Below are 71,597 nucleotides of genomic sequence, written 5' to 3'. Positions count from 1 at the left end.
ACTCATTCTTGTTCCGATAGACCCTTTTGTTACCTTTCTAACCTGGAAGTATTAGTCCTCAGGTCCCAAAAGGAGGAGTTATTAATAACTTTGGCTTTGCCCTTCTTTTTCCACACTCCTGGCAAAACTGAATCACAAATGCAATGTTTTCCAAAATTGATCATGTTTAAATGTCTTAGATTGCATGCAAATTCATTTATAATAGAGATGATAAATATTCAGTGTTTTCTATTGTTTCATGAACATTTGTAACTAGCCCACATGTCTTTTCTGAACTCTAGACTTATATATTCAACTCTCTACTCAATGTTGTCTCTTAAGAATCTACTAGACATCTCCAATTCAGCATATCCAAAACTCCTGACCATTCTTCCCAGACATGCTCTACCTATATATAGTCTTCCTTATCTCAGCTTTTTGGCAACTTCTTTGCTAAGGCTAAAAGCCTTGGAGTCATCCTTGACTTCTCTCTTTCTCTTCAATCTGATAGAAAACCATGCTGCCATGATTTGAATATATCCAGAATCTAACTACTTCTGCTGCTATTTTTTCCTGGTCATCATCATGACTTCTAGATTGCTACAATAGTCTGCTAACTGATACCCCTGCTTCAGCACTCACAGCTTTACACCCTTGCTACACACAGCAGAAAAGGAACTCTTTTAAAATGAAAGGGAGATCATGTCAGATCTCTGTTTAAAACCTGTAAAGGCTCCTCTTTCCCTCTGACTAAAAGCCTAAGTTCTTACAATGGCCTATAAGGTCCTGCATGACTAAGCCTTCCCTTAGTTCTCTCACCTCTCTATTCTCTTTTTTTTAAGTTATTTTTTTAAACTAGCCTTTATTGAGTTTCTACTATGAGCCAATCCCTTTGCATGTATCACCTCATTTAATCTTGTTTTTTTTTTTAAAATATATTTTATTGATTTTTTACAGAGAGGAGGAGAGAGGGGTAGAGAGCTAGAAATGTCGATGAGAGAGAAACATTGACCAGCTGCCTCTTGCACACCCCCTACCGGGGATGTGCCCACAACCAATGTACATGCCCTTGACCGGAATCGAACCTGGAACCTTTCAGTCAGCAAACCAATGCTCTACCACTGAGCCAAACCGATTTCGGCCTCTCTCTATTCTCACTACAGTGGTCGCCTTGGTTGAGGGCAGACATTCCAGGCAGGCTCCTACCTTAGCATCTTTGCTTTAACTGTTCCCTGTGCCTGGAATGCTTTGCCACCAGTTACCTGCATGGGTAGCTCTCATTTCCTTCACATTTTGCTCACATTACACGTTGTTAATAAGGCATACTCTGGCCCTAGTTGTTTTAGCTTAGTGGATAGAGCGTCTGTCTTTGGACTGAAGGGTCCTGGGTTTGATTCTGGTCAGGGCATATGCCTGGGTTATGGGCCTGATCCCCTGTGGGGGGCATGCAGGAGGCAGCTGATCAGTGATTCTCATCATTGATGTTTTTCTCTTTCTCCCTCTTCCTTCTCTAAAATCAATAATTTAAAAAAATATATATTTTATTCATTTTGTACAGAGAGGAAGGGAGAGAGATAGAGAGTTAGAAACATTGATGAGAAAGTCATCGATCAGCTGCCTCTTGCACACCCCCTACTGGGGATGTGGCCGCAACCAAGGCACATGCCCTTGCCCGTAATCGAACCCGGGACCTTTCAGTCCGCAGGCCGACGCTGAGCCAAACCGGTCCCGGCAAAAATCAGTAATTTTTTTTTAAAGGCCTACCCTGACCACCCCCTTGATTGTTGCAGCCTGTTTACTCTCCCAATCCCCCTTTTCTTTCCTCTGTATTTTCTTTTTAACATTGTCTCCAGTTTGTTTTGCACTGTGTGCAACAGGAGATACCTTATAGAGGGGAATCATGAGCTATTGTTGATTATTTAATAGGTAGAATAAGTAATCCAGGATAGGACAGTAGAAATATGGCAAATGATCTGTGTAGGTTGTTAGTATATTAAAAACATGGATCCAAGACCTGAGCCTTCCCATTTTCCTATCATAGGGCATCTGACTGGAAATTAGACCAGCCTGATTGGACTGGTCGCCTCCGAATCACTTCAAAAGGGAAGATTGCTTATATCAAACTCGAGGACAAAGTTTCAGGTAATCTATACTGGGAACCCTCTAACATATTAAGAATATTGTTTTGATGTGCTTTTGTAAGTACCTTCAAGTTGGGGACCAAAATAGAAATACTTGTTAAGTGGAGTTTTAGGTTTTTGCTTCCTTAGCTCAAAGAAGTCTTTTCTTACCTGTCAGGGGAACTTTTCGCTCAGGCACCAATAGAACAGCATCCTGGTATTGCTGTGGAGACAGTGACAGATTCCAGCCGCTACTTTGTAATCCGGATCCAGGATGGTACCGGTAAGGGATCTGAGATTGGAATGGAATGATTAGGAAAATAGTTCATGCACTTCAGTGAAAATGTATCCTGATTGCATTTATCTCACTTCAGCTTACTAATTTTTTTTCTCCCTTTTCTCTAAAGTTAACTAAAATTGCTGAAGGAGAAGGATTAACATATATTTGTAATAGATATGAATACAAGTTCAAGATATGGTGATTAATAGGTAGATGTAAATAAAATATATATTTAACAAAAGAATTTACACATATTGCCCATTTGTTCTTTGTGGTGGGTTTTGGTGGTACTATCTTAAATCATCTATATCTGGGGCAACCATTATCTTTTCTCCATAGTCGATATCAGAGGTTGACAAACTTGTTCTATAAAGGGACAGATAGTATTTTAGGTTTTGTGGCCCAAGTAGTCTCCATTGCAGCTACTCAGTTCTTGCTGAAATAGTGTAAAAGCAGCCATAGATTTTATATAAACAAATTGGTGTGGCTATGTTCCACTAAAACTTTATTTACAAAATCTAGCTACGGCAGCTTTTGGACTAGGGGCTTTCTGTAGTTTATGGACCCTGGTCAGGGAAAATGATTCATGTTCCCAGACTTCAGGTAGGATAACTGTTACATTTTCTTTGGGTAGAATTTGCTGGAACACTCCTATTCTGAGTATTTCTATTTTCCCCCAGGACGTAGTGCTTTCATTGGCATTGGCTTCACAGATCGGGGTGACGCCTTCGACTTTAATGTCTCTTTGCAAGATCACTTCAAGTGAGTGAAGCTCGGCCTTATTTACCGGGTTAAATGGTTTTGGGAAAGCTGCTTCTCAGTTGAATGGGTACCATCTCCTTTACCTCCTGGTTTCTTTATTTTGTAAACTAGTTTATTATTGAATGGAAATTTTCCCATTCACTCTGTTTCTTTACATTATCTTCGTATCTGTTGTTTCCTTTCCTTATAGCCAGGTATATGTTCTTTTTTTCTTTTTAAATATATTTTTATTGATTTCAGAGAGGAAGGGAGAGGAAGAGAGAGATAAAAACATCTATGAGAGAGAATCATCAATCAGCTGCCTCTTGCACACCCCCTACTGGGGATGTGCCCCCAACCAAGGTACATGTCCCTGACCGGAATCGAGCCTGGGACCTTTAAGTCCACAGGCCAATGCTCTATCCACTGAGCCAAACCGGTTTCAGCAGGAATATGTTCTTGATTCCTTGTACAATGGTTTGAGATGATGCTTTTGTTTATGCCTCTGGGGAATTAGCCATTATTTTTGGTGGCTGAGAGAGGTATGCAGTGACCACAGGGCTGCATGTAAGATATGTGGAGAGTTAGTGCCAATTTTGCTACTTCATGTAACTTGTTTTGTGCTTATTGCACCATTCTTCAGCTCACCTGACTTCGGCGTAGCTGTAGTAGAAAGCACCATGCACACTGTCAGCTTTCCGACTTCAAGCGTGGTATTCTGCTTTTCTGCCTCCGGACTGTGACATTGTGGAAGGTCACTCAGTTAACAGGGGTGCAACCTGGAAGAACTGAAGAGTTAACAGCCCCTCAGGGGCAGCACTCAGGCATGGGGGATGGGAATTGGTGGCCAAATACTCTCCTTTGGAGGGACAAGTTTAATACATATTGTTTGGTTCCTCAGTGGCATTGAGCCCTAGATGTCCTCTTTCTTCACTTTTCTTTTTCTTTCTCTCTCAACTCTTCATGCTCCTCACTTTGCTTTCTGGAACCCTGTTTTACATAAATTAACTTCACTCATATTTGTGTGTCAAACTCTGCTGTCAGAGAATGCCAAATTAAGGTAACTTACTCTTTTGCTGAAGGTGGGTAAAGCAGGAATCTGAGATTTCCAAAGAATCTCAGGAAATGGACACACGCCCCAAGTTGGATCTGGGCTTCAAGGAAGGACAGACCATCAAGTTGAGCATTGGGGTGAGTATAGCTTTTTTCTTTCCTTTCTGTGTTTTCATATGCCTATGACTTCTCTTTTTTCCTCTCGCTTTCCCTCTTTTTTCTTTCATAGAATATTACAACCAAGAAAGGAGCCACTTCTAAGCCCAAGACTGCAGGCACTGGAGGCCTAAGCCTACTCCCACCCCCACCTGGAGGCAAAGTCACTATTCCCCCACCATCCTCCTCAGTTGCCATCAGCAACCATGTCACTCCACCACCCATTCCAAAATCTAACCATGGAGGTAGTGATGCAGGTAAATCTCTTAATACTTTAAACACAGGCGCGCGCGCGCGCGCGCACACACACACACACACACACACACACACACACACTTTATTGATTTTAGAGGAGAGAGAGAAACATCAGTGATGAGAAAGAATCATTGATTGGCTGCCTCCTGCACTTCCCCTACTGGGGATCCAGCCCATGACCCGCGCATGTGCCCTGACTAGGAATTGAACGTAACCTCCTGGTTCAGAGGTCAATGCTCAACCACTGAGCCACACCGGCTGGGCTCTCTAATACTTTTTACTTTCAGAAATCATACATTAAGTTGTAACTGGATAACACATGCTTGCCAAGGAGAGTGCTGAAGTTTTTTCTATTAAATGGCACTTACTATCTGTTGGGAAAAAGAATAGATAGTTATTTACATTTGAAGAATGAGAACATTAGAGCTTAGGTAATTTTCCTAAGACCAGCGAACCAGATATTACAATCTGTGAGTTTTAAAAGTGTCATCAGAAGGCTGGGGATAATATCTAAGATTAACATTTTTTTTGTTTTGTTAAGTTAATCTTAAAAAATTATTTTTTTCCTTTATTGTTTTTTAGAAAGAGAGGAAGGGTGAGGGAGAGATAAAGGGAGAAACAGATATGTGTGTGTGTGTGAGAGGGGCAGGGGATATCAGTTGCCTCCTGTTCGTACCTTGAATGGGAATCAAACCCACAACCTGGATATGTACCTTGATCGGGAATCAAACCCATGACCTTTTGGTATACAGAATGACACTGCAACCCACCGAACCACACCAGGGACAGGGCTTAAATGAAACTTTTTATTTTGAGATTGTAGAATCACATACAGTTGTAAAAATAATGCAAAGAAATCCCTTGTACCTGTTACTCAGTTTCCTTTAATGGTAACATTTTGCAAAACTAGAATATCACAACTAGGAAATTGACATTGATACCATCTACCAGTCTTACTTCTGATTTCGCCAGTTTTATGTGTTCTCTTTTATGTGTATTTATTTTGTGCACTTTATTGTGTTTAGGTTTCTGGATCCACCACCATGGTCAGTTCTATCACTTCAAGGATCCCTTGTGTCATTCTTTTATCAGCATACCTTCCTCTTAGCCTCTTCTCTCCCTCATCATCACACTCTCCCAGTCTTTAACCTGGGAAATCACTAATTTGTTCTCCATCTCTGTAATTCTGTCACTTCAGGAATGTTTTATAAATGGAATCATATATAACATTTTGGGTTGGCTTTTTTCACTCAGCAAAAATTCCCTTGGGATTCATCCTAATTGTTGTGTATATCCATAGTTTCTTCCTATTTATTGCTGAGTAGTACTCCACGGTGTGGATGTACCACATTTTGTTTAATCCTCACCCATACAAAGAAATCTGAGTTGTTTTCAGTTTTTGGCTTGTATAAAGCTGCTGTGTGTAGATTGTGTGAATATAAGCTTTCATTTCTAAGATTTATGTTATGTTTCTCCTTTTCTTACCTTTCATTCAGATATCCTTTTAGATTTGGACTCTCCTGCTCCTGCCCCCACAGAAGCACCAGCACCAGCACCAGCACCAGCACCAGCACCAGCTCCAGTTTCTGCGAGCAGTGACTTGTGGGGAGACTTTAGCACTGCATCTAGGTATGAGCTTAGTGAAACCACTATCTCCTCAGTCAGGTGTGGATGGTATGTACAGTCAGATGAAATGTTTGATCTGGGAAAATGGCATTTGTAGGTCATAGAGAATCTTTGGCAGGAATTCTAGGTAAGGAAATATAGGAGTGCTGGAATGTTGGAATAAAACTGTGGAATGAAGTTTGAGTGGGATATTTTAGGCCTTGATAAGTAGGATTGCCGTGAAATATAGTTTCAAAAATTCTGGCCAGCGATTTCTTTGAAACTGTTAAGCAAACAATGGAATAGTTATCCTAATATTATGCTTACTGTTTTGTCTTGCAGCTCTGTTTCAAACCAGACGCCCCAGCCATCCAACTGGGTCCAGTTCTGAATAGCATTGGCTGGATATTAAGGACAGACTTGAAGAATAAAATGACCTTGAGGGCACCAATCTGTGAGGGAAGTTAGGAATCCTTCTTTCCCCAGAACCACAATTTCTGGACAATCTTTTTCATAGCTTCTCCATTGCGTTCAGGCTGGTTTATGTCACTCCCCCGTGTTATTTGTACAGCCAAGAAAGTACCTCTATCTCCTCTTCACTATCAAGGCAGGGGAATAGTAGGTCTTATCATACTGTGGCTGACTATGCGGGGCTCCAAGGCCAGGGCTTCTGAGGGAGATGACCTCTAACATCTGCAACATTTTTCTTCATCTTTGAAACGCTTAAACATATTCCAGAATCCTCTTTGTGAAGCCCTATTTAGCAATTTCAGGGGAGACTTCCTTTTCTACTCACCCAAGACTCTGAAAACAGACAGAATGACCTCAGTGTTTACAAACACAGAATTTTGCTAGAGATAGGAATGAAGAAAAACCTGGTCTTGATTCTCTGCTATCTACCCTCCAGGTGTATCCTACTCTGAACATCCAGTGCTGGGTGAGGTCTCATCACCCTCTCATGTGTTTACAGGTCTCTTCCTATGATAAGAGGGTGTGTTGGTGGCATCTCCATTATTCTTTTAAAAAATATATATATATTGTGTTTTTTTTTTAATTTTTTTTTTTAGAGAGGGAGAAGGATAGAGAAATAGAAACATTGATGAGAGAAAAGCATCATTGATTTGGTTGCCTTTTGTGGGCAGGGGATCAATCCCATAACTTGGGCATGTGCCCTGACCGGGAATTGAACTGGTGGCCTCTTGGTTCCTGGCTTAATGCTCAACTGCTGAGCTGCACCAGTCGGGCTCCACTATTGTTTTGTTTGTTGAATAGCACAACATCTCTGATCAGTGGTTGTCTCTTGGATAAAGAAAGTGCAATTGTGTCCCAAGTTATATTCTAGAGAAGTGTTTACAGTAAGTTCTCCCTTAACGATGTCGATAGGTTCTGCGACTTTAAGCCAAACCACTTAACAACAAAACCACTTTGACCATAGGCTAATTGATATAAACAAGAACTAAGTTCCTACAGCGTCTCATCAACAGCATAACAAAACAACATTATTAAAGGACCTGCTGTACATCCTTGCAGCTCCATCTAATTGCTGCATTTTGACCTAAGGTTGAAGAGTAGAGTTTTTAATCTGATTTGTAGAGCAGAGCTTGAAAACAACTCTTGTTCAGTACCCACATTGCCTTGCTGCCTGGGTATCTGGCTTGTTTCCCTAAACTTTTCAATCCATCTAGCTTTTCATTAGTAGATCAGCTATTACATGCATCACCACTTAAGAAGGAAGCTGGAGAGTCATCACTTTAGTTATGATAGGTTTTGCCCAGATGACGGCTTTGATGCCCATTACTCAGGGTATCTCAAAGGCAAGTTGCTCTCTCACCACTTTCCTTTCCTTCTGCCCCACCGTTCCTTTTACAATGCTGTGAAGAGCGTTCCCTTTCCTAGATAATGGCGCACTACCTATTTTGTTTGTCCGTAGACAGTTTTGAGGATGAGATGAAAAGATAATTCTTCCCTTAGTCCCTATTTGGATGTGAATACTCTGGCTGAAGGGAGGGAATCCTTATGTTTATTTTCAAAATACATTTTCTCTCCTGGATTTCCTTCTTGACTCCTTTGAACTTTGGGTCCATTTCTTTTCATTGCCTCCCCTTCCAGGCAGCTCTATTCTTACAGAGCTGTGGCAGGGCACTTTTTAAATTCCATAGAAAACACTAAAAGGAAAGTATAGAATCACTAGTGACTATTGGGAACCTATTTTCTCAATCTTCCTTCATGTTGTGTTCTTTGTATTCTCAAGATGATAATATATTATGTATTTGAATTGCTGAAAAGTTGATAATGAAGTTTTAAGATATATGTATATAAAGCATATGCTGTATTGGTGCAATAATGGTAATTAAAATATGGAAAAAGGTGGTGTCTCTTTTATCTTTTAATTTGCCTATCTCATTGCCTTTTTTTGTTTGATTGATGCAATATGAATGGGGTAGTAGGTAATAAAAGGACATTTTATAGCTATTATTCTTTTTTCAAGAAATAGGGGCTCTTAAGGAATTGAGGCTATACCTCTGCTCATATTTCTAAATCCACAGAACACTCCTTATAGAGATTCATTATCTATTTGCTAATACTGTTTTATTTGCTTCTAGCCCACCTCAGAATTATAATCAACATAAATAGAAGGAATCATTGTAAAAGGTATAACTAAAGTGAGTTGTAGACTTTGGCAGCTAGAGAATCTTAAAAGTTCTCATTCATTAAATATTATAAGAGATGAATCACAATGATTTGGGATTGCCTCCTTTTTGTGTGTAAAGTAACAGATTCTGTAAAGATTTGATCTCTAAGGGATAGGGATTTGATGGCTTCCCTACCATGGCCTTTCTACTGAGGCTGTGAGGCTACTGATAGAACTGTATCCTAATCTTCAGATTCTGTTTGGGGAAAATGTAGACAGTTTTTTAGCCCCACCCCCTCAGTTACACATTTGACATCTGCCTTCATGGTTGAAATGTGAACCTTAATTGCTTCTCACTTCTTCCGTTCTGATAACCTAGGAAGTCACTTGCCTGTAGCTTTCTTAGCTCCGGTTCAATATACATATTGTTACCAGGATAATCTTCCTAAAACCAAGCCCTGCTCATGTCCTTTCCTCCCTGGTCGTTGCCTTTAATGATTTTCCTTTGCTTACAGAATAAAGTTCAAATACCATTTTATCCTCCACTCAGTTTTCTCTTTCACATACAGTACACTCCATGAACCAGGGTACTAGTCATTCTTCAAATGCCGTGAGCTTGCTAAAAATTCCCTCTGCCTAAAATACCTTTCCCTCTGTGCCTGAGATACTTCCTATCCTCCCGCTCTGAAAGATGGTCCTTTTCTTTGAGTTGTTGAAGTTCATTTCCTTATTAGTCTGTAAAGTCTTTGAGTATAAAGGACTATGTATTCATTTTTACCTACTAATTGTACTTCTCATAGGCCTTTCTAGATAGTAGATGATCATTACTTGTTGAATTAATAGTGATTTCAGTGAAGAGGGACTAGGAATCAGTAAGTTGGGTATTTTCCTTTTACTCATATTCATTTGGGTTGTTTCTAGCTACATGACACAAGCATTCCTCATATGTTTTGTCAGAGTTGCAGAAAATTTCATTTATTTGCCCCAGAGTCCATCAATATTTGAGATCAAGAAAGCCATGGAGAAGACAGATTTTACTTTGGTGCATAGACCCTATGGCCTGGGAAAAGGAAGATTGGATATCATGTGGCATGGCTGCTGATAAATTTGATAGCTTACTCTCTCCTTTTAATCAGCACAACTGGCACTTTATGTTCTGGTTATTTTCTAGTTTCTAAAAAAAGTCATTTCTGTCATTGCCTCTTAACTGTACATGGAAATAACATGGCTTGTAATTATAGAACTCAAACTCAAGTGTTCTCCATCAATCACATATTTTGTAATGAGAAAGAAAGGAAAAAGAATTACCTTTGTTTGCAGATCCCTTAACCCTGAGGGATGTATGGCTTGTTAAGATTTTCATAGCAATTTTAAAAATGAATTTAGCCTTATTTATTAGGAAGTGTTTTTTAAAAAATGTTTTATTCTTTTTAAAAAAAATATATATTTTTTATTGATTTTTTACAGAGAGGAAGGGAAAGGGATAGAGAGCTAGAAACATCGATGAGAGAGAAACATCAACCAGCTGCCTCCTGCCCGCAACCAATGTACATGCCCTTGACCGGAATCAAACCTGGGACCTTTCAGTCTGCAGACCGACGCTCTATCCACTGAGCCAAACCGGTTGTGGCTGTTTTATTCTTTTTTATTCCTCCTTCCCTCCCTCCTCTCCTTCCTTTCTTCCTTCCTGGAAGGGAGAGGAATCTATATATATAAATGCCTAAGTGACCATTAACTGGTCAACTGAACGGCCAGTTGACCAAATGACTGGTTGCTATAATGCACACTGACCACCAGGGGGCAGATGATCAATGCAGGAATTGTCCCCTGGTGGTCAGTGCACTCCCAAAGCCAGCCTCCCACAGTCCCTTCCCCTAGCCAGCTGGCCCGATCAGGACTGAGTGAGAGAGCCCCAATTGGCTCCAATTGTCAGCCAGACTGAGGGACCCCACCTGTGCATGAATTCATGCACCAGCCCTCTAGTCTAATATAATAATAGAGGAATATGGAAATTAGCCAGAACACCATAACATCACAATCAATCTATAAGCGGCAGAGAGCTCTAGGAAGGTGGGGCAGCGAGCTATGAGCAGGGGAGAGCTAACAGTGGTGATGGGCAGGGTGGCCAGCTGAGGCAAGTGGCAGCAAGCTACTCAGATTTGTGTGGATTCGTGCGCAGTGCTACTAGTAGAAAGATAAAGACATTGATGAGATGCCCTAGCCAAGTTGGTTCAGTAGATATAGTGTTGGCTCACGGACTGAAGGATCCCAGGTTCAGTTCCAGTCAAGGGCACATGCCCAGGTTGTGGGCTCAATCTCCAGTAGGGAGCATGCAGGAGGCAACTGATCAATTATTCTCTCTCATCATTGATGTAGTTTATCTATCACTCTCATTTCCTCTCTGAAGTAAATTTAAAAATAAATAAGACTGCTTGAAAAACAAAACATCGATGAGAGGGGAACATCAAGCCCGCAACCCGGGCATGTGACCTGACTGGGAATTGAACTGGTGACCTTTTGATTCCTGGGTCAACGTTTAACTGCTGAGCCACACCAGCTGGGCAGAAAAGTGGTTTTTAAAAATACATATATTTTTATTCATTTCAGAGAGGAAGCAAGAGGGAGAGAGAGATAAAAACATCAATGATGAGAGAGAATCATTGATTGACTGCCTCTTGCATACCTCACACTGGGGATCTAGCCTGCAACCTGGGCATGTGCCCTGACTAGGAACCGAATGATGATCTGGTTCATAGGTTGACATTCAACCACTGAGCCATGACAGCTGGGCAGGAAGTGTTTTTGTTAACTTTTAAATTACAGTTGACATACAATATTATATTACGTTCAGGTGTACAACACTGATTAGACATTTATGTAATTTACAGAGATTATCCTGATAAGTCTTACACTTACCTGACACCATATGTAGTTATTACAACATTATTGACTATTCCCTATGCTGTACTTCACATCCCTATGACTATTCTGTAACTACAAATTTGTACTTAATCTCTTCACCGTTTTCACCCATTTCCCCAACCGCTGATCCCCCTGTATAGCAATTGTCAAAGTGTTCTCTGTATCTATGAATCTGTTCTGCTTGTCTATTTTGCTTTTTAGATTCCACATATAAGGTTTTCACAGCAATTTCATGGTCTGGAATTATTTCAAAAATGTACAAGAATTGTTATTTTAAGACATTTTGAGTGCTATAAAGATATAGGGATGATATCTTTAAAACATTTTTTTTGCCATACTTGAATTGCCTACATCTAAACCAGGAGTAAAATAATTGTCCGCGTGACCTTCTGTTTTGTCCTATCAATCTAAGGATAATGTTACCGCCTCAGTGAAACACAATAATGCAATTTAAGATCTATTTTAGATTTTTAAAAACTTGCTTTTTAATATGATGGGTGCTATGCCACTAAATCTATAAAAGAAAAACGTCATTGAAGCACTTTCTGTGAATGTTTTATCTGGCTGCATGTCATCAGGAGGCCACTAGAGGGCGTGCTCCTTGTAGCAAAGAGCACAGCTAGAAACTATTGCTCATTTCTTCCTGCAGACCTGGGAAGCATTTAAAAAGAAAGACATAAAGGAAGACTGCCTAGGGTCATTTTGTCTATGAAGTCTAAACATGCATGGATCCAAAGTTTGTTGGGAATGTGAAAAAAATATGTTTGGGTAGGTAGGAAATGAAGCACAGAATACTTTCATTAGGTTTAATACTTAAATAAATATTTGAATGGGGAATATACTTATTAATGACCACCAAGCCCTACCAAACTAGATGATAAATGGGCAGTAAAGAATAATGGTTATGAGCATGGATTTTGAAGGAGGCAGATTGTCTTGATTCAAAATTTTGCTTTGCTACTTACTGTCTTTAAAAAAAAAAAAAAGATTTTAGAGGGAGAGAGAGAGAAACAGCATTTGGTTGCCTCCCTGATTGCCTACTTTGGGGACTGAACGCAACCTGGGTATGTGCCCTGACTGGGAATCCATCGTGTGACCCCTCATTGCACATGACAACGATTGATTGTCAACCAATTAAGCCACACCAGCCAGGGCACTTATTGTCTTTTTGACCTTGGATAAGTTATTTAAAAGTTGTTTGTCTCAGTTTCCTCACATGCAAAATGAGGACAATAGTTCTTACTTTATAAGGTTATTGTGTCAATTAAATAAGTTAAAATTTTAAAATGCATAGACCAGGACTTAACATATGGTAACTTCTATGTCAGTACTATTACTACTGCTGCTTGGTTCAGTATCCTAATTCTGGCCATCAGGATGTGTAGTAAGATGGTAAATATCAGAGCAAAATGATGAGAGTTTCATTCTCCTTTAAAAATATTTAATTTTTATTGAGATATACCTGACATATAACATTATATACATTTTGGTGTACAACATGCTGATTTGATACAGTTATATATTGCAGTCATTACCACCATAGTGTTAGCTAACATGACACATAATGCTTTCTTTGTTTTTTTGTGGTGGAACAGCTAATTAAGTTCTAATTTCTTAACAACTTTGAAGTTATAATACAGTGTTGTTATCTATAAAGACTATGATGTTCATTCATCAGAACTCCAAGACTTATGTATCTACTGGTTATAAGTTTGTACCCTTAATTCACATCTCCAAAATTCTCTCACTGTTCCTAAGAATTCGGCTTTTTTAGATTTCACATATAAGTAAGATTATATAGTATTTGTCTTTCTTATCTCACTTAACTCAATCCCACGAGGTCTATCCATGTTGCAAATGGCAGGATTTCCATTTTTCTCATGGCTGAATAATACTCTTGTGTACATATACAGGGGCACTGGTTGTTTCCCTATCTTGACTATTGTGAATAATACTGAAGTAAACATGGGAGTGCACATGCCTCTTTCATATCCTGTTTTCATTTCCTTTGGATATATATCCAGATGTGGAATTTCAGATTATGTCATAGTTTTATTTAAAAAATTTTGAGGAACTCTATATAGTTTTTCATAGTGGCTATACTAGCCTGTATTCACAACAACAGTCACAAGTGTTCCTTTTTCCACATCCTTGATAACACTTGTTATCTCTTCTTTTTTTTTTTTTAAACTATTTTATTGATTTTTTACAGAGAGGAAGGGAGAGAGATAGAGAGCTAGAAACGTCAATGAGAGAAACATCGACCAGCTGCCTCCTGCACACCCCCTACTGGGGATGTGTCTGTAACCAATGTAACATGCCCTTGACCGGAATCGAATCTGGGACCCTTCAGTCCCCAGACCGACGCTCTACCACTGAGCCAAACCGGTTTTGGCTCTTATCTTCTTCATGATAGCCATTCTATCAGGTGTGAGGTGATGTCTCATGGTTTTGATTTGAATTTTTGATTACTGCTTTTGAGCATCTTTTCATGTGGATGGACCAGAAGCACCTCTCCTGCCACTCTGGGCCCCAACTCAGTTCTCAGAATGGAGTTCCTTTCTTCCTCTCTTCTTCTGGGACTTAATGATGTGTAGATTATTTGTTTTAGTGGTTTCCCATAAATCCTGTAGACTTTCCCCCTCCCTTTTCATTCTTTTTTCTTTTTGCTCCCCAGATTGGATAATCTCAGTTGATCTGTATTGTAGATCACCAATTCTGTTTTCTACTTGGTTTAATCTATTTTTGAAGCTCTCCATTTAATTATTCAGTCATTGTATATTCAGCTCCAAAATTTCTTTATGGTTCTTTTTTTATGTCCTATCTTTTTGTTGAACTTAACTTTTTTTCTTGTATTGTTTTTCTGATATCATTAAATTATTTATCTGTGTTTTCTTATATATCTCTGAGCATCTTTAGAACAATTATTTTGAAGTCTTTGTCAGGTAATTCCTGATCTCCATTTCTTTGGGGCCAGTTATTGGAGAGTTTGCTGCATTCCTTTATTTATTTATTTTTGTGAGAACAACTCAGCAAAATAAAATTTCCATTTATTGTTGGACGACATTATTTTACACATACATCAAACAAGCCAAAAGTGAACAGCAACTTCATAGACAAAAAAAGAGAAAAAGATATTTTTACCTTTGGCCATTTTGAACATCTCATACAAACCAACTACTTATAGTACAGCTAAGAACATACACAAAAAGTTACTGGAATGCTTGAAATAAGATTGTTGTTGTTGTTTTTTTATTTACAAGGTTTTTTTCTTATTTGAGATTATTATGAACATAGGCACACCACAAGTAACATCAGAAGTAGTACAGAGAATGTTCCAAAGACTGGTTTGGTCATCCCAAGATCATAAAAAAATGGCTGACTCCATTTTTTTCATATGTACAAAAATATAAAATGTACATAAAAATATAAATGAATTTTCTCTTTAAAAATACTTTTAAGAAAAAGAGTAGAGCCCAGCCAGTGTGGCTCAGTGGTTGAGTATAGACCTATGAACCTAGAGGTCATGGTTCAATTCCTGGTGAGGGCACAGTCCCTAGTGTGGGGCAGGAGGCAGCCGATCAATGATTCTCTCTCATTATTTATGTTTCTATCTCTCTATTCCTCTCCCATCCTCTCTGAAATCAATTTTAAAAAATGTATTAGAGAAAAAGGAAAGGAAGGGATAGAAATAAAATAAAATAAAATAAAATAAAATAAAATAAAATAAAATAAAAGGAAAGGAAAGCAAAGGAAGGGAAAGAAAAGAAAAAAGAAAAGAAAAAAGGAAAAAGAAAAAGAAAAAGAGCAGGGCCTTAAAAGTTTTTTTTTTTTTTTAAATATATTTTATTGATTTCTTACAGAGGAAGGGAGAGAGATAGAGAGCTAGAAACGTCAATGAGAGAGAAACATCGACCAGCTGCCTCTTGCACATCCCCCTACCGGGGATGTGTCCGCAACCAACATACATGCCCCTGACCGGAATCGAACCTGGGACCTTTCAGTCCGCAGACCGATGCTCTACTACTGAGCCAAACCGGTTTTGGCCCTTAGAAGTTTTGGTTCTTTTTTCCTCCCCTGCTGCAAATTCCCGTGGTTTTGGTTGGGTGGTGGAGAGTAGTCATCTGAGGGTGATGCTGCCCAAGGTGGTGGGACAGGTGGGTGGGAGTCTTGAAGGTGACCACATTCACATTCTGAAATGGGAAGTGGAAGGTGAATAAGTCACAGAGGCTTTTTTTTTTTTTTTTAAGTTTAATTTTTCTTTTTTTGCTGTCTGGTCATCCTCTTTGGTCTTCTGCTTTTTGATGTCAACATCCTCCTCCTCCTCCTCCTCCTCCTCCTCTTCAGCTGCCTCAGCCTCCCCATCTTCATCTCCATCCTCTTCCTCACCATCACCTTCCTTCTCCTCCCCTCCTTCTTTCTCTTCTTCATTTACCTCATTGTCAGTCTCCTGCTCCCCATTTTCCTCATTTGAGTTTCCATTCGCAGGTGTATCTCTTCCATTTTCAGCCTCCTCAACTTCCTTCTCCTTTAAGACCTTGGGGTGACCTCGGAACTGGTGTCCTCGGCCATGTCTGACATGTGGGGCACACCAGTGATTGATGCAGCAGATTTTCTTTTAAAAAATCGAGAGTTGGAGGATTCTGAAGAAGCTCCCAGAATGGCTACAGCGAGCAGAGAGGCAGCCCCAGGAACAATGCACAGATGGCTTTTCGGAGCAGCCAGTGGTGTATTCCTTTAAATGTTTCCCTGGCCCTGTCTTATTCCTGCAGTGAGAGCATAGCTGTCTGAGTATTTGAGGAAGCAGGCACCTCTTCCAGGTTTATAACTGACTGGTAAAGGAACACTTTCTAGCTGGATGGTTCCCTCTGGGTGCTGAGCAATGCTGGCATGATGCGGGCTAAATGAAGCTGTCTTCCTTCTTTTCTTGTATGGTTGTCCTTGGCTTTTTGTTTTATTGTGTTGCTGTAGTTTTTTACATGGATCTCAGAGTTGTACTAGAACTGTTTCTATTTCATGGATAGCTGTCTAATTGTTGATCTTTCTGTGGGGACAGAGACCGTGGTCTCCTAGGTCACTCTTTTGGTGACACTGACAGATAATTTATTCAATTCCTTTGTATTTGATGGGACTAATATACCTTGTACTTTCCTACTGGCTTTTCTGATCTTGAGCCCAGGGAGAGTTAATACTGATGGGTGGTTTCTTTCTAGCTCCACTCTCACTTAATTTACAGTTTTATTTAATTAATTTACTTAATTCCATACAAGAATTCTGAATTAGGCAGAGGTCTTAGTTTCAACTCCTTGCTTAGTGCTTGCCTGAGGCCTTGTTTTATCCCCTTTATGTGCATTTGAGTGCAATTTGTTAGCCATGATTGACTCTCCCACTCAGATTAGATGTCTCAGCTCATGATCGTTAACTCAAGTTGCATTTTCACCTCTTGTCCCGTGTTCATGTTTTCTGAATCTGTGAAGATCCAATAGCAAGCTAAGAGCATTTCTCAAGAACAGAATGGTTACTTGCGAAAGGGCATGGCTTGCTTTGAAAAACTGTAGAGGCCCCCTTTGGATTGCGCTACGAGTCTTTGCCTTTGACTCCAAGCAGCGTAGATGTGCCAAAGAGGGTTCAAGCTCCACAGATTGATTCAGGCTACTTGCAGACTCTACTGTGCAGCCTGGATCACCTGGACAGCCCTTTCTTTACGTCACTAAGTCCTAGAATGTTTTCAGTTTTTTAGTAATTAATGTGCTTGAACATCCAAATGTGAAATATGTTGCCTTTAAAACCCAAAGAGACATATGACAACTTGTTATTTTGGAGGGGATATTGATTTATTTTTTATTATTTTATTAAATAAACATGCCTCTAAAGGTGTGAACAAACACTCCACTCAATGTATCCTGCAAGTATCATTTTTATGAACCTAACATAACACTGCGCTAAGTATAGTACAGAGGATACTATACGCTAAGTAGAGTATCCATCAACACCCAGAAATAACACTCTTTTCATGGTATCTTGAAAGGATGCATCACTTTAATAAACATCTTTAGAGTTTTGATCGGGCAAAAACTTAGCTAAGTGCTTTAAGGCAATTTTGTAAAGGCGTTGCACAAGTACTGTCACTCTCCTTCTGGAGGGGATATGTAAATGCCCTAGCTGTCCTTCAGAATCACCTGGAGGGATTGTTTAAGCACAGATTTCTGAGCTCCACCCCCATAATTTCTGATTCAGTTGGTGTAGGGTGGGGCCCAAGAATTTGCATTTCTAACAACTTTCCAGATGCTGCTGCTAGTTTGGGGACCACTTAAAGAACCAGCACCTTGCCGAAACCGGTTTGGCTCAGTGGTAGAGCGTCGGTTTGTGGACTGAAAGGTCCCAGGTTTGATTCCAGTCAGGGGCATGTACGTTGGTTGCGGGCACATCCCCGGTGGGGGGTGTGCAAGAGGCAGTTGGTTGATGTTTCTCTCTCATCAACATTTCTAACTCTCTATCTCTCTCCCTTCCTCTCTGTAAAAAATCAATAAAATATATATAAGAAAAAAAAAAAAAAAAAAAAAAAAGAACCAGCACCTTGACCACTCTTAGTAAGGCATCTCAGGCACCAGATTGTCCTGCTCTCCTCATAGTGTTTGTGTGATATCGTCTATGGAATGAACCAGCATGATATCCTGCGAAACGGTGAGATGTTTAAGTTTGCTGAAGCATAAAATGGTAGAGTTATGTAGGTCTGAAGCAAAATGGTAAAGGTTTTTTTTCTTTTCTTTTTTTTTCTCTCCTATTTTTTTCTGATAGGAGAAAAAGCAAATTGATTCTGATTTTTCTTGATTATTTATTAAATGGAAGAAAAGATATCCACCATGTTAATACCATATACCAAAGACCAAGGATTACTTTGATTTGCTCTAGATCTCACATTTGGAATATCAGCTAAAACTGGAGTCACCACCTGACTAAATTAATGATAATTTCCTGCCATTCTTTATGACCCATCTACATTGGCAAGATGGGTAAGTTAAATCAAGAATATAATAGGAATGAGTTGGAGGATGGGTGAAAAAGGTGAAAGGATGTTGAGCCTCTTTTCATGTGTCTGTTGACCATCTGTACTCCTTGGGGTCATGTCCTCTGCCCATTTTAAAATCCGATTGTTGTTATTGTTTTTTTTTTAATTTAAATTTTTGAATAAATCATTATTGTTCAGATTATTACAGCTGTTCCTCTTTTTCCCCTCATAGCTCCCTTCCACCCGGTTCCCACCCCACCCCATGCCCTTAACCCCACCCCCCAATGTCCTCATCTATAGGTATAAGATTTTTGTCCAATCTCTTCCTGAACCCTCCACACCCTCTCCCCGCCCCCCAGAATTGTCAGTCTACTCCCTTTCTATGCCCCTGATTCCATTATATTCAACACTTTATTCTGTTCGTCAGATTTTTTATTCACTTGATTTTTAGATTTGCTTGGGATCGATATGTATTTGTTGTCACTTTTTTATTCATAATTTTTATCTTTACCTTTTTCTTCCTCTTCTTAGAGAATACCCTTCAGCATTTCATGTAATCCTGGTTTGGTGGTGATGAACTCCTTTAGCTTTTTCTTGACTGTGAAGCTCTTTATCTGGCTTTCAATTCTGAATGATAACTTTGCTGTGAGAAGATGGCAATCTCTGATCTAGGAAGTGGAGGAGTCCTAACAGATACTGCATCTTTTGGCATTTTGATCTTGGACTTCCCAATCAATAGAAATACATAAAATAAATGTAGGTTATTTAAGCCAGCCTGCCATGGCAACCCAAATGACAAAGACAAAGGGGTTGGGATAAATTGTATTATTGTTCTCAAGTGTTTCTTTCTTTTTAAATATATTTTATTGATTTTTTTACAGAGAGGAAGGGAAAGGGATAGAGAGTTAGAAACATTGATGAGAGAGAAACATCCATCAGCTGCCTCCTACACAATCCCCCACTGGGGATGTGCCTGCAACTAAGTAAGGTACATGCCCTTGACCGGAATCAAACCTGAGACCCTTCAGTCTGCAGGCTGATGCTCTATCTACTGAGCCAAACCAGTCAGGGCTCAAGTGTTTATTTCTTTCTGTGAGAAATTTTGCAGCCCTTGACATTATTCAGGGAGAGAAGGGCTTCTTAGGGAGGAAGTGGCAATAAGAATAGAAGATTGGTTATATCTAGAGGATTGATCAAATAAGGAAGAAATTCAAGATAATGAAAGCAGATTTCTTACTGTCACAGAAGGGAGTTGCAGAAAGGGATAAAACTGGAATTAACTCTTTGGTATTGGATTAAAATTAGAGATATTAGTGTGAACTCATATATTCAATATATTTAGATATAGAAATAAATATACAGGAGTGTGTGTGTGTGTGTGTGTGTGTGTGTGTGTGTGTGTGCGCTATAGGGTAGGGATGAGTTAAGTGGGAGGGATTTGAAGGAGTATTATTTGGGGAAGCTGAATTAGGTGTGAGCTGGGAGCTGGCTTATGGAAAGATTTCACACAGAAGATTTAATATCTGGAGAGCATTTCTCTTGGCCTTTGGAAAAAAAACACATTTAGCACCAAGTTTACCTTCTAAATTGTGATTTCATTAAATTATCCTGTTAAAAAATAGTTGTATGGCCGAAACTGGTTTGGCTCAGTGGATAGAGCTTTGGTCTGTGGACGGAAAGGTCCCAGGTTTGATTCTGGTCAAGGGGATGTACGCTGGTTGCGGGCACATTCCCAGTAGCGGGTGTGCAAGAGGCAGCTGGTCAATGTTTCTCATCGATGTTTCTAATTCCTCTCCCTTCCTCTCTGTAAAAAAGCAATAAAATATATTTTAAAAAATAGTTGTATATACCTATATAGTCTTTTGCTGTGCTGTTGTGAGTATTCAAGTGATAGCAAAGGATGGACTAGAGAAGGGTGGCCTACTCCTTTAACACCTAAAAGAGAGAGCTGCTTTCAGAAGTTGCTGGATGTGACTATGGCAAAATAAATGGAGATTCATGATGGAGTTAGTTAAGAACAGGGAAAAGCAGATAGCACTGAGGAGAAGGTTCAGAAGGCATACCATCTACAGTTTCACTTCCCTAATACATTAGAAGATGCTGACTGTTGAAAGTGGGAAGTTGACATAAAATTTTAATAAATGATCCTCTTAGAATGTAGTCCCCAAAAGTTGCCTAATAAGCCACAAAAGGCGAAAAAAAAAATGTAGCCTAAGTGAGTATATGCAAACTCTATCAATAATATTTTTGCATGTAGATGCACACAAATACTTGAATTTTATTCTTGCTGGTGAGTTCAGATTTCACAGTTTTCACGAAAGATTTCTCTAATTGTTTAGTTCCTCTTTTCTTGTCCTTCCTATTTCTTTCTTCTACTTTTTGAGATCCTACTTTTATTACTGTTGCTAGAGTATGTTTAAAGACTATAATTTCCACTGTGCTGGTCCTGGAGAATGAGCCTCTGTCTTGAGGTTTTAAGTTCTCATAAGATTCCTCTCAGGGAAATTTGCATATCTGTAGCCTCTGTTCTCATCTAGTTGCATGATAGGAAGTATGACAAGTTACCATCATGTTTGATTTACATTTTAAGATGTTTTAAGGAAGAGATACCAAGGATTTTCTGCAGAGAGCAGACAGTCTTTCTCAATATGACTTCAGAGATCACTTATGCTGAAGTGAAGTTCAAAAATGAATCTACATCCTTAGGCACCAACTCAGATCCTCCTGCAGGTAAGAAACATTTTCTGGCAGTCAGAATTAATGATGGGTGAAGAATAAAGAGAGAATACTATAAATAAAGTATAGGTAATAATAGATGCTGGTTTTCTGATTGACCAGTTTGGAAATATAGACTTCTCAGAGGATTATGTTGCCTGAAGATAAGTATTAAGGACTGCACATTTGTACTATACCAAAACTGAGATGTGAGAGGTCCACTATAATCCTGAGCTAAGAAGAGTGGTAATTAGGGGAGAAAGTTGTCCTCTTGTAAGGCTCAGTAAGACTGCAGTCAGGAATGACAAAGCCCACTAAATTACCCCTAGCCCTGATAGAGTGATGAACTTTGTGTCTTGACCAGTTAGAGGAGAGGAGTTTGGGTGAAGAGTGCTTTTGGTGTATTAACAAAACTTTGTTACTACCGGACTAAAGTGGAAAGAAAGATCATTGCAGATAAAAGTCTAGAAAATTGTATAAAGAAAGTCCCTTATATCTCAAGGGAAATTGCTCTGTAATGAGAAAATCCATTGCATTCTGAATCTCCAAGATGGATTCAACCAAGTTTTGAAGTAGATAAAATGTAACTTGAGTAGCACCTATGATATCTCAGATATAGAGCAAAAGAGAAGAAAAACACATGTATAGCCTAAGAAGCTGTGAGAGGGCAGTTATGATTGCTTATGTATTCTAAAACTCTTCTGTGGAAAGATGGAGAATACTCAGGAAACTGTTTAAACTCTTAAAATGTATGAAACTTCTTTATTATAAGTTAAAATGTTCATTGTAGAAAAAAATTAGAGATACATAAAAATTTGTTCTTACCACCTATTAATAACTATAATTTACATTTTTAGTGTATATCCTCCCAGATATATATCAATCAATATGGTTTTAGATATATAAATGTATATATGTTTTTTTTCTTCTAAAAATGAGACAACAATCTACTTGGCAATATATAATTACTTGGGGAAAATAATTTTTAACCATGAAATAGTGACTAAAAAGGACTGATCTTATGAATGTGATAAGGGATGAGTATAAAGATGTATCTGGCATGGAATTATTTAAAGTAGTTAAAATTGGAGCAAAAATGAAAGACTCATAGATATAGAGAATAGACTGGCAGTTGTCAGAGGGGAGTAAAGGCCTGGGTGAAATAAATGATGAGATTAAGCAAAAACAAAACAAAACAAATAAACCCCATAGATATAAAAACAATATGGTGGGGTGGAGGCAGGTAGAAGAGAGTAAAGAGATGATAAATGGCCCAAACCGGTTTGGCTCAGTGGATAGAGCATTGGCCTGTGGACTGAAAGGTTCCAGGTTCGATTCTGGTCAGGGGCATGTACCTTGGTTGCAGGCACATCCCCAGTGGGGAGTGTGTAGAAGGCAGCTGGTCGATGATTCTCTCTCATCGATGTTTCTAACTCTCTACCTCTCCCTCCCTTCATTTCTGTAAAAAATCAATAAAATATATATTAAAAAAAAAAGAGGTGATAAATGGTGATGAAAAGAGACTAGAGGAGAGATCAACCAAAGGACTTATCTGCATGCATACAGGCCTAATCAGTGGACACAGACAACAGGGGGATGAGGGCATGAGTGGGTGGGATAGGAGGGTAATAGGATAAGGACACAAAAGGACATATATGTAACAAAGTTAATCAATCAATAAATAAATAAATAAAAGAAAAGAGACTAGACTTTGGGTGGTGAACACACAATATAATACAGAGATGATGTATTATAAAACTTCTTTCTTTCTCTCTTTCTTTCTTTCTTTCTCTCTCTCTCTCTCTCTCTCTCTCTCTCTTTCTTTCTTTCTTTCTTTCTTTCTTTCTTTCTTTCTTTCTTTCTTTCTTTCTTTCTTTCTTTCTTTCTTTCTTTCTTTCTGATATGGTATCACATAATTGTCCTCATCTCCCCATTCCCATCCCAAACTCCTCCCTAGATATGCCCCACCCCCCTGTTGTCCATGGCTACTGGCTAGGCCCATATGTCCTTTGGTTGATCTCTTCCCCTCACCCCCACCCTCCCCTCCTTTCCCTCTGAGGTTTGAGAGTCTGATCCCTGCTTCTCTTTCTCTGGGTCTGTTTTTGTTCATCAGTTTATGTCGTTCATTATTTCCTCTAGATGTGTGAGATCATATGATTTAAGAAATACCCTTGTAAGAACCTATAGTGAGATAAGCCATTGCTGAGAGGCAAATGAATCAGTCTGTTTGAGTTCCTTTCTGGGCCAACAGTTCTTTTGAGACCCAATTTCAATGTCAAATAGTTCCTTATGTGTACATGCCAACCATGCTATTTCAGATCTGGTTGGTGGACAAATGGTGATGATGCAGGTTTGACCGTCTCTGGTTTGGTCCTGGGCATCCTTCAGTGACACGCAGCTGTTGTCTGCTGGTATGGCGAGGCGTCACCAGCATCTTCCATCTCTGAATTGTATCTCTTCAGTCGTCATGGCTGGAGCACTTCTGTCTATTCCTCTCTGTTATAGGATTCCAGATGGTCTCGAAGTTGTTTTCTGAAAATATACAAACATATTCTCAACCAAAAGTTAATAAAAGGATATTTTCTATAAACCTGACTTGGGATCCTTTTTCATTCCCTTCCCCCCCCACCCCCAAATGATTTTCCTTTGGCTTGTTTTGACACCATGTGTGTATTTTCATGGGTATCTTGCTGTTAGGTTTCAAATGAAGGTTAATTTTCTAAAGTACAAATTTTTTAGATGTAAATTATTCACAGGATATTTTTCCTAACATGATATTCTTCCACTGTCACCCCCTTTTTAAAAATTTAAATAATAGGAGACTTTTGGAAATTTTATAATGTAGTCTTGATATCTTTTACAATTTAATTATTTGCGCTAAACTATGACTGCTTTAGGTTCATAACATGTTATGCAATTTTACCATGAGATGCTCTGCCAATAAAAATTTTTGTTAAGACTTTAGGAACAGCTTTTTGTACAGTACAATCAGTTTTTCTAGAATATTCATTTATTTCCATTAGCCACATTAATTTCCTCTGAGAAATTGGCTACTATTCAACTGTCAAACTCAAGACTCTAGCAACAATCTTATTTACCATGTGTGTATTAGTGGAATTGATTATTTTCCTTCTTGAGAAGGGCCTGAGCATTCTTGCTACTAGGCTAAATTTAGATATTAAAAACCCTCTTGCCTACACCATGGGTACAAGACCTCTCAAATCAGTCTTGTTGCAGTGAGAGGACAGCTGTTGTCAGCCAAGTCTCTGTCTATTATCTGGGTCCCATGAGCTGTGCATGGGAAGCGAAGCAGCCATGGGGGTAGGAAACCTCCCTCAAAATGGGAGAAGGTTCAGGCACCTGCCATGTTGTGGGGGTGGGGGGCGGGTGTGATAAGGGTCTGTGCCCCACCTCTGTTGACCCCAAGTTTTCTCCTGATAGCCTCTCTGTGACTGTGCCTGTCTTAGGTTGTTCCTCCCCTGAGGAATCTTTTTTTTTTTTTTAATATTTTTATTGATTTTGTACAGAGAGGAAGGGAGAGAGATAGAGAGCTAGAAACATCGATGAGAGAGAGTCTTCGACCAGCTGCCTTTTGCACACCCCCCACTGGGGATATGCCCGCAACCAAGGTACATGCCCTTGACCGGAATCGATCCCGGGACCTTTCAGTCCCCAAGCCGACGCTCTATCCATTGAGCCAAACTGGTCTCGGCCCCTGAGGAATCTTACCCATCTCTGGCTAACCAGCCATCCTCCGGGGCCAAGCAGGGTGATGTGAGGTTTAGTTCTGTCTCCTTGGTAGCCTATGCTCCCATGGGCTCCACACCCAACACCTGCCTTGGGAACCCCTCACCTGCTGGCGAGGCCCGGGCGGTGATCTCCTATTTTTGGGAACCCATGTTCTTCTCCAGAGAGGGCCCAGCTCACCCCACCGGGCGGGAGAGAGATCCTTGGTACCAGCTACCATGGTGCTTCAGCCTCGGCATGAACTGAAAGGTCAGGTAACAGTTGCGGGCACCTAGACCATGAGAAGAGGGTCGTTTTTGGCCAAATGGGCAAGACTGGCCAATATAGAATGCTCAGGTGCCTTCCCAGGGGCTCCTCTGCACAATGGTAGGGATAAAGTCCTTTCATGTCATTTTTAAATTGGTGCCAGACATAGAATTGTATCCTTGAAACCTATATAATTTTATTAACCAATGTAATCTCAAAAGATTCAATAAAAATGGAAATAGTCTGGAAGATTACTTAAATATACAATAATGAAATACTATGCAACCACAATATTGAGTGTAGTATTGATAGAAGAAAATATGGAATAAAATATCTTATTAAATAGCATATAATAAAAATAATAGGTCAAAAGTAGTATATATGGTATATCAATCATCTGGGAAAATGTGCATGTATATATAAACACTCTAAAATTTTCCAGAAGAGTATATATCAAAACATTTACATTAGTTGTCCTCAATAGTAGGGATTTATGCTTTTAACGTATTTTCCAAAGTTTATGCAATTAATATATTTCCTTTCCATTTTTATATTATTTCCAATGTCATATTGTTAGTAATAGTATGTCATCCAAGAAAAGAAAGAAGAGGAGGTGAAAGAGTAAGTAATGATCAAAATTTACTTCTGATAAAACTAATTTAATTTCTTCTTTAGCTCCCAAAGAGAAGACCAGCCTTCACAAAAGTAACCCTGGTTTTCCCAAGGCACTCTTACTCTCATTGCTGATACTTCTGCTATTATTGGCAATATCGTTTTTTATCGCTTTTATCAGTAAGTATCCAAATGAAACTATAATATAATGAATGTCTGCCTTATACAAACAGAGGGTCTCCATTAGATTTTTGTATTTAACAAAGGATTTATCCAGAAATCTGGTAAAATGTGTTCTCTGAGAGATGGTATAATTAGTGGGAATCCATTACAAATCTGCTTTTTAATTTTAATTGAGTTACTTTTCTATAAAAATAATGGAATCCACTCTATAGACTCTATAGAAATTTAAGAGTATATGTGTGTCCATGTGTTTGCCTTGTAGGGTGAAATAAGGCACCATCTCCACACTAGACAGTTGTATGAGGACAAATTTAGATTTCCTTAGTGTTCCCAAGGCCAGGACTTTTTGAGTGCACACGTACATATTTTGAGATGAGCAGGTAAATAAGGATATGGGAAGAAATATCCAGGAAGAGTTTCCCATTAAATTTTTACTTTAATTATTTCTGTCCTAAGTGCCCGGCTAGCTCAGTCGGTAGAGCATGAGACTCTTAATTATTTCTGTCCTGCCCAAGACATGAGATCTAAAAGGCAACTTGGCAAATAGGTAGATTTCTGCATATCTTAGGCTTTAAGAATTTATCAAATTGATAAGAGGAATAAAAACCAGTATATATCTGGGTAGATATTTTATTCATTCATTTGGTCATTCAATAAGCAATGATGGCCATCTGCTTTATGTCAGACAGTGTGCCAAAGTCCAAGCCATAGTCATTGAAGTTCAGAAAGTGATAGTAACTGGTCACATGAACCAGTGGTTACAATATTGTATTGTAGTGTTGTACAGATAAAAGCAATGGAGGCTGAGATAGACTTCCTGAAGGAGGTGGCATAGAGATGTGAGAGAACATGGGAAAATGTGAGGAAACCCAAGAATAAAAGATTGGAATATATGGTGCTAAGTGAACTGTGAGAAATGAAATTGTAGGTTGGAAAAAGAAGTGGGGCTCAGATCATGAAGAGTGTTGTGTACAATCCTAAAGAGGGTGAATTTCCCCCCTAAAAATTATTGTATCAATTACCTTTGTCTGCTTAATAAAACCAATCTAAAACTTAGTGGATGAAAACAACAGCTCTTTATTTAGCTCATGATTTTGTGATTTGGCAGTCTGGACTGGGCTTATTGTTCCTGACTGAAAGTGGGGAGAGAACTGGGGTCAAGTATTGCAGGAGGTCAAAGAGAAAGAAAACTAAGAAGGAACCCTAGGATATTACTGGTAACCATTGCAAGGGTGGCATCCATCTTGTAGTGGCCATCTTGTGACAATGTGAGGGTGACCATCTTGTAGCTGCCATCTTGTAATGATGTGAGGATATTGTTCAAGGACGCAAGGACCACCTAAGCTTTTATTAGTATAGGTTGAATATGGGTAATAGGAAATCTTTCCCATAGTTGGGATCTTTATACTCAAGTAACTGGACATTGGTAGATTTTGTTTCTATAAAGAATTCAAGAAAGTAACAATAATTAGCAAATTCATAACACTATCAGGAAAATGAATGATTTAATTCTCTGTTTCAGTTTTTTTTCAAAAGTATTCTCAGCTTCTTAAAGAAAAAAATGCTATAAAAGAAGTTACTCACCCAGCATTGGACTGTATAAAAGAAAATGGGACCATGAAAGGTAAAAATTAATTTGTCTATAATTTAGTTGTTGATGTTATTGTATAAATATTCCCAATCAATATTTCTGAAGATTCACAAATATATCACACCAAGAGGTTAAGTCTCATGATCATTTCAAACTTTAAGTACATAAGTATATAGGATATAAAATTCACATATGAATATCTTTAATATATATGTGCAAGAAAATAGCATTTAAAAAAAGTTTTTATTGATTTCAGAGAGGAAAGGAGAGGGAGATAAAAACATCAATGATTATAGAGAATTATACATTGGCTGCCTCCTGCATGCCCCAATACTGGGGATCAAGCCTTCAACACCAGGCATGTGCCCTGACTGGGAATTGAACTGTGACCTCTAGTTCATGGGTCTATACTCAACCACTGAGCTACATTGGCCACACAAGAAAATAGTCTTAAATTTTTTTTTTTTAAATTTTCAAGTACAATTTTAAAAAAAAATTTTCAACTAGTTTCCGGTGTACAACAAAGTGGTAAGACAATCATGTACTTTACAGAGTGATCTCCTCCCCCTCTCCCCCCGATATTTCAACTACCCACCTGGCCTCATATTTCTACCAATAGCCCCTTCAAGGCAATGTACACGTTTTCTAGAATGCACCTCAAAACTCTTCTAGCCTTTACCCAACACCTTGTTTTGAAATAAGATGTATCCTAAGGTAGTAGAAGAACCTACGAGAGGTTTCTTTTCTTTTTTTTGAGGGGGGTCTGGAAATACTGGAAAGTTTTTCTACATAAATGAATGACAATTGCTTCTTCAGTTTATACCATTTCAGTTTACAAAAGGTTCCATAAAAACACTTTATTTTTTGAATAGTGGGGAAAACCTGTATTACAAACTGGGTGGTTTAAACAGCAGACATTAATTTTTTCGAGTTCTATAGCTGGGAGTCTAAGGTCACTAGCAGTGTTGGTTTCTGTTGAGGCCTCTTTCTCTGGTTTACAGATGGCCACCTTCTCTGTGCATGAAGAGATAGAACTTCATAGAGAGAGAGATACAGAGACAGAGAAACAAATATATATATGCCTGGTGTCTCTTCTTATAAAAACACTAGTTCTATTGGATTAGGATTTCACCATTTCACCCTATATTGTCTTAACTATCTTTTTTAAAAAAATATATATATTATTGATTTTTTTACAGAGAGGAAGAAAGCAAGTTAGAGAGTTAGAAACATTGATCAGCTGCCTCTTGCACACCCCCTACTGGTGATGTGCCCACAACCAAGGTACATGTCCTTGACCGGAATCGAACCTGGAACCTTTCAGTCTGCAGGCCGATACTCTATCCACTGAGCCAAACCAGTTTCGGCTTTAATTATCTTCCTAAAGTCCTGACTACATTGGAGATTAGGGCTTCAACATATGAATTTTGGGGGCACATAATTTAGTCCATAACATTCTACTCCAAATTCATATCCTTCTTGCATAAGAAATACATTCACTCTGTCCCAACAAGCCCCAACGTTTTAACTCATCCAATATCAATTCAAAGTCCAAAGTCTCATTTGAGTGTTATCTAAACCAGATATAGGTGAGTAGGATTCATCCTGAGACAAAATTCCTCTCCAATTGTGAACCTATAAAGCCAGATGAGTTATGTGCTTCCAAAATTCAGTGGGACAGCCATAGATTAGACATTCCCTTTCCAAAATGGAGAAATCAGAAAGAAAAGAAGATAAATGTCTTTCAAACAAGTTCAAAACCTATCAAGAAAAAGGCCATTGTATCTTTTTAAAATTTTACTTCTTATTGCAGTTTACATTAAATATTATTTTGTATTAGTTTTATGAGTACAGCATAGTGGTTAGGCAATCATATACTTTACAAAATGTTCCCCCTGATATTTCAAGTACCTACCTGGCACCATACATAGTTATTACAATATTGTTGACTATATTGCCTATGCTGTACTTTACATCCACGGGACTATTTTGCAACTTCCCATTTGTATTTCTTAATCCCTTTACCTGTTTCACGGCCCCCAAGCCCCTTCTCTGGCATTTGTCAAGTTTTGTTTAGAGTCCACACATGTAAATGATATTTTATATGCACCACTATGTTCATTATAGCATTATTTACAATAGCCAAGATGTAAAAGCAATCCATATGCCCTTCAATAGACAAGTGGATAAAAAGTTGTGGCTCATGTATAGAATAGGTTGGTATACTTGGCCATAAAAAAAAAAAATGAAATTTTACCATTTTCAACAGCACGGATGGACTTAGAGATTGTTATGCTAAGTGAAATAAGTCACACAGAGAACGACAAATATCATTGTATCTTAAGGTTTGAGAATAATCTTCTTTGGCTTGATGCTTGGGCCAACTTGAATGACAATGTCAGCCGCATGGCCCCACATGGTGGCTCTGTCCTGTGGGTCTGTGGGGATGCCATGCCCCTGAGGCACCGGGCAGTTATATTCTGGCCACTGAGTCAGGGAAGGTTGCCCCACTTTCCGAGACCAAGGAGGAAATTGCCTTGCTCCCTTGCCCTGTGGGTTGGAGTGGCAATCCTGATGGTCTCTGAATCACCCTTGGTCATCCTTCCCTTTTCTTGAAATATAACACATGCTTAATTAAAGTCAGTAGCTCTATTGTCTCATGCTGTAGAATAACAGAAGTCTAATAGCTTTTTTTTTGTTTTGTTTTTTGTTTTTTGTACAGAGAGGAAGGGAGAGAGATAGAGAATTAGAAACATCGATGAGAGAGAGTCATCGATCAGCTGTCTCTTGCACACCCTCTACTGGGGATATGCCCGCAACCAAGGTACATGCCCTTGACCGGAATCGAACCCAGGACCCTTCAGTCCCCAAGCCGACGCTCTATCCATTGAGCCAAACCGGTTTCAGCAGAAGTCTAATAGCTTTATTCATTCTGTCCCATTTTCTCAGTCCCCATTAGTCCCAGCTGACTATATATATATATATTTTTTTTTTTTTTCTTTTTTTTTCTTTTTCTTTCTGGTTTTAGTGCATTCTTTTATTTTTTAAACCCTTTATTGTTTAAAGTAGGGGTGTCGAACTCAATCAGAGAAGGGGCCAAAATCTAAAATCCAGCCTAAATCGCGGGCCGAATGGTTTACTGAACAGTCATAAACTGTCATTGTGATGGAAACGCAGCGGAGTGCAGTGATGACAGCGCGGTGCAGGCCACATTGCAAGGCCTGGCGGGACGGATTTGGCCCAAGGGCCTTGTGTTTGACACATGTGGTTTAAAGTATTATATATGTCTTATTTTCCCTCCATTGACCTTTCCCCCGCCATTCCCACCTCCCAGCACATGCCCTCACCCCCTTCTGTCTGTGTCCATTGGTTATGCTTATATGCATGCATATAAGTCCTTTGGTTGATCTCTTAACTCCTCGGGAGCCAGGCTGCTCTGAGCATGTAGGTCCACTTGTAGGCCCAGAGTGTCCCGGAACGCACCCGGCCACTCCAGGCCTATGCTCATAGGTGCTGAGCAGCCAGTGGCGGGGCGGGAACATTCCTGGGACCCAGGTGCAAGGGGGCAAGCAGTCCTCCACAGGGCCCCCACAGAGAGCAGACATCAGGGCTTGCAGTGGTATCAAGCAGGCATGTCCACAGAGAGCAGAGAACCACAGGGAGCAGAGAACCACAGGGAGCAGACCTACCTAAGCCATCAGTAGGTCATCCCCTGAGGGCTCACAGATTAGAGAGGGTGCAGGTCGGGCTCATGGACCCCCCCACCCTCCATGCACGAATTTCATGCAATTATGGGAGCTAGAGGTCCAAGGTACTAGAAGAATTCGTTTGTGGTGAGACTTCTCTTCCTCATTTGAGCAAAGGCACTGATTTTTGCTGTCTCTTTCTCTTCTTATAAGACCCAGGTCCTATTGGATTAATGTCCTACCCTTAGTTTCTTCCTTAAAGACTCTAGCTCCATAATCATATTAAGAATTATAGCTTTAGCCAAAGCCGGTTTGGCTCAGTGGTAGAGCGTCCGTCTGCGGACTGAAAGAATTATAGCTTTAACATATGAATTTTGAAGGAACACCATTAAGTCAATAGCAAGCATCTACCCCAATATATAATTTATTTGAAATTTTTGTGCATGTGATATTTGTCTCTTCTGCCCTTGGGTTTGGTTCCAGGGCAGCCATCTTGTATGTTGGAGTGATGATCAATTTGCATATTATTCTTTTATTAGATAGGATAGAGGTCTGGTGAATGGGTGGAGGCCAGTTGGTTTGCCTTGAAGGGTGTCCTGAATCAGGATGGGGGTTCCCTTGGGGCATGAGGTGGCCTGGGCGAGGAGCCTGTGGTGATTTGCTGACTGGCCATGCCCCACAGCAACCCAAGTGGAGGCCCTGGTATCTGATATTTATTTATCCTCTATAATTGAAACTTTGTAGCCTGGAGTGGAGGCCTGGGCTGGACAGGGCAGGCAGAAAGCTTGGCTTCCTCCATTGCTGGGAAACCCAAGCCTCCCTCCTGCTCTTCGTGGCCACAGCCATCTTGGTTGGATTTATTTGCATATTTGATCCTGATTGGTTGGTGGGTGTGGCTGGTGGGCATGATCTGTGGATGTAATGGAGTGATGGTCTATTTGCATATTACTTTTTTATTAGGTAGGATATTTTTAATCTTTATTGTTGAAAGTATTTCACATATCCCTTTCCACCCCTATTGACCTCTTTTAGCCCATCCCTGCTGCCCACCTAAGGCCTTTACTACATTATTGTCTGGGTTTATGGGTTATGCCTATTAGCATATATATATATATATATATATATATATATATATATATATATATATATACAAAACTTTTGGGTTAATCTCTTCCCACCCACCCACCCTGCCTTCCATCTTACAATCTGTTCTATGCTTCTATGTTTCTTGAGCTATTTTGTTCATCAGTTAATTTTGTTCCTTAGATTCTACATATGAGTGAGATCATGTGACACTTGTCTTTCTCTGACAGGCTTATCTCACTTAGCATAATACTCCCCAGGTCCCTCCAGGCTGTTTCAAAGCATAAGATATCCTTCTTTTTGAACAGTAATGTTTTCAAGGAAATCTTTTTTTCTGAGCAGTAGGTCCCAACAGTGGACTTAAAATAACCAGTAAACCACCTTGTAAGCAGAGGTAATGCTGTCCAGGCACTGTTGTTTTATTTATAGGGCATAGGTAGAGTATATGCAGCACAATTCTTAAGGGCCTTAGAATTTTCAGAATGGTGAATGAGCATTAGCTTAGCTTAAAGTCACCAGCTACATTAGCCCCTAACAAAAAGTCAACCAATTCTTTGATGCTTTGAACCCAGACACTGACTTCTCTCTAACTATACAAGTTCTAGATGGCATCTTATTCTGCTACAAGGCTGTTTCACCATTGAAAAATCTGTTGTTTAGTGTAGCCACCTTTATTAATCATTTTAACTGTATCTCCTGGATCATTGGCTGAGGCATCTATATCAGCACCTTGCACTTTTATGTTATGGAGACAGCTTCTTTTCTTAAATTTTATGTACCAACCTCTGTCAGCTTTAAACTTTATAAATATGCTTTTTTTAAGTTGATGTTTTAGAGAGAGAGAAAGGGAGAAGAGAAATATTGTTGAGAGAGAAACATTGATCACCTGTCTCCTGCACACAGCCCATTGGGGATCAGGCCTGCAATCTAGGCATGTTTTCCAACTGAGAATTGAACCAGTGACAAGAATCAAGCCAATGATCAATCCACTGAGCCACACTGGCTGGGCTTAACCTCCGCCCCCCCCCCTTTTTTTTTAAAGCTTCCTCATTTCTGATAGTCTTCATAGAATTTAAGCGAGTTAGAACCTTGCTCTGGATTAGGCTTTGGCCTATGGCAGCAATTTTCAACCAGTGTGCAGCATGAATTTTTAAAACATGCAATACCTGAGCTCTTTTCCTTTAGATTGCCAAAAATGACAATACCCAACACAACAATAGCTATCTGCTTTGAAGGAATCAAAATCATATTATTTTTTGTCATGTTGGCAAAAAACACATTTTTTGGTGTGCCACAGGATTAGTTTAGATGTGCCATGAGATGAAAAAAGTTGAAAATTGCTGGCTTAAGGGCATGTTGTGGTTTGTTTTATTTTCTATCTAGACCACTAAAACTTTCTCCAAATCAGCAATAGGCTGTTTAGTTTCTTATCATTCATGTATTCACTGAAATAGCACTTTTAATTTTCAACAAGAACTTTTCCTTTGCATCACAACTTGACTAACTATTTGGGGTAGGAGGCCTCACATTCAGCCTGTCTTGGCTTTTGACATGCCTTCCTTACTAATTGTTTCTAGCTTTCCATTTAAAGTGAGAGATGTGTGACTCTTTCCCTTGAACACTTACTGGTAGAGGCCATAGTAAGATTATTAATTAGTCTTATTACAATATTGTATTGTATCTTCGGGTGTAGGGAAGCCTGAGAAGAAGAAAGAAAATGGAGAAATGTGGAGCAGTCAGAACACACACATCATTTATCAATTGTTTGTCCTCTTATATGGGCACAGTGCATGGTGCCACCAAACAATGACAAGAGTGACATCAAAGATCACTGATCACACTTCACCAGAACAAACCTACCTAATAAAAGAGTAACATGCTAATTGATCATACATTCCTGATGCCCATCAGCCAATCAGGAGTGAGTATGTGAATTAACCGAACAAAGATGGTAGATTAATTTGCATATGTGGGTGCTGAGTGGCCAAGGGGCACTCTGGGCCTCTGAGCAGCATAGGAAGGTAGAAAGGTGATTCTGGCCAGAACAAAAGTGGTGCTTGCAGCCAGGGAAAAGAAGGCCCATTCTGGCATGAATCTCAGTGCAATAATAATGAAAACTTAAAAAAAAAATTTATTTTCTTTTTTTTAAATAAGTCTTTATTGTTCAGATTATTACAGGTGTTCCTCTCCTCCCTCCCCACTCAGCTCTCCTCCACCCGATTCCCAACCCCATTCCACGCCCTTATCCCCACCACTGTCTTCATCCATAGATGTAAGATTTTTGTCCAATCTCTTCCTGCACCCCTCAGACCTCTTTCCCCCTATGAATTGTTAGTCTAATCCCTTTCTGTGTCCCTGATTCTATTATAGTCACCAGTCCATTTTGTTCTTCAGATTTTTTTTTATTCTCTTGTTTTTTAGATTTGCTTGTTGGTAGATATGTATTTGATGTCTTTTTGTTGTTCATAATTTTTTATCTTTACCTTTTTCTTCTTCTTCCTCTTCTTAAAGAATACCCTTCAACATTTCATGTAATCCTGGTTTGGTGTTGATGAACTCCTTTAACTTTCTCTTGTCTGTGAAACTCTTTATCTGACCTTCAATTCTGAATGATAGCTTTGCTGGGTAGAGTAATCTTGGTTGCAGGTTTTTGTTGTTCATCATTTTGAATATTTCTTGCCACTCCCTTTTGGCCTGCATAGTTTCTGTTGAGAAATCAGCTGACAGTCGTATGGGTACTCCCTTGTAGGTAATAGCTGTTTTTCTCTTGCTGCTTATAAGATTTTCTCTTTGTTTTTTGCTCTTGGCATTTTAATTATGATGTGTCTTGGAGTGTTCCTCTTTGGATTCCTCCTGTTTGGGGTCCTATGCACTTCCTGAGCTTGTAGGTCTATTTCTTTCACCAGGTAGGGAAAGTTTTCTGTCATTATTTCTTCCATTAAGCCTTCAATATTCTGCTCGCTTTCTTCTGGCACACCCAAAATCTGGATGTTGGTACGTTTTAAGCCATCCCAGAGGCTCCTTACACTATCCTCACACTTTTGGATTCTTTTTTCTTTTTGCCTTTCTGGTTGGGTGGCTTTTGCTTTCTTATATTCCAGTTCTTTGGTTTGATTCTTGGGGCATGTTGATCTATAGTAGAGTTTCTGTATATTCTTTATTTCAGACTTTGTATGCTTAATTTTTGGCTGGTCCTTTTCCATTTTTTTGGTATTCTCATTAAGGTCCTTGAAGGTCTCACCAAGCTTCTTGGAGGTCTCATCAAGTTTCTCAAAGGTTTTTAGAAGATTCTTGAGTAATCTTATAAATGTGATTCTGAACTGTGTGTTATCCAGTAGTTTACTCTCCTCCATCTCTTCCATTCATGTCATGCTTCTGTGTTTCCTCATTTTGGCTGCCTCCCTGTGTAGATGGAGTGGCTTTGTGTGGTCGGTGACCTATAGGGGTCAGTAGCTCAGCTTCCCCAATCACCTGAGGAGGTCGCTTTTGCTATATCCTTTTTTGGGCTGAGTGCAAAGTCTTGGTGTAATTAAGCCTTGATTGCTGTTGGTACTGGGAGGAATTGACCTCAAGGCCAATTGTCTGTGAGGATCCGCTGTGTCTATAAAGGAAGAACTGCTGCGCTGGAGACACACCTTGTTTCAGAGGGGCTTTGGTGCTCACTGAGACAGTCTCCCAAATGTGTCACTTATGGATGTGAGGGATTGAAACTGAGCACTAGAACTCTGGTTTTTGGGTCTCAATGATGTACAGTTCAGCTACTATCTGAGGCCAGTACGGTTGCAAAAGCTACAGCGTGAACTACAGTCCTGTCCTTCTTGGATCTGTTTGCCCCAGGTTGCAATTTTGCTAAACTGTACCAGAGAGGGCCATTCATATGCAAAGTCCGATGCTTGTAGCTTGGATGTGTTGTGAGGGGCGGAGTCTCAGGGCATCACTAGGCTGGGGTGTGGCCAACAGAGATAGCTGCTGTCCGCCTCTCCTATGGTGTCCCCATGTCTCCCGTGTCTCACACCACAGCACAGTAAACAATCTCAGCTCTGCAAGCAAGCCAGCCTCACTTTCTGACCAGATGGCAGACAGTCTAGCCTCTCCCCAGAAACTGGGTTTCAGAGAAATCAGGTGCTTGTCTCTCTTTGGGTTGAAGAAAGCACTGCCCTTGGCCAACTTGGATCCACCGCCAGCCCTTATCATGTCCTCATCCCCCTCCCTTAGTTTTTTAGTGCTTGTGCCTGGATTCTCCTCTTTCTCTTTCAGTCTAGATGTAAGGCTTCCACTCAGCCAGCTTTCGTTTGGTTTTTGGGAGATAGACGTTTGTTTTATAGTTGGTTTTTTTTTTTTTGGGGGGGGGGGGGGGGACTTGTTGTGCCCGGCAGCTGTTTAGGAGTATTTACCTAACGACGCCATCTTCATTCTCCGCCAATAATGAAAACTTTTTTTTTTTTTAAATATATTTTATTGATTTTTGTACAGAGAGGAAGGGAGAGAGATAGAGAGTTAGAAACATCAATGAGAGAGAGTCATTGATCAGCTGCCTCTTGCACACCCCCTACTGGGGATATGCCCGCAACCAAGGTACATGCCCTTGACTGGAATCGAACCCTGGGCCCTTCAGTCCCCAAGCCGACGCTCTATCCATTGAGCCAAGCCGGTCCCGGCCAATAATGAAAACTTTTGAAATACTGTGAGAATTACTAAAAGGTGACCACATCTCTGTTGGCCACACCCCAGCTTAGTGATGCCCTGAGACTCCGCCCCTCACAACAGAGATACCAAGTGACAAAAGCTGTTGAAAAAAAATTGTGCTGATAGATTTCCGGAATGCAGGGTTTCCATAGACCTTCAATTTATAAGAAATGAGATATCTGCAAAGCTCTCGATGAGTAATCTTTTTAAAGTTGTAGACTATATATTGGGCAAGGGAACTCCTCTATAGCAGTCTATGTTTTAAAATGCTTCCCCACCCCTTTTTTCCTTTAGTCTCTGTGGGCAGTATTTCAGTTACCTCCTGGAGTTTTTACATTTAAAAGATGTGATAAGATTTATAACTTCCAAGGACAATTATACACAAACACTAGGGGATGAGGACATGTGCTGGGGGTTGGGGGTGGCCAGGGAGAGGTCAATGGGGGAAAAAGGAGACATGTGTAATACTATATGTAATACTTTAAACAATAAAAAAAAAAATGCAAGATTTCTCTTAGGAATTTTGGGGTGTATTTCTCTATTACCAGAAGTTTGATTGTTATTTAAAATTTTAGGGATTGGACAGCATGTCACTGTTTCACTGTCAATAACCCTGACATCCTCCTTTTTAGTCTCATGGCTTTCCCAGGGTTTCTACTTCTTAGCATCCTAATCAGTATTCAGACTTAATCTGTGACAATTTACACATTCCAGGCTTTGCAAAATACCATGCTAAGTTCTCCAATTTATTATTCTGTTCCCCCACTGTGGCTGCTAGCCCTGAAGATAACAGAGTAGTGGACTCCTGTATGACTTTCTCTAACTTTAGCTTTTCTTTAAAAAAAAAAAATTAAAAAAAAATAATTGATTTTAGAGAGGAAGGGAGAAGGAGTGAGAGATAGAAACATCAATGACGAGAGAGAAGCATTGATTAACTGTCTCCTGCACACCCCACACTGGGTATTGAGCCCACAACCTTGGCATGTGCCCTGACTGGGAATCAAACTACGACCTCTTGGTTCATAGGTGGATGCTCAACCACTGAGCCAGGCTAATTTTAGCTTTTCTTCTAACTTTCTAGCTCAAGCTTCAGATTCTTGTTGGATATTGGTTGCCAGCCTAACTGCCCACAGTAGAGGCCAGCCCAGAGCATCAGCCATTTGTTTCCCTTCTTTGCCATCAAACAAACATATCAAACCAACTGGTATTTTCAGAGTGTCCTCATACACATGTGGCTGTCCATTAGCATCTGATATATGGGTTGCCTGTCACCACATAGAGGTCAATGTCAGACTTGAAATTCCCCCCATGAAAGTCTCTTTTAAAAGGCCCATTTCTTCAGTCTTCTGACTGACTTGCCAATTGTTGGTTTGTAAACTGTCCCCCTTACATGGAGGGCAAGGAAAGTTCTAAGAAAAAGATAGAGCACTCCAAATGATAGGTGATAATTTTTTTTTTTTTTTAAGAGAGTGGAAGGGAGGGGGAGAAACAGAAAGAGAGCAATATCGATGTGTGAGAGACATATGGATTGGTTGCCTCTGTCACAACCCTGGAATCAAACCCAGGACCCTTCAATACGCAGGCCAACACTCTAGCCACTGAGCAAAACCAGCTAGGGCAATATATGGTATTTTTAATGAGTAAGGGAACTTACCTATTGGGCTTATCTTGAATGGCACCAATATGAGTAAATCACTCACCCCACCCCCACCAAAATGTTAAGTTTATATAGTGTCTTTAATGAGATTCAATATACCATCCAGAAGGATCTCAATATCACCTTATTACCTCAAGGCTATGTCCTTGGAGCAACTTCTAGCAAGTAAGGGGCAAGTGGAATGCACATTCCAAAGGCAGGGGAGGGGTAAGGAGCCTCTGATTGACTGGGTCCAGCTCACAGGTCAACTGGCAGTCATACCCTCCTGATGCCCTCCTCCAACAAAGCCTCTTACATGCTCGACTGAAAACAACATTTATTTATGTTGTTTGTTTCCCCCCAGTTTATTTTGTCTCTGTATTCAATTGGGTAATTTCTGCTATTCAGTCTTTCAAATTACTTATTCATCTTAGAACTGAAAGTTTGTAACCTTTGACCAACATCTCCCACTCCCAGCCTCTGACAGCAACTATTGTACTCTCTGTTTCTATGAGTCTAGATTTATTTATTTTTATTTATTTAATTTTAAAAGAATTTTCTTTTCCAATTACAGTTTATATTCAATATCACTTTGTATTAGTTTCGGGTGTACAGCGAAGTGGTTAGTCAATCATATACTTTCTAGAGTGATTCCCCCAATATTTCAAAGTACCCACTAGGCACCATACATAGTTATTACAATACTAGGGGCCTGGTGCATGAAATTTATGCACTAGGGAGGGGTCCCTCAGGCCAGCTTGCCCCCTCTAAAGAGATGTCCTGTGGATGGCTTAAGCATAAGGTTGGGAGCGGACCTAAGCTGCAGTCTGGCCTCCCTTTGCTTGAGGCAACTGGGCTGATCAGGGGAAGGCACCAGCCCCATTATCTCACTGCTACAGCTGGCAAGGTATTTTTATTAACATGGACTCCAGTCCCTTCACCATGAAAAAATGACAACTTTCTTTAGGCATTTTCAAGATGTGTCTTTCATAGGATATGACATTTCTTTCTTTATTTTTCTTTTTATTCTCACCTGAGGATATATTTCCATTGATATTTTCCCCTTCCCTCCGATCCCAAGCTCAGCAGCTCTCCAAGCTTAAAGCCTCCACCCCATGCTTTAGGCTTGGGAAGGGGTTCCCCCCCTGGCACCTACAATCACAGGCTCGGCCCCTTCCCAAGCTAAAAGTCTCTGCCCAATGGCCAGCTGGGAGTGACCTGAGTGCTGCGAGGTTCCCAGGACCCAGGTATGTATGCAAATTAACCACCATCTTTGTTGGATTAATTTGCATACTCACTCTGTTTGGCTGTGGGTGTAGCAAAGGTATGGTCAATTTACATGCTTCTCTATTATTAGGTAAGATAATTGATCCTATTCCCTATGCTGTATTTTATATCCACAGGATAATTTTATAACTTTATTTATAATACTTAATTCCTTCATCTTTTCCACTAGCCCTCTCCACGCCCCCTTCCCCCACCCCCACCAATCCCCTTCCCTTCTGGTAACTTCCAGTCTGTTCTTTGTATCTATGAGTAAGTTTCTATTTTTATTATTATTATTATTTTGTTCTTTAGGTTCCACATGTAAATGAAATCATGTGGTATTTGTCTTTCCTAGTCTGACTTGGTTTTCATGTGGTTCCCCTTGAACCTCAATTATATTATACACTTTGCAAATTACTTTTCTTATATTGCACCTACATGGTCTTCTGTTAATACAGAGAAAGATTGGAGCTGCTGCCCAAAGAAGTGGGAGCCATTTAGTTTGAACTGCTACTTTATTTCTACTGAGGCCAAAAACTGGACAGAGAGTAAAAACAACTGTGCAGCAATGAAGTCTCACCTGCTGGTGATCAACACCAAGGAAGAGCAGGTATGTTCTAACAGATAATGAAGCAAGCAATCCTGCCTGGGTTTTGTACACCTATCCTGGCTAAGGAGGATGATTTCATTGTGTTAGCATATTGGTGCTGTGGTAAAAGGCTTTCAATGAAGTAGGAAAGCCTTTACATTTCACACCTTCTTCCAGCTTCCATAAAACTAAACTCCCCCAAAATAAATGAAGACATTTAAAATAAAATATTAGGTCTAGTAATAATTAATGTCGTTTTCTAATACTTTTTTAAATCGAATTTATTTAAACAATACAACAAAATTTAATCAACAATATAGTTGCTGTTGTTTTCTACTACTTGTGCCCAATGCTCAGGAAGCATTTTAATCCCTCTGTTGTAAAATTCTTGTGATTTTGATGCAAAAAATTCGGTCAATGCATTTTTGAGGCATTCTTCATTATTAAATTTTTTTCCAAGAAGAAAGTTTTGCAAAGAACGAAACAAATGGTAATCGGAAGGGGCAATATCAGGAGAATATGCAGGTTGAGGGAGAACTTCCCATTCCAACTGGCGCAGTTTTTCAGCAGTGATTCTTGCAGTATGCGGTCGTGCGTTATCGTGGTGAAGAATTACGCCCTTCCGATTAATCAGCGCGGGTTCTTTTTCTCTTAAAGCTTGGGCTAACCTTTCCAATTGGGCACTATACACTGCACTTGTAATGGTTTGGTTAGATGGTAAAAGTTCATAATGAAGAATTCCTTTAAAATTCCACCAAACACACAACATCACTTTTTTCGCATGCAAGTCAGGTTTTGGCGTGGGCTGCGGAGCCTCATTTTTGTCCAACCATTGAGGCCGCCTTTTTAAATTAACATACAGCACCCACTGTTCATCTCCAGTAACAATTTGCTCTAAAAACGGCAAGCGGTTTTGATGAGAGAGGAGCGAACTGCAAATTGTGACTCTTTGATTACGGTTGTTGTCGGTCAACTCATGAGGAACCCATTTTCCAAACTTTTGGACTTTGCCAAGTGCACGCAATTGATTGGAAATTGTTTTTTGTGAACAATTTAAAGTTGTCGCAAGCTCTTGTTGGGTAATTTGAGGATTTTGCACCAAAAGAGCTTGAAGAGCTTCTTGATCAAAATTGGACACACTGCCTCGACCACTCTTGTCATCTAACAAAAAATTTCCCTCGCGAAATTTCTCAAACCAACGCTGGCATTTTCTGGCGCTAACTGCATCTTGACCAAGAGCACTACAGATGTTTTTTGCAGCCTCACTTGCTTTTCTTCCTAATTGGAACTCGTAAAGCATGCAGTGCCGAATAAGCTCTTCATCCACCATCTTCTTAGCCCTAGTTTTGCAACAAAACCCAAACCAAACACAAACTTTTTCAAGCAAAACTTGTTAATTGCACTTCACACGTTCTGTAGATACCATGTGTTTGAAGGTTATGTCAATACAAGTCAATGCCAAGCAAGATTTTAAACGAATGTTAAAAAACGGCATTAATTATTACTAGACCCGATATGTGGGAGTTGAATGGAGAGATGAAAGTATTTCAGCCAGAAATATCAGTTTATAATTTTAACATGAAAAGGTTTTATAAATTACTTATTTATTTCATATATATAATTGATTCCAGAGAAAAGAAGAGGGAGGGAAAGAGAGATAGAAATATCAATAAAGAGACAGAATCACTGATTGGCTGCCTCTTGCATGTCACACACTGGGGATTGAGATCGCAAATTGAGTATGTGCCCCAACTGGGAATCAAACCTTGACCTCCTGGTTCATAGGTCGATGCTCAACCACTAAGCCATATCAGCTGGGCTGTAAATTATTAACTAACAGAGAAATGGTAATAAAATATGTAAATAGTGGAATAAAATATGTAAAAAGAATCTCCAAGGTTGTGAAAAGAAAAGGATGTAATATGCAAAAAGTTTACTCATGCATAAGTTTGAAGAATAGCCGCACTCAGTGAATAAAAGAGTGGGAGTGAGTCTAAGATGAGATTTCATTATGATTATGGATAGAAATCACTTCCATATGTATTGAACATTGTTATGTTCTCAATGTGTGTGTCTTCTCCAAATTTGCATGTTGAAATTCTAACTCCCAAAGGTGATGGTATTAGGAATTGGGGGTTTGGGGAGGTGTTTAGGACATTAGGATGGAGCCCTCATAAATCAGGTCAGTGTTCTTATTAAAAGAGACCTTCCATCATGTGAGGACACAGTCAGAAGGGGCCAGCTATGACCCAGGCAGAGGGATTTTCCCAATCATGCTCCTACCCTGATCTGGAATTCCAGCCTCCAGACCTGTGAGAAATATGTGTCTGCAGTTTATAAGCTCCCCTGTCTGTGGTCTTCTGTTGCAGCAGTCTGAGTAGATGAAGACAAACATCAGGCTCCCCGGGGATGTCCATGATCCTGTACTGCACAGCCTCCTGGGCAGGGCCTCCTGGCTCTTCCTGGATCCCCTCCTTTTCTTCTCTCCCTAAGGCCATAAAGAACTCAATCCAACCTGAGTACTCTAATGGCCAGAACCCCTTTTCTTTCTTTCCTCAGGATTTTATCATTGGGAAACTGGATAGAAAGAGCGCTTATTATGTGGGGCTGTCAGACCCAGAGGGGAACAGAGCATGGCAATGGGTTGATCAGACACCATACAATGCAAGTGCCGCGTGAGTATAGAATTTGATAAAGGAATTCTGACTTTTGATCATCAGGCATTTTCCAGTGTCCAAAGTATTGATATTAAAATAAAAATAGCTCCGGCTTCTTATAACTCTTGGCACTAAGTTAAATAATTTTATTTATTATCTCATGAATCATCACAAGAACCCTATGGAGTACAGATTATTATGTTTTATTGTAGAGCTGAGGAGCTGAGTTTAGAGAGTTTAGATAACTCAGCATATGTTATCTGGCATTGGTGCAATGGTTCTTAAACCCAGGTCTATTTGACACCAAGGTTTGTATGTTTTATTTTTAAATCCCTCTTCTCTACTTAAATATGTTTCCATTGATTTCTGAGAGAGGAAGGGCAAGGGAGAGAGGGACAGAAACCTCAATGATGAGAGAGAATCATCGGTTGGCTGCCTCTCACACGTCTCCAATGGCAACTGAACTCACAACCTGGGCATGTGCCCTGACTGGGAATCAAATTGTGACCCTGGTTCATGGGTCAATGCTCAATCGCTGAGCCACACTAGTTGGGCTAAAATCTGTGTATTGACCACAAATTTGCATCTCTAAACAAACATAGTCATACTAATTAAAATCATAACCAATGGTTAATATTTATTATCTCTCATAAAGCAAATGAATGAAATTCTGATAATTTTATAATATCCCATATTAGTGTAGGTCTTTTAAAACTGTTAAGTACTTTAGTACATTATTATTTTTTAAAATTTATTTTTATATTTTTGTTAATAATCACCCGAGGGTATTTTTCCATTAATTTTTAGAGAGAGTGGTAAGGAGAGGGAGAGATAGTGAGTGAGAAACATTGATGTGAGAGATATGTATTGGTTGCCTCCCACACACACCTTGCCCTGCACTGAGCCAAACCGGCCAGGGCAGTACATTCCTATTTTTTAAAAAAATATATATTTTATTGATTTTTTACAGAGAGGAAGAGAGAGGGATAGAGCGTTAGAAACATCAATGAGAGAGAATCATTGATCAGCTGCCTCCTGCACACTCCCTACTGGGGATGTGCCCGCAACCAAGGTACATGCCCTTGACCTGAATCGAACCTGGGACCTTTCAATCCGCAGGCCGACATTCTATCTACTGTGCCAAACAGGTTTCAGCACATTCCTATTTTTGATCCTTATATCAACTGCATGAAATATATAGGAATCTTACTCTATTCTTTATTTTTTTAGATATGTAAATAAAGGAAATTAAATAAGATGTCCAAGATAACAGGCATCAGAGCAGATTCATAGATTTTAACTCTTTCTTTAGACTCCCAAGCAGTTGGTTAAAAAAAAAAAGAAAAAGAAAAAAACTTCATTAAGACTTGGGACCAGAGTAAAATGTCATCATTAAGGAATCCTATGGCTGACAGTTCCCTAGGTCAGGGCATGGATAAATAGAAGGGACTCTGGGATATCTGCTGGGAAGGTGTTTAATGCAGTAAGATGACACCATACTGGGTGGTGTGTAGGCACAGTTTTCAAGGGAAATGACAAAGACACAGATGGAGAAAGAAACAACTACTGCCTAATAAGCGGAAAAGAAATTATTGGGCACTTCTGCTTTGATTTTTGCACAGTTTAACCCCAGCTTCCTACCTCACTGTCTCTAACCCTTCTCACTATTTGAAGACACAACCATATTTTTCCCTTTCAGATTCTGGCATCAAGGTGAACCCAATAATCCTATGGAGCGTTGTGTTTTCCTGAATAAACGTCCACAAGGCTCATGGGGCTGGAATGATGCTGATTGTAAGGACTCTCAAAGGTTAATTTGCAAGATGAGGAAGATCTACTTATGAGTGGGAAATTCTCCATGAACATGCCATTGAATTAGTAGCCACCAATAAAGAGTTAAATATGTTTCTTTGCTTTTCAGAATTCATGTGTAAGCTTGTGTAAGTGATCTTCAGAGAATTTTCCAATAGGCTGTCACCTATCAACTTATATAAAATAAGTGTACACGTTTATTCGTGTATTCATTCACACAGTGAACACCTGTGGAGCATTTTAAAGTCTCCTGTATACTGGAGAGCCTATTTGCAGACAAATGGAGAGAGAATGAGCCTCCTCCCCGAATTTTTGTCTAATTGTTAAGGGTTTATCAGGGGTGGGAAAAGCCTGGCCCACAGGCCAGATAAGGCCCACTTAATCATCTGGTCTGGCCCTGCCAAGGCATTAGGGGGTGAGTTAATTAAATGTTCGGCCAAATACAGCAAGCTTATTGTTAAGGTGATAATTTTGTATGGCCCAAGAATTATGTTATAAATATCCACATGGCTATTGGCAGAAAAAAGATCCCCACCCCACCCCTGAGTTACAAACTGATATGATATGGCTCCTCCATTTATCTGGATTTATCTCTTTACTAGAGGCCCGATGCATGAAATTCCTGCAAGGGGCTCAGCCACAACAGCCCTGGCTGCCTCGACCCTCACAGCCCCCAGCTACCTCAGCCCTTGCATCCCCAGCCTCATCCAAAAGGTGATTTGGACAGGCGTTCCACTGTCCGGTCTAATTAGTATATTAATTGTTTACTTTCGGATGGGCTGCTCAAAAGCAAAATAGTACCAACCATTCCATTCCATTTCTCTCAGAGAGATTCATTATTTTCACTAAAAGCATATTACATATCATTTGGAATATAATGCACATCAATGGCAGATAAGTCTCAGCTTTGGCCCAGTAGGCTCCTGTGCTTCTTCACATTCTCTGTTTGGACTTGAACTGTCATTTAATATCAGAGCGCAGGCACAGCATAACCAGAGATTGAGCATTGGATATTCACAATTAGAGAATTAGAAGTCATTACTGGTGTAAAAACGAAGCAACTTTAAAATGGAGTCACAGCTGCCACCCCATTGAAACTGCCTTTCAGGTCTTCTCAAACCTTTGGAATATTAAAACTTGCAAAATAACATTTGGACTGGGCCTAAAATAGCACTGTATCTCAAACAACTCTTAACAACAACACAACCCAAAACAACAACAAAGAAAGCTGATATAATGACTCCTGACTGAAAATTAAAGGAATTCTTTAGAATTAGCATCAATATGTTATTGTGTCTGCACCTATAGCAGCCCCTTGCTTCTATCTATACATTTGTTCCTATTACTTTCTCAAATACTCCTTGCCATAAACTCCTACTAAGAACATGAAGTGTCTTCCTGAATCCATCAGTGCTTCCAGAATAGCCTTTGGATCCCCAAAAATGCTTTTTGCTCCTCACTTTGACCGTTTATTTTTAGGTTAACACTGGTGAGTTGACATAGGTTTGTATTCATTAGGTTTTCTGGTATTTTTTTCTTTAAGTTCTATAATTTCCATGTATGGATTGCCACTCAAAATGACTCCTAGAATATTTGTGTCTCCCTTTTTACTAAAGTTCTTACACACAATTTTCTTTCTAAAACAATATAAAATATATAATATTTATAATGAGGCCTGCAATTCAGGCTTTATTATAGCAATTATAATTGATCATAATAAAGCTGATTTTCTCTATGACTATCTCCATGTGGCCTATAATTTTCTTGATTTAATAGTGTAGTTAATTATATTTACCACTCATTGCTTGCCTATATCTCAATTGAGTTATTTTTTTAAAAATTTTATTTTTTAAAGTATTCTGTGTATCTCCTTTCCCCCCAGTGACATCTCCCCAGCCCATGCCCTCAACCCCCTACTGTTTGTGTTCATTGGTTATGCTTATATGCATATATGCAAGACCTTTGGTTGATCTCTTACCCTGAACCCCATCTCCTACCTTCCCTCTGAGGTTGGCCAGTCTGTTCGATGCTTCTGTGTCTTTGAGTCTATTTTTGTTCATCAGATTATGTTCTTCATTATATTCCAAAAATGAGTAAGATCATGTAATATTTATCTTTCTCTAACTGGCTTATTTCACTTAGCATAATTTTCTCCAGGTCCATCCATGCTATTGCAAATGGTCAGAGTTTCTTCTTTTTTACAGCAGCGTAGTATTCCATTGTGTGGATGTAACAATATTTTATAATCCAGTCATCTGCTGATGGGCACTTAGGTTGTTTCCAAATCTTAGCTATTGTAAATTGAACATAGGGGTGCATATATCCTTTCTGATTGGGTTTTCTGGTTTCTTGGGATATATTCTCAGAAGTGGGATTAGTGGGTCAAATGGGAGTTCCATTTTTAATGTTTTGAGGAAACGCCATACTGTTCTCCACAGTGGCTGCACCAGTCTGCATTCCCACCAGCAGTACGAGAGGGTTTCTTTTTCTCCCCATCCTCACCAGCACTTGTCGTTTGTTGATTTGTTGATGATAGCCATTCTGACAGGTATGAGATGGTACCTCATTGTTGTTTTGATTTGTATCTCTCAGATGATTAGTGACTTTGAGCATGTTTTTATATGTCCCTTGGCCTTCTGCATGTCCTCTTTCAAAAAGTGTCTATTTAGGTCCTTTGCCCATTTTTTGATTGATTGTTTCTCTTTTTTTTTGTTAAGTTGTATGAGTTCCCTTTAAATTTTGGAGATTAAACACTTACCAGAGATAACATTGGCAAATATGTTCTTCCATGTAGTTGGCTTTCTTGTTGTTTTTGTTGATGGTTTCTTTTACTATGCAGAAGCTTCTTATTTTAATGTAGTCCTATTAGTTTATTTTCTCCTTAGTTCCCATTGCCCTAGGAGTGGTGTCAGTAAAGATATTGCTTTGATAAATTCCTGATATTTTGCTGCCTATGGATTTTTCTAAGATTTTTATGGTTTCCCACCTTACATTAAAGTCCTTTATCCATTTTAAGTTTATTTTTGTGTCTGGTGTAAGATGGTGGTCTAGTTTCATTTTTTTTGCATGTATCTGACCAGTTTTCCCAGCACCATTTATTGAAGATACTGTCTTGCTTCCACTGTGTACTCTTGCCTCCTTTGTCAAATAGTAAGTGACCATTATAGCTTATGTCAATTTCTGGGTTCTGTGTCCTCTTCCATTGGCCTATATGTCTGTTCTTGTGCCAGTACCAGGCAGTTTTGAGGACAGTGGTTTTGCAGTATAGCTTGATATTTGGCCTTATGATCCCTCCAACTTTGCTCTTCTTTCTCAAGGTTGCTGCAGCTATTCGGGGTCTTTGTCAGGTACATTTACATTAAAGGTTGTTATAGTTTCTTGGAATATCTACTTCTTTATCATTATGGAATGCCTGTCTTTATCCCGGTTAGGTTTCTTGCTCTGAGGTCTGCTTTGTGTGAAATTACTATAGCTACAAATTTTTAATAATTAGATATAGCTAATTATTATTTATAATTAGCTATAACTAATTATTATAGCTTATTGTTTTTTTTTAAAAACTATTTTTAGAGCATTTATGTTTATAAGCAAATGGAGAGATACAGAGTGTTCCCATATGGTCCTTGCCCCACACATGCATAACCTCTCCCTTTATCAACAGCACTCACCAGAATGCTATATTTTTTCACAAAGGATGAATCTACATGGACATGTCAAAAGGACCCAAAGTCCATAGTTTACATTAGGCTTCACTCTTAATGTTATACAAGTTAGTTTGGACAAATGTTTCATGACGTGTACCCAAATTTATAATATCATACAGAGTATTTGCACTGCACTAAAAATCATCTGTGCTCTGCTAATTGATCTCCTCACACCTCACCATGCAACCATTGATCTCTTTTCTTGCCTTTTCCGGAATTTTATATCATTGAATGGTACAGTATGAAGTTTAATGCTTCAGTTTTGTTGGTTGTAACGGTTTGTTCAATTTTTTTCTTGATTCAGTTTTAAAAGATTGTATGTTTCTAGGAATTTCTTTCTTTCAGTTTATTGCACAAACACTAATTTTTAATAGAGCAACCCAATGCTGCTTTCTTAGAAAGGAATTTAATTCCAATTGCCGATTCACCAATCTTAGCCCCTTTAAAAGTGTTCAAGGCAAAACAGAACATTTGCTTTGACTCTATTAGTATATGATTTTATATTCGATCAATACTAGTTACTGTCTTCTTTATTTCTACTGGTTGCAATACTTTTTAAGTAGACTCAAATATCCTAAATCTATTTGTATATCTAACCTGAATCTATTCAGAGTTTGTCTTTTGTTACAATTTACCATTCTTCCTATGAATATTTGTCTTATTTTATATTTTGATGTATTGGTCTTTTCTGATTTTGCTACTACCATGCAGCAGTTTGCCAGCAGCAATCTAGAAATATATATGGCACAGAGGAATGGAAAAAAGCAAAGAAAATGGGGCACAGGATTGCAAATGGTCAAGATGATTACATGATTAGGAGAGACTGTATTGGAGATGAGTAAGGAATCGGAAGTCTTTAACTTCCCTTTTCTATATATAGCTAAGGAGAGTGTTTTCTTTTCCTGGACCACCAAGTGATCCAATCGTGGGTTGTTTTTCTTTGTTTCTAAAGAAAACTAAAAACAGATGATGATGTTAACAATCACTGTTCTACTCCTCTTATGATTTGTTGCCTCTCAAATCAATTTTCCAAGTTTTCATTCCTATTCTCAATGTCATTTTATCATTATCTGTAGAACTTTTCTATCACTTAAACCAAGTTGAGTGGAAACCATGTTGGGTTCAATATTCCTATATTCATAGCAGATATTTTGTGTTCAAGACTGCTCATGTGAGAATGTTTGTGATGTTAGTAGGAAGAAGGGTCTACATTTCAGATTAACAACAAGGAATTCAGGAAGCCTGCCTTTGATATTATATAACTTCTAATTGCATCTAATCCAGCAGATTATAAATATCACTAACTTCTGCCTAATATTGGTCTTGATGTAATAAAAATATTTGTCAATGCAACTAGATTCCAGAATCTCCCATTTTGCTACAATGTTCCTATAAAATTTCCATAGGCCTTTTTGTAATTTACCATATTTAATGATGATCAAACCATATCCATTTAATTAGACTAGACTTTTGCTCATTTCCTAAGATACTGTGCAAAATGTAAAGGTTGGTTAGGGAGCACTTAATTTAATTAAGGCCTGTAAGTAATTGCTGTTAGGGCATATGAAATTTTTCCTTTCCCATGTCAGAATGCATAAGAATTAGGGAAAGACATTTCATACTAGTAACAGAACAAATGATTTGAATATTCTTGTCTAAATTTTCATAAGTAGTTTTGGGTATGTTTCTCAATTTCCTCTTTTATTCATCCCAGTATTGAAAAAAATACCAGAATCTTTAATCCAAACCACAACTTCTTCTTTTCAAGACCCTTTATTTTGAAAATCTCTTAGCCTCATCTGAGTGTTTAACTGCTTGTTTCTGTGCTCTGACCTATTTGAATGAAGGCAAGTCTTCGGATAACACCTTCTGTAAGAGAGATCCAAGAGGCTCCAGGAGCTTTTGAACACAGGGAGTCCTCTGACTCACACAATGGTGCAAGAAGGGCAACCTCAAAATAGAGGTGAGCATTCCTTTATCACTTTCAAGGAGGAAAGAAGTATATGATGAGATTATGAGTCATCTGGAGAAGAGGTAGGTAACAGACAGACTGAAGAGATAAAGTTTGGACTAACATCATAGATTTTTGAGAAGTTGAAAGAAATAAAAATTCCTCAGAGCTAGAAGTACTTGAAAGAATAAGAAACCAAATATTAATACAGTGTTATGAGAATTAAAAGGGGAGAAAAATAATGTTTTAAGAAATATGGGGAAATCAATGGATAAATGTAGTATTTAATAAGAAAGAATAATAAAATGAAAATTACAGTTGGTTGAGGTTGAGTTTTGCCTAGCCTGCTTAGGACTTCTGAGCTTCTGGTTATACATTCTGAGGGAATTTTTAGACTCTCTTCTTGCTTCAAGTTTAATTACTCTGAGGTCCTTTGGTTTTCTTATGCTGTAACTTTTAGAAATGCTGGCCTCGTGTCCCCTTGGTAATTGCTTTTGTCTTGCCTCTCTGACAGAAAACGGAATATGGTGGTTTCAAGTGAGGGCCTGGTCTGTTGCTGTGATTTCCATAGCATTCCTCAGTGCTTGCTTTACTGTGAGCCGTGTGGGTAAGTTCTTCACTGAGGTGCCACTTCTCTTGATTGCTTTCCCTTTCATGTTTCATAGAGATTTATTAGGGTGTGTTTGCCTTTCCTCCATTGATATGTTAGGTTTTACTTAGAATGCCATGCTTTTCTTTTCTTATTATAAAAAACAACAAACCGACAACTTTTAACTTTTTTTAATTGAATTTCTTTGGGTGACTGTTAATTAAATCATATAGGTTTCAAGTATACAAGGTAATAAAATACCATCTGCATACTGCATCATGGGCCAAAGTAAGGTCTCTTTCCATCCCCATTTATCTTCTATTGGCCTACTTATACCTCTCTTAACCATACTGTCGTCTGTGTCTCTGTGTTATATATATATATATATATATATATATATATATATATATATATATATATATATATCTTTTTTGCTTAATCCTTTCAATTTCTCACCTACACCCTCATCATCTCCCCCCTGACAGCTGTTCCATAGTCCTATGCTTCTGTTTCTATTTTGTTTATAACTTACTTTCTTTATCAGATTTCGCATATAAGTGAGATCATATGGTGTTTGTCTTTCTCTGATATAGTCATTTCACTTAGCATAATAACCTTCAGGTCCTCCCTGCTGTCACAAATGGTAAATTTTCTGCCTTTTTACAGCTGAGTTGTATTCCATTGTGTAAATGTACCACAGCTTTTTTTGTTCATTCATATACTTATGGGCACTTGGGGTGTCTCCAGATCTTGGATATTGTAAATTACACTGCAACAAACATAGGGGTGCATATATTCTTTCAAATTAAATATATTTCTTCAGATATATTCCAAGTGGTATCACTGAGTCAAGAGGTAGTTCCTTTTTTAAATTTTTGAAATAACAACATGCTGTTTTCCACAATGAGTATACCAGTCTGCATTCCCACTAACAACGTACTAGGGTTCCCTTTTCTCCACATTACTGCCAGCAATTGTTGTTTGTTGATTTATAGATGAAAGCCATTCTGACAGACATGAGGTGATATCTCATTGTCATTTTAATCTTCATCTCTGATGATCAGTGACATTAAACATCTTTTCATGTTTATTGGCCATTGTATGTCCTCCTGGGAGAAAGTTTTATTCAGGTCCTTTGCCCATTTTTAAATTGGGTTTTTGGTGTTGAGTTGTATACATTCTTTATATATTTTGGAAGTTAACCCCTTATCAGATGTATCATTGGAGAATTTATTTTCTCATACAGTGGGGTCCCTTTTCATTTTGTTGTAGAAGGTTTTCTGTGTAGAAGGTTTTTAGTTTGAGGTAGTCTCATTTGTTTATTTTTTCCTTTGTTTCCCTTGTCCCAGGAGATATGTCAGAAAAAATATTGCTATGTAAGATGTCTGAGACTTTACTACTTATGTTTTCTTCTAGGATTTTTATGGTTTCACGACCTATATTTCACTCTTTAATCCATTTTGAGTTTGTTTTTTTTTTGTATGGTGTAAGCTGATGCTCTAGTTTCTTTTTCTTTTTTCATGTATTTGTCCAATTTCCCCAGCACTCATTTATTAAAGAGACTATCTTTATCCATTGTATATTCTTGCCTCCTTAATAAGATATTAATTAGTCATGCATGGGTTTATACCTGGGCCTCCTCCTCTTTCTTAATCCTTACCCAAGAATATATTTTCCATTGATTTTTAGAGAGAGGGAAAGACAGAGAGAAATATCAATGTGAGAGAAACATGTCAGTTGGTTGCCTTCTGCAGCTGAGGCCCAGGAAAGGAGGAGCCTGAAAGCGAGGTACATGCCCTCGACCAGAATCAAACCTGGGACATTCAGTCCCCAGGCTGATGCTCTATCCACTGAGCCAAACTGGCTGAGGCTCTATCTAGTGAGCCAAACCAGCTAGGGCTGAGCTCTCTGTTTAGTTCCATTAATTTATATGCTTGTTCCTTTGCCAATACCATGCTGTTTTGATTATTTATGACCTTATAGTACAGTTTCATATTAGATATTGTGATACCTCCAGCTTTGTTTTTCTTAAGCTTGCTGAGGCTATTCAAGGTCTTTTGTGGTTCCATATAAAATTTTGGAATATTTGTTTTAGATTTGTAAGATATGCCATTGGTATTTTAATAAGAATTACATTTAATCTATTGATTGATTTAAGCAGTATGGACATTTTAATGATGTTAATTCTGTCTATCCATCAATACGGTATATTCTTCTACTTATTTGTTTCTTCCTCGGTTTTTTTCCTTCAGTATCTTATAATTTTTCTTGTACAGATAGTTTACCTCCTTGGTTAAAGTGATTCTTAGGAACCTTATTTTTTTTTTGGTGGTGGTGTTTGTTGCAATAGCAAATGGAATTGTTTCTTAATTCCTCTTTCTGATAGTTCATTACTGGGGTATAAAATGCCACCAATTTCTGAATATTGAATTTGTATCCTGCTACTTTGCTGAATTCATTTATTATATCCAGTGTTCTTTTGTTTATTGGTTTGTTTGGTTTTGGTGGAGGCTTAGGGTTTTCTATATACAATACTATGTCATCTGTGAATAATGACAGTTTTTCTTTCTCTTTTCCAATATTCATGCCTTTTATTGCTTTTTATCTGGTTAGTACTTCTAGTGCTATCCTATATAATAAAAGGCTAATATGCAAATCGACCAACAGCAGAACAACTGCTTGCTATGACACATACTGTCTATGAGGGGGCAGCTGCTCAACACAGAAACTGCCCCCTTGTGGTCAGTGCGTAGTACTGCTCAGCCAGAAGCCCTAAGCCAGGTTCATGGCTGGTGAGTCCAGTGGTGGAGGCAGAAGTCTGTTCCACCTCCACAGCAGCGCTAAGAATGTCCAATTGTCAGCTCCTAGGGGTGTCGAACTCAATCAGAGAAGGGGCCAAAATCTAAAATCCAGCCTAAATCGCGGGCCGAATGGTTTACTGAACAGTCATAAACTGTCATTGTGGTGGAAACACAGCGGAGTGCAGTGATGACAGCGCGGTGCAGGCCACATTGCAAGGCCTGGCGGGACGGATTTGGCCCGCGGGCCTTGTGTTTGACACATGTGGCTTAGGCCATGAGGAGTGGACCTAAATTGGCAGTTGTACATCCCCCAAGGGCTCCTGGACTGTGAGAGGGTGCAGGCTGAGCTGAGGAACCCTCCCCCCCACTCCGATTGCAGGAATTTCATGCACTGGGCCTCAATGTTGAATTAGGGTGGTGAAAGCTGACATTCCCATCTTGTTCTTGACTTTAAAGATAACACTTTTAGTTTTTGCTTGTTGTGTATAATGTTGGCAGTAGGTTTGTCATATTTTGCCTTTATTATGTTAAGGTATGATCCCTCTATTCCCACTTTGCTGTGAATTTTTATCCTAAATGCATGATGGATTTTATCATGTGCTTTTACTGTCTGTATTGAAATGATCATGTGAATTATATCCCTCATTCTGTTTATATTATATATCATGTTTATTGATTTGTGAATATTATACTAACCTTTCATCCTAGGATTAATCCCACTTGATTACAATGCATGATCTTTTCAATGTAGTGCTGGATTCAGTTTGTTAATATTTTGTTGACGACTTTAGCATCAATGTTCATCAGGGATATTTGCCTTGTTTTTAATTATTTTTTATGTATTGAAAAGGAAGAGATGAATCTTCCCTTTATTTTACATGATATGATTGTCAATATAAAAGAAATCCAAGAAAATCTGTGAATAAATAACTAGAACTGATAAAAAGATTGGTCATGTAGTGAAATACAATATCCATATTCTAAAATCAATAACATTTTTATACAATTTATGACTTTCTTGATTATTAACTTTTCTTCCAGATTTACTTCATTTGGTTTTATTAGCATTTCCTCAATGATAACTTCATATTTGAATGTGTGTTAGTAGTAGCCATATTCTAAGACCCTATCTGTCACTACTGGGTTCCATAGTGGTCAAGTGTTCTCTAGTGACAAAGTCCTCTATTGTAATGTAACTATAATTGCTTTGACAATCATGATACTTTAGAGTATGGTTTTTGATTTTCATGTGAGAGTCTTTTCCAACATGAGAAAAAGTATTCAAATGAAATAATAGAGATGTAGAGGAATACAATATTTATTTACTGTTTTATTTGTTTCCAAATAAATATTTCAGGTACACTTTGTGAGAAATCTCAAATACTTTTTTCTTTCTAATGTACAGTTTGCTTCTCTATTCACTGATAAGGTGATTAAAAATAGTTATTGTATAGCCTGGAACTGAAACTGATTTTATGTCAAATGGGCCCATTTGAAGTTTCTTTGAGATAAAGAAATCTCATAGTGTTTATTAAAACACAAATAATTATCACCGAAGTTAAAATCTGCTTTATTTTTATGGTCAAGAGCAAGAGAGGAAGAGGCTCAAGAAAAGATATTTTATTTTTATCAAGAGAAAGCAGATATTCCTGTCTCCTGGACATAGGCTAAGAGGAAGGTAGAAAGGTTTCCCAGTAGTGAGCTTCAGAAGTAGAAGGTCAAGGCAGAAATGAGTCAAGAATAAATTCAGGATCCAAGAGAGAAGAGGTCTTTTTTAATATTATTAATTTATTTTTTATTGATTCCAAAGAAGGAAAGGAAAGGAAAGAGGAAGAAACTACAAAGAAGGAGTAGGAAGAAGAGAGAGAGAGAAAGAGAGAGAGAGAGAGAGAGAGAGAGAGAGAGAGAGAGAGAGAGAGAGAGAGATTAATGATGAGAGAGAATCATTGATTGGCTGACTCCTGCATGACCCACTCCGGGGACTGAGTCTGCAACTTGGGCATGTGCCCTGCCGGGGAATGGAACCATGACCTCCTGTTCCATAGGTCTATGCTCAACCACTAGCCATGCTGGCCAGGGGGGAGAACAGGTTTTGTTCAATATGCACACCCTTGACCATAAAACTTAATGCTCATTTAAGATATTTAAAATGTTGCTGTTTAAAGGTCCCCCTAGGTTTCTATTTACCACTTATGTTTATCTACCAGAATTCAGAAATTTTAGAAAATATCAAAATAACCTCCAAACTTGCCTCAGGATTATTAAAATTAAGGAGAAGTAGACAGCTAATTGGCCAACAAATATCTGTAGGTCATTATGTCCTATGTGCTTTTAATTCACTGATATAGAAAAGAATTAGAATATCTGTCCTAGAATACAGACTTTAAATTTCAATGAGGGAAGAGCAAATATAATGTGTAGGCTTATGTAACAACTGAATATAAGAAACCAGTAATTTAGCACTGCCTTTACTGGGCTTTCATAGAGAGAAGACTGTGATGGTAGTTGGAAATAAGCCCACTTTGATGGAATTTAAGCTCTATAGTAAAAGAATGGATGGATACTAATCTTTCTCTCTTTACAGTGAATTTTCATTTTATACATGGCAAAAGTGACAAAAGGCTGTCTGAACTACGCACATACAATTCAGGTTTAAGCTGCTTTAGTGAAGGAACGAGCATGACAGGTAAGGTGTTGCAATTATTATTATTTTTTTAATAATATATTTTATTGATTTTTTTTTTAACCAGGAGGAAGGGAGAGGGATAGAGAGTTAGAAACATTGATGAGAGAGAAACATCAACCAACTGCCTTCTGCACACTTCCCACTTGCCCACAATCAAGGTACATGCCCTTGACTGGATTTGAACCTGGGACCCTTAGTCCATAGGTGGATGCTCTATCCACTGAGCCAAACTGGCTAGGGCCCAATTATTAAAAAAAATGGATTTTAGGCAGAGGGAGGGAGGTAGAGAGGGAGAGAGAGAAGGAAAGAGGGAGGGAGGGAGGAAAGGAAAGAGGAAGAAACAGTGAGAAACATCAATGTGACAAACATTGACTGATTGCTTCCTCCACACTCCTCAACCAGAGATCAAACCCACAACCTGAATATATGTCTTGACTGGGAATCAAACTCACAACCTTGATGTGCACAAGATAACATTCCAACCAACTGAGCCATACTGGCCAGGGCATGCACTGTAATTCTCAACCAGACTGTCCCTTTCCTCAGAGGTCCACGGGGCGGGGGGAGCTCAAGATTGGTTTATTCTTGTTTTTTTTTTTTTTTTTTTTTTTTTAAATATATCTCAACTTACATGCTCATATCAGACTCTAGATTTTCCCTAAAAAACAATTCCTTTTCCAGACTTCCAGACAAATGCTACCAACATCCACAAAATTTGCTCAAGCCTCATGTGGAAATATTTCATAAAAATTCTGCTTTCAAATTATTCTTACTTTTATAAAATTTAAAAATTATCTTTTGGTATTTAAGTTTTCTAATTAATAATATTTATCTACATCCCAAGTAACCGTTTTATTACTGGCCAATTTTGATGTTGGACCATGAATGAAGATGAGACTGTCCTCACTTTAAAACTGTATAAATGTACATAGCTGTTTTATCCACTTTACTGATGGACACTTGGGCTGCTTCAGGATATTGGCTAATGCTGCAACGAACATAGAGGTGCATCTATTGTTTTGAATTAGTGTTTTGGGTTTCTTTGGATAAATTCCCAGAAGTGGAGTTGCTGGGTCATGAGGCAGTTCCATTTTTTTCTTGTTTTGTTTTGCTTGTTTGTTTGTTTTAACAATATTTCTTTTTAAAAAAATATAATAAATCTTTATTTTTCAGATTATTACAATTGTTTCTCCTCCCCCCCCCCCCCCGCAACTTCCTTCCACCTGGTTCCCGCCCCACCCTCTGCCCTTACCTCCCCTCCACTGTCCTCATCCATAGGTATATGATTTTTGTCCAGTGTCTTCTTGCACCCCCACAGCCAGCTCCCCCCTGATAATTATCCATGCACTCCATTCTATGCTCCTGATTCTATTATATTCACCAGTTTATTCTGTTCCTCAGATTTTTAATTTACTTTATTTTTAGAGTCACCTGTTGATAGATATGTATTTGTTCTTCATAATCTTTATCTTTACTTTTTTTCTTCTTCTTCCTCTTCTTAAAGAACACCTTTCAGCATTTTATATAATCCTGGTTTGGTGGTGATGAACTCCTTTAGCTTTTTCTTATCTGTGAAGCTCTTTACCTGACCTTCAATTCTGAAGGATAACTTTGCTGGGTAGAGTAATCTTGGTTGTAGATTCTTGCTGTTTATCACTTTGAATATTCCTTGCCATTTCCATCTGGCCTGCATTGTTTCTGTTGAGAAATCAGCTGACAATCGTATGGTTGCTGCCTTGTAGGTAATTAATTGTTTTTCTCTTGCTGCTTTTAATATTCTCTCTTTGTCTTTTGCTCTTGGCATTTTAATTATAATATGTCTTGGTGTGGTCCTCTATAGATTCCTTTTGTTTGGGGTTCTTTGTACTTTCTGGACTTATAAGTCTATTTCTTTTACCAGGTGGGGAAAGTTTTCAGTCACTATTTCTTCAAATATGTTTTTGATATCTTGTTCTCTCTTTTCTTCAGGCACTCCCATAATTCTGATGTTGGTATGCTTTTTTTTTCTTTCAATTCTGTGCATACATAATTTGCACATAATTTATTCACATTTCATTTAACATAATTATAATCAGAGTAGACATAATTTTTGAGTCTGCTTTATTCAAGTTGGTATTTATCATAGTATTTTCATATTGCTACATAGTCTTTTATTATTTTAATTAGCTGCAAGAAAATGTCATAAATGTGCTCAAATTTACTCAATCGCTGTCCTTTTGACCAACATAAAAATTTTGATATGAATATTTTTAAATTGCAATCTATACATTTTAATTGCTCTAAATTAGGGGTTAGCAAACTCTGTCCTGAGAGCAAAATCCACTCCATTTTCCTACTGCCTGCAGGCTAATGATAGCTTTTAGTTTTTAAGGGCTGGAAAAATTTTACAAAGAATAGTATTTCATGACATAACAATTACATGAAATTAAAAATTCAGTATCCATAAATAAAGTTTTATTTTTTATTTATTTTTATTTTTTAATTTAATTTTATTTTTCAGTGTATGAAACCTCTTTTATTTACTTAAAGAAGCCTAGAACTTTATATGTGTGTCACACAAGGCTTGAAAGAGAGAAATAAGCAAATTGAGCAGCTTTGGAAAGCCTTACAGTTCACTGTAATGTACTTTATTTTTATTTTTTTATTTATTTATTTTTTGTCTTTTTAAATTAAAAAAAATATATATTTTATTGATTTTTTTTTTGCCCCCTACCCTCTCTCCCATACATACCCTCCCTCCCCAGAGTTTTATGTCCATTGGTTGTACTTAGATGCATGTATGCAAGTCCTTCGGTTGATCTATTATCTCCCCCCCGATCTTCCTCCCCTCCCCACTGTGATGTTGGTATGCTTAAAGTTGTCCCAAAGGCTTCTTATACTATTTTCAACTTTTGGATTCTTTTTTATTTTTTCTTTCCCAGTTAAGTGTTTTTCTTCTTCTTTGTATTTCAAATCTTTTAGTTGATTTTTGCATTCTTCTAGTCTGCTGTTAGGTCTCTATAATATTTTTTATTTCAGTCAGTGTATGTTTAATTTCTAATTGGTCCTTTTTTATATCCTCGAGGGTCTCACTAAATTTATTGGCCTTTTCTAGGAAATTCTTGAAAAATTTTATAACAGTGGTTTTGAACTCTATCCAGTCATTTGTTTTCTCCATTTCTTGAGTTTGTGATCTGTTTTTGTGTGTTTTTCCCCCCCTCCGCATTTTCACTGGTTCCCTTAGCTGGGAGGTTGGCTTTGTGTGCTAGATGTCCTATATGGCCCAGTGGGTTGGCCTCGCAGTTACCTGAGGTGGACACTCTTGGTGCACCCCTTTGTGGACTGTGTGTACAACCTTGTTGTAGTTAAGTCTTGATTGTTGTTGGTGCCACTGGGAGGAATTGCCCTCTAGGCCAATTGCCTGTGAGGAACTGCTGCATCTATGATGGGAGAACTTCTATGCTAGAGACACCCTTATGAGGCAAGACTTGCTTCAGTGGGGCTTTGGTGCTCACTGAGTCTGTCCCCTGACTGTATCCCTTATGGATGTGAGGAGTTGAAATCTGGTGTTGTCTCACACTGACCACTAGATATACTAGCTTCTGGATCTCCAATGGAGTGCAGGTCAGCTACTGTCTGAGGCCACCCAGCAGGAGCTACAGTGAAAAGTACAGTTTTCTCCTCTTTGCTTGGGGTTTTGGAACTGTCTGACCAGAGCTTCAGTTTGTTATGTTAAGCTGCGATAGGGCAGGCCATTTATATGCAAAAGCCGCTGAGTGGAGCTTGGGTGGGTTTGTAGATTGTACAGGGTGGGGTCTCAGGGAGTCACTAGGCTAGGGCATGGCAAATAGTGATGGCTGCCAGTCAGCCATCTCTGCGTCTCTGCATTTCCAAATCCCCTCTTCCCGAGCTCCAGCGCACTAAACAATGATTGCTGGGCACAGCTCTGTCAGAAAGCCACTCTCACTTTCCGACCCGATGGCAGACAGTCCAGCTTCTCCCATAGGAGTTTGGGTCCCCAGCATCTCCCCAGAAAATGGAATTCAGAGTAATCAGGAACTTGTCTCCCTTCAGGTTGAAAAAAGCAGCAGACCCAATTGCCTGCTGCCAGTCTGATTTGTGTGCCTCTGTACCTCCGCTTTTCAGTGCTTGTGCACGTCTCAATGCTCTTTTCTCTTTCCTTCTAGTTGTAGAACTTCCACTCGGCCAACTTTCCTGTGGTTCTGGGTGATAGATGTCTTGCCTTTTAGTTGTAGTTTTAAAATTGTTGTGTAAGGCATCAGTTTAGGTGTTTAACTTCGCCCCCATCTTGGTTTCCCCTTTCCTTGCCTTTTTTAATTTTTATTTTATTTTATTTATTTATTTATTTTTTACATCACTACTGAATTAAACATGCATAGAGTTCAATTTTACTTTTAAAAATCATATTAATGTATGGCATGATATGCATTTTGATGTGCCTGATTTCTCTTTTCACCATTTTACCTCAGATTTATCTTTGTTGTGTGGAAGTTGTTTATTTTATTTAGGCTTTGGAAGGGTTTCTCCCAGCACCTCCCCAAGCTTAAAGCCTCCACCGCAGGCTTTAGGCTTGGGAAGCAGTTCCACCAGCACCTCCAATCGCAGGCTTGACCACTTCCATAGCCTCTGCCTGATGGCTGGCTGGGAGTTACCTGGGTGCAGAGGAGGTTCCCCAGAACTGCCCCAGCCCGCGGGGCACAACAAGGTGGGGAGAGGGAGGACCTGTGGAGGATGAAAAGAAGGGACAGGGGCACGGAGGAATGGAGGCAAGACAAAGTTCTGATCAAACCTCAAACTTTATTTTTGGAACAACAGTATATATACAGCAGGAACAAAGGGGGGCAGGGTTGCCTACGCAGTGGGATCTTTGACAGTGTATAATTGGTTTAGGCACTGAGTGACAAGGTGGTAAGGTACCTGGCAACACAGGATTGGCTAACTGCCAGGGCGGTGTAACATTCCAAGGTGTAACATTCCAAGGCCCGGCTAGCTATGGGGGAGGATCAGGAAGGGGAGTTGCAGAGATCCTCCGGAGCAAGATGTGCTAAGCGGCAGGTTAATCTTTAGCTTCTGGCCAAACCCACAGGGCACCGCATAACTTCTGCTTGAAGGAACTTAATTCTAAGATGGAGTTGTATTTTCTTAAGACGGAGTTGCTTGTCTCAACTCTGATGGCTCCCAACACAGAACCAGATCTGTATGCACATTAACCATCATCTCTGTTGGGTTAATTTGCATACGCACTCTGATTGGCTGTGGGCGTAGCAAAGGTAGGGTCAATTTACATGTTTCTCTATTATTAAGTATGATAATTAATCCTATTCACTATCCTGTATTTTATATCCACAGGATAATTTTATAACTTTATTTATAATACTTAATTCCTTCATCTTTTCCACTAGCCCTCTCCACGCCCCTCCCCCCACCCCCAGCAATCCCCTTCCCTTCTGGTAACTTCCAGTCTGTTCTTTGTATCTATGAGTAAGTTTCTATTTTTATTATTATTATTATTTTGTTCTTTAGGTTCCACATGTAAATGAAATCATATGGTATTTGTCTTTCCTAGTCTGACTTGGTTTTCATGAGGTTCCCCTTGATCTCAATTGTATTATACACTTTGTAAATTACTTTTCTTATATTGCACCTACATGGTCTTCTGTTAATACAGAGAAAGATTGGAGCTGCTGCCCAAAGAAGTGGGAGCCATTTAGTTTGAACTGCTACTTTATTTCTACTGACACCAGAAACTGGACAGAGAGTAAAAACAACTGCGCAGCAATGAAGTCTCACCTGCTGGTGATCCACACCAAAGAAGAGCAGGTATGTTCTAACAGATAATGAAGTAATCAATCCTGCCAGGGTTTTGTACACCTATCCTGGCTAAGGAGGATGCTTTCATTGTGTTAGCATATTGGTGCTGTGGTAAAAGGCTTTCAATGAAGTAGGAAAGGCTACTTAAGCCTTTACATTTCACACCTTCTTCCAGCTTCCATAAAACTAAACTCCTTCAAAATAAATGAAGGCATTTAAAATAAAATATGTGGGAGTTGAGTGGAGAGATGAAAGTATTTCAGTCTGAAATATCAGTTTATTATTTTAACATGAAAATGTTTTATAAATTACTTATTTATTTCATATATATAATTGATTTCAGAGAAAAGAAGAGGGAGGGAAAGAGAGATAGAAATATCAATGAAGAGAGAGAATCATTGATTGTCTGCCTCCTGTATGTCACAGACTGGGGATTGAGACCGAAAATTGAATATGTGCCCCAATTGGGAATCGAACCTTGGCCTCCTGGTTCATAGGCCGATGCTCAACCACTAAGCCATATCTGCTGGGCTATAAATTATTAACTAACAAAGAAGCAGTATTAAGTAAAATAGTGGAATAAAATATGTAAAAAAAATTTCCAAGGTTGTGAAAAGAAAAGGATTTAATATGCAAAAAGTTTACTCATGCATAAGTTTGAAGAATAGCCGCTCTCAGTGAATAAAAGAGTGGGAGTGAGTCTAAGATGAGACTTCATTATGTTTATGGATAGAAATCACTTCCATATGTATTGAACATTGTTATGTTCTCAATGTGTGTGTCTTCTCCAAATTTGCATGTTGAAATTTTAACTCCAAAAGGTGATGGTATTAGGAATTGGGGGTTTGGGGAGGTGTTTAGGTCATTAGGATGGAGCCCTCATAAATCAGGTCAGTGTTCTTTTTAAAAGAGACCTTCCATCATGTGAGGACACAGCCAGAAGGGGCCAGCTATGACCCAGGCAGAGGGATTTTCCCAATCATGCTCCTACCCTGATCTGGAATTCCAGCCTCCAGACCTGTGAGAAATATGTGTCTGCAGTTTATAAGCTCCCCTGTCTGTGGTCTTCTGTTGCAGCAGTCTGAGTAGATGAAGACAAACATCAGGCTCCCCGGGGATGTCCATGATCCTATACTGCACAGCCTCCTGGGCAGGGCCTCCTGACTCTTCCTGGATCCCCTCCTTTTCTTCTCTCCCTAAGGCCATAAAGAACTCAATCCAACCTGAGTACTCTAATGGCCAGAACCCCTTTTCTTTCTTTCCTCAGGATTTTATCATTGGGAAACTGGATAGAAAGAGCGCTTATTATGTGGGGCTGTCAGACCCAGAGGGGAACAGAGCATGGCAATGGGTTGATCAGACACCATACAATGCAAGTGCCGCATGAGTATAGAATTTGATAAAGGAATCCTGACTTTTGATCATCAGGCATTTTCCAGTGTCCAAAGTATTGATATTAAAATAAAAATAGCTCAGGCTTCTTATAACTCTTGGCACTAAGTTAAATAATTTTATTTATTATCTCATGAATCATCACAAGAACCCTATGGAGCACAGATTATTATGTTTTATTGTAGAGCTGAGGAGCTGAGTTTAGAGAGTTTAGATAACTCAGCATATGTTATCTGGCATTGGTGCAATGGTCCTTAAACCCAGGTCTATTTGACACCAAGGTTTGTATGTTTTATTTTTAAATCCCTCTTCCCTACTTAAATATGTTTCCATTGATTTCTGAGAGAGGAAGGGCAAGGGAGAGAGGGACAGAAACCTCAATGATGAGAGAGAATCATCGGTTGGCTGCCTCTCACACGTCTCCAATGGCAAGTGAACTCACAACCTGGGCATGTGCCCTGACTGGGAATCAAATTGTGACCCTGGTTCATGGGTCAATGCTCAATCGCTGAGCCACACTAGTTGGGCTAAAATCTGTGTATTGACCACAAATTTGCATCTCTAAACAAACATAGTCATACTAATTAAAATCATAACCAATGGTTAATATTTATTATCTCTTATAAAGCAAATGAATGAAATTCTGATAATTTTATAATATCCCATATTAGTGTAGGTCTTTTAAAACTGTTAAGTACTTTAGTACATTATTATTTTTTTAAATTTATTTTTATATTTTTGTTAATAATCACCCGAGGGTATTTTTCCATTAATTTTTAGAGAGAGTGGTAAGGAGAGGGAGAGATAGTGAGTGAGAAACATTGATGTGAGAGATATGTATTGGTTGCCTCCCACACACACCTGGCCCTGCACTGAGCCAAACCGGCCAGAGCAGTACATTCCTATTTTTAAAAAATATATATATTTTATTGATTTTTTACAGAGAGGAAGAGAGAGGGATAGAGCGTTAGAAACATCAATGAGAGAGAATCATTGATCAGCTGCCTCCTGCACACTCCCTACTGGGGGTGTGCCCGCAACCAAGGTACATGCCCTTGACCTGAATCGAACCTGAGACCTTTCAGTCCTCAGGCCGACATTCTATCTACTGTGCCAAACAGGTTTCAGCACATTCCTATTTTTGATCCTTATATCAACTGCATGAAATATATAGGAATCTTACTCTATTCTTTATTTTTTTAGATATGTAAATAAAGGAAATTAAATAAGATGTCCAAGATAACAGGCATCAGAGCAGATTCATAGATTTTAACTCTTTCTTTAGACTCCCAAGCAGTTGGTTAAAAAAAAAAGAAAAAGAAAAAAAGTTCATTAAGACTTGGGACCAGAGTAAAATGTCATCATTAAGGAATCCTATGGCTGACAGTTCCCTAGGTCAGGGCATGGATAAATAGAAGGGACTCTGGGATATCTGCTGGGAAGGTGTTTAATGCAGTAAGATGACACCATACTGGGTGGTGTGTAGGCTCAGTTTTCAAGGGAAATGACAAAGACACAGATGGAGAAAGAAACAACTACTGCCTAATAAGCGGAAAAGAAATTATTGGGCACTTCTGCTTTGATTTTTGCACAGTTTAACCCCAGCTTCCTACCTCACTGTCTCTAACCCTTCTCACTATTTGAAGACACAACCATATTTTTCCCTTTCAGATTCTGGCATCAAGGTGAACCCAATAATCCTATGGAGCGTTGTGTTTTCCTGAATAAAAGTCCACAAGGCTCATGGGGCTGGAATGATGCTGATTGTAAGGACTCTCAAAGGTTAATTTGCAAGATGAGGAAGATCTACTTATGAGTGGGAAATTCTCCATGAACATGCCATTGAATTAGTAGCCACCAATAAAGAGTTAAATATGTTTCTTTGCTTTTCAGAATTCATGTGTAGCTTGTGTAAGTGATCTTCAGAGAATTTTCCAATAGGCTGTCACCTATCAACTTATATAAAATAAGTGTACATGTTTATTCGTGTATTCATTCACACAGTGAACACCTGTGGAGCATTTTATAGTCTACTGTATACTGGAGAGCCTATTTGCAGACAAATGGAGAGAGAATGAGCCTCCTCCCTGAATTTTTGTCTAATTGTTAAGGGTTTATCAGGGGTGGGAAAAGCCCGGTCCACTGGCCAGATAAGGCCCCCTAAATCATCTGGTCTGGCCCTGCCAAGGCATTAGGGGGTGAGTTAATTAAATGTTCGGCCAAATACAGCAAGCTTATTGTTAAGGTGATAATTTTGTATGGCCCAAGAATGATGTTATAAATATCCACATGGCTATTGGCAGAAAAAAGGTCCCCACCCCACCCCTGAGTTACAAACTGATATAATATGATGTGGCTCCTCCATTTATCTGGATTTATCTCTTTACTAGAGGCCCGATGCATGAAATTCCTGCAAGGGGCTCAGCCACAACAGCCCTGGCTGCCTCGACCCTCACAGCCCCCAGCTACCTCAGCCCTTGCATCCCCAGCCTCATCCAGAAGGTGATTCGGACAGGCGTTCCACTGTCCGGTCTAATTAGTATATTAATTGTTTACTTTAGGATGGGCTGCTCAAAAGCAAAACAGTACCAACCATTCCATTCCATTTCTCTCAGAGAGATTCATTATTTTCACTAAAAGCATATTACATATCATTTGGAATATAATGCACATCAATGGCAGATAAGTCTCAGCTTTGGCCCAGTAGGCTCCTGTGCTTCTTCACATTCTCTGTTTGGACTTGAACTGTCATTTAATATCAGAGCGCAGGCACAGCATAACCAGAGATTGAGCATTTGATATTCACAATTAGAGAATTAGAAGTCATTACTGGTGTAAAAACGAAGCAACTTTAAAATGGAGTCACAGCTGCCACCCCATTGAAACTGCCTTTCAGGTCTTCTCAAACCTTTCGAATATTCAAACTTGCAAAATAACTGGGCCTAAAATAGCACTGTATCTCAAACAACTCTTAACAACAACAACAACAACACAACCCAAAACAACAACAAAGAAAGCTGATATAATGACTCCTGACTGAAAATTAAAGGAATTCTTTAGAATTAGCATCACTATGTTATTGTGTCTGCACCTATAGCAGCCCCTTGCTTCTATCTATACATTTGTTCCTATTACTTTCTCAAATACTCCTTGCCATAAACTCCTACTAAGAACATGAAGTGTCTTCCTGAATCCATCAGTGCTTCCAGAATAGCCTTTGGATCCCAAAAAATGCTTTTTGCTCCTCACTTTGACCGTTTATTTTTAGGTTAACACTGATGAGTTGACATAGGTTTGTATTCATTAGGTTTTCTGGTATTTTTTTCTTTAAGTTCTGTAATTTCCATGTATGGATTGCCACTCAAAATGACTCCTGGCATATTTGTGTCTCCCTTTTTACTAAAGTTCTTACACACAATTTTCTTTCTAAAACAATATAAAATATATAATATTTACAATAAGGCCTGCAATTCATGCTAATTTTAGCAGTTATAATTAATCATAATAAAGCTGATTTTCTCTATGACTATCTCCATGTGGCCTATAATTTTCTTGATTTAACAGTGTAGTTAATTATATTTACCACTCATTGCTTGCCTATATCTCAATTGAGTTATTTTTTTAAAATTTTTTATTGTTTAAATTATTCTGTGTATCTCCCTTTCCCCCAGTGACATCTCCCTAGCCCATGCCCTCATCTCCCTACTGTCTGTGTCCATTGGTTTTGCTTATATGCATATATACAAGTCCTTTGGTTGATCTCTTACCCTGCCCTCCTCCCCACATCTCCTACCTTCCCTCTGAGGTTGGCCAGTCTGTTCGATGCTTCTGTGTCTCTGGATCTATTTTTGCTTATCAGATTATGTTGTTCATTATATTCCACAAATGAGTGAGACCATGTAATATTTATCTTTCTCTGACTGGCTTATTTCACTTAGCATAATGTTCTCCAGGTCCATCCATGCTGTTGGGAATGGTCAGAGTTCCTTCTTTTTTAACAGCAGCATAATATTCCATTGTGTGGATGTAACAATGTTTTATAATCCAGTCATCTGCTGATGGGCACTTAAATTGTTTCCAAATCTTAGCTATCGTAAATTATGCTGCTATGAACATAGGGGTGCATATACCCTTTCTGATTGGTGTTTCTGGTTTCTTGGGATATATTCCCAGAAGTGGGATTAGTGGGTCAAATGGGAGTTCCATTTTTAATGTTTTGAGGAAATGCCATACTGTTCTCCACAGTGGCTGCACCAGTCTGCATTCCCACCAGCAGTATGAGAGGGTTTCTTTTTCTCCCCATCCTCACCAGCACTTGTCGTTTGTTGATTTGTTGATCATAGCCACTCTGACAGGTGTGAGATGGTACCTCATTGTTGTTTTGATTTGTATCTCTCAGATGATTAGTGACTTTGAGCATGTTTTTACAATATATGTCCCTTGGCCTTCTGCATGTCCTCTTTCAAAAAGTGTCTATTTAGGTCCTTTGCCCATTTTTTTGCTTGGATTGTTTTTCTTTTCTTTCGTTAAGTTGTATGAGTTCCCTATAAATTTTGGAGATTAAACACTTATCAGAGATAACATTGGCAAATATGTTCTCACATGTAGTTGGCTTTCTTGTTGTTTTGTTGATGGTTTCTTTTACTAGGCAGAAACTTCTTATTTTAATGTAGTCGTATTAGTTTACTTTCTCCTTAGTTCCCATTGCCCTAGGAATGGTGTCAGTAAAGATATTGCTTTGATAAATTCCTGATATTTTGCTGCCTATGGATTTTTCTAAGATTTTTATGGTTTCCCACCTTACATTTAAGTCCTTTATCCATTTTAAGTTTATTTTTGTGTCTGGTGTAAGATGGTGGTCTAGTTTCATTTTTTTTTTTTGCATGTATCTGACCAGTTTTCCCAGCACCATTTATTGAAGATACTGTCTTGCTTCCACTGTGTACTCTTGCCTCCTTTGTCAAATAGTAAGTGACTATTATGGCTTATGTCAATTTCTGGGTTCTGTGTACTCTTCCATTGGTCTATATGTCTGTTCTTGTGCCAGTACCAGGCAGTTTTGAGGACAGTGGTTTTGCAGTATAGCTTGATATGGCCTTATGATCCCTCCAACTTTGCTCTTCTTTCTCAAGGTTGCTGCAGCTATTCGGGGTCTTTGTCAGGTACATTTACATTAAAGGTTGTTATAGCTTCTTGGAATATCCACTTCTTTAACATTATGGAATGCCTGTCTTTATCCCGGATAGGTTTCTTGCTCTGAGGTCTGCTTTGTATGAAATTACTATAGCTACAAACTTTTAATAATTAGATATAGCTAATTATTATTTATAATTAGCTATAACTAATTATTATAGCTTATTATTTTTTAAAAACTATTTTTAGAGCATTTATGTTTATAAGAAAATTGAGAGATACAGAGTGTTCCCACATGCCCTTTGCCCCACACATGCATAACCTCTCCTTTTATCCACAGCACTCACCAGAATGCTATATTTTTTCACCAAGGATGAATCTACATGGATATGTCATAAGGATCCAAAGTCCATAATTTACATTAGGCTTCACTCTTAATGTTATACAAGTTAGTTTGGACAAATGTTTAATGACATGTACCCAAATTTATAATATCATACAGATTATTTGCACTGCACTAAAAATCATCTGTGCTCTGCTAATTCATCGCCCCCCACCCTCACTATGCAAACATTGATCTCTTTTTTTTTTTTTTTACTTTTCCAGAATGTTATATCATTGAATGATACAGTATGAATTTTAATGCTTCAGTGTTGTTGGTTGTAGCAGTCTGTTCAAATTTTTATTGATTCAGTTTTGAAAGATTGTATATTTCTAGAAATTTATTAATTTCTTTCAGTGTATTGCACAAAGGCTAATTTTTAATAGAGCAACCCAATGCTGGTTTCTTAGAAACAGATTTAATTCCAATTGCTGACTCACCAATCTTAGGCCCTTTAAAAGAGTTCAAGGCAAAACAGAATATTATTCACTTTGACTCTATTAGTATATGATTTTATATTCAATCAATACCAGTTACTCATATATATATATATATATATATATATATATATATATATATTATTGATTTTTTTATAGATAGGAAGAGAGAGGGATAGAGAGTTAGAAACATCGATGAGAGAGAAATATCAAATCAGCTGCCTCTTGCACATCCCACAACCAAGGTACATGCCCTTGACTGGAATTGAACCTGGAACCTTCTGCATCTGTGCATTTCCAAGTCCCCATGTCCCGAGCCCCAGCGCAGTAAACAATGATTACTGCATGCACCTCTGCAAGAAAGTCACCCTCACTTTCTGACCTGATGATAGACAGTCCAACTTCTACCCATAGAAATTTGGGTCCCCAGCATCTCCCCAGAAACTGGAGTTCAGAGTAATCAGGAGCTTGTCTTCCTCTTGGTTGTAAGAAGCAGCACACCCAGACACCTGCCACCAGCCTGATTCGTACATCTGTTCCTTAGTTTTTCAGTGCTTGTGCACGTCTCAATGCTCTTTTGACTTTCCTTCTCGTTTGTGCCACATATGCACTCAGCCAGCTTTCCCATGGTTCTGGTTGATAGACATTTCAAATATTTTTGAAATTATCGTGTGAGGCAGCAGTTTAAGTGTTTACCTATGCCACCATCTTGATTTTCCTTTAATAGTATTTCTTGATTGCTATTGTTTTACTTTTTATTTTTAAAATTAAATTTATTTGAGGGATTCTGGTCAACAGTGTTATGAGATTCAAGTGTACATTTCTATGATACATGATTTGTATATTGCATTGTAAACACAGTATTTCCATTTAAAAATATATTTTATTTACTTATTTATTTATTTATTTAGAGAAGAAGGGAGAGGGATAGTTAGAAACATCAGTGAGAGAGAAACATCGATCAGCTGCCTCCTGCACACTCCCTGCTGGTTATGTGCCTGCAACTAAGGTACAGACCCTTGACTGGAATCAAACCGGGCACCCTTGAGTCTGCAGGCCAGTGTTCTATCCACTGAGCAAAATTGGTCGGGGCCAATATTTCCATTTTAATTAAATTTAAAAATTAATTGAAATCCACATGGTATCTTCTCCAATTTATTTCCCACCCAGTTTGACTCAGAGTTTAAAAACAAAACTCGTTATTTATTTTTTATTTTTTAAAAAATGTTTTTATTGATTTCAGAGAAGCAGGGAGAGGAAGATGTGTAGGCTTATGTAATAAATAAATATAAGCAACCACTGATCAGAGAACTAACACAACTAACGGATCAGTTGCCTCCTGCATGCCCCACTCTGGGGGATCAAGCCTGCAACCCAGGCATGTGCATGTGGCCTGACAGAAAATCGAACAGTGACTTCCTGGTTTATAAGTTGATGCTCAACCACTGAG

General features: G+C 38.8%; 3 protein-coding genes across 8 annotated transcripts in view; all 3 read left to right on the top strand.

Annotated features, from left to right (window-relative positions):
- The window catches only part of NECAP1 (NECAP endocytosis associated 1), a 12,029-nt gene extending 3,473 nt beyond the window's left edge, over positions 1-8,556 (top strand). The window contains exons 2-9 of one of the 2 annotated variants that reach the window (XM_036456754.2): positions 2,021-2,121; positions 2,278-2,382; positions 3,060-3,141; positions 4,203-4,311; positions 4,403-4,586; positions 6,081-6,119; positions 6,150-6,213; positions 6,532-8,556. In XM_036456754.2, the coding sequence (XP_036312647.1) occupies positions 2,021-2,121; positions 2,278-2,382; positions 3,060-3,141; positions 4,203-4,311; positions 4,403-4,586; positions 6,081-6,119; positions 6,150-6,213; positions 6,532-6,580 (733 nt within the window). In that variant the 3' untranslated portion in view covers positions 6,581-8,556. Of the gene's footprint in view, positions 1-2,020; positions 2,122-2,277; positions 2,383-3,059; positions 3,142-4,202; positions 4,312-4,402; positions 4,587-6,080; positions 6,214-6,531 lie in introns of both variants that reach the window. The other variant, XM_036456753.2, reaches the window with a different exon arrangement.
- Positions 8,557-20,587: 12,031 nt separating this feature from the next.
- On the top strand, positions 20,588-45,361 carry LOC118730443 (C-type lectin domain family 4 member A-like). Of its 3 annotated transcripts, XM_036458442.1 has the most exons (7): positions 20,588-21,042; positions 21,343-21,482; positions 26,136-26,252; positions 27,778-27,879; positions 40,662-40,813; positions 43,352-43,467; positions 45,149-45,361. In XM_036458442.1, the coding sequence occupies exons 2-7, from the start codon at positions 21,401-21,403 to the stop codon at positions 45,291-45,293; spliced, it is 714 nt and encodes a 237-aa protein (XP_036314335.1). In that variant the 5' UTR covers positions 20,588-21,042; positions 21,343-21,400; the 3' UTR covers positions 45,294-45,361. The 3 variants fall into 3 exon arrangements, with proteins under 3 accessions (XP_036314335.1, XP_045443672.1, XP_036314334.1); XM_036458441.2 differs by lacking the exon at positions 20,588-21,042 and having other exon boundaries at positions 21,108-21,482; XM_045587716.1 differs by lacking the exons at positions 20,588-21,042; positions 26,136-26,252 and having other exon boundaries at positions 21,103-21,482.
- Positions 45,362-49,436: 4,075 nt separating this feature from the next.
- Positions 49,437-66,079, top strand: LOC118730444 (C-type lectin domain family 4 member C-like). 3 transcript variants are annotated; one of them, XM_036458444.2, is made up of 5 exons: positions 49,437-50,928; positions 51,431-51,523; positions 56,891-56,992; positions 62,661-62,812; positions 64,071-64,573. In XM_036458444.2, the coding sequence occupies exons 1-5, from the start codon at positions 50,898-50,900 to the stop codon at positions 64,188-64,190; spliced, it is 498 nt and encodes a 165-aa protein (XP_036314337.1). In that variant the 5' UTR covers positions 49,437-50,897; the 3' UTR covers positions 64,191-64,573. The 3 variants fall into 3 exon arrangements, with proteins under 3 accessions (XP_036314337.1, XP_045443671.1, XP_045443670.1); XM_045587715.1 differs by lacking the exons at positions 49,437-50,928; positions 64,071-64,573 and adding an exon at positions 65,867-66,079 and having other exon boundaries at positions 50,940-51,523; XM_045587714.1 differs by lacking the exon at positions 49,437-50,928 and having other exon boundaries at positions 50,944-51,523.
- The last annotated feature ends 5,518 nt before the right edge of the window (positions 66,080-71,597 follow it).

Source organism: Pipistrellus kuhlii, unplaced genomic scaffold (genome assembly GCF_014108245.1).
Source record: "Pipistrellus kuhlii isolate mPipKuh1 unplaced genomic scaffold, mPipKuh1.p scaffold_m20_p_3, whole genome shotgun sequence".
Lineage (NCBI taxonomy): Eukaryota > Metazoa > Chordata > Mammalia > Chiroptera > Vespertilionidae > Pipistrellus > Pipistrellus kuhlii.
The sequence above is the reverse complement of the archived record's forward strand: the minus strand, read 5'-3'. Positions and strand labels throughout refer to the sequence as shown.

Coding starts and splice junctions, on each gene's coding strand:
- LOC118730444 (XM_045587714.1), top strand. CDS start 51,379: ATGCTGGCCTCGTGTCCCCTTGGTAATTGCTTTTGTCTTGCCTCTCTG. Junction 51,524..56,890: donor CTTTACTGTGAGCCGTGTGG/GTAAGTTCTTCA, acceptor CTCTCTTTACAG/TGAATTTTCATTTTATACAT. Junction 56,993..62,660: donor TGAAGGAACGAGCATGACAG/GTAAGGTGTTGC, acceptor CTGTTAATACAG/AGAAAGATTGGAGCTGCTGC.
- LOC118730443 (XM_036458442.1), top strand. CDS start 21,401: ATGACTTCAGAGATCACTTATGCTGAAGTGAAGTTCAAAAATGAATCT. Junction 26,253..27,777: donor GTTTTTTATCGCTTTTATCA/GTAAGTATCCAA, acceptor TCTCTGTTTCAG/TTTTTTTTCAAAAGTATTCT. Junction 43,468..45,148: donor CCATACAATGCAAGTGCCGC/GTGAGTATAGAA, acceptor TTTCCCTTTCAG/ATTCTGGCATCAAGGTGAAC.